At 41.0% G+C, this 72,089-nt stretch overlaps 2 protein-coding genes across 4 annotated transcripts in view; one reads left to right on the forward strand and one right to left on the reverse strand.

The window, feature by feature from the left end:
• Window positions 1-9,223, forward strand: part of LOC119696047 (cyclin-dependent kinase 4 inhibitor B-like) — a 10,463-nt gene extending 1,240 nt beyond the window's left edge. The window contains exons 1-2 of one of the 3 annotated variants that reach the window (XM_038125559.1): window positions 46-382; window positions 7,904-9,223. In XM_038125559.1, the coding sequence (XP_037981487.1) occupies window positions 119-382; window positions 7,904-8,200 (561 nt within the window). In that variant the 5' untranslated portion in view covers window positions 46-118 and the 3' untranslated portion in view covers window positions 8,201-9,223. Of the gene's footprint in view, window positions 1-45; window positions 383-5,402; window positions 5,632-7,903 lie in introns of those variants that run through there. The other 2 variants (XM_038125560.1, XM_038125561.1) reach the window with 2 other exon arrangements.
• Window positions 9,224-17,118: 7,895 nt separating this feature from the next.
• Window positions 17,119-50,852, reverse strand: LOC119695782 (methylthioadenosine phosphorylase). The gene is made up of 8 exons (XM_038124906.1): window positions 50,795-50,852; window positions 45,556-45,642; window positions 38,304-38,362; window positions 35,868-36,035; window positions 30,611-30,713; window positions 25,612-25,851; window positions 24,956-25,078; window positions 17,119-18,034 (listed from the first exon to the last, which is right to left on the reverse strand). Exons 1-8 carry the CDS (start codon window positions 50,828-50,830, stop codon window positions 17,996-17,998), a joined length of 855 nt encoding a protein of 284 aa, XP_037980834.1. The 5' UTR covers window positions 50,831-50,852; the 3' UTR covers window positions 17,119-17,995.
• Between the last annotated feature and the right edge of the window lie 21,237 nt (window positions 50,853-72,089).

A 72,089-nucleotide genomic window follows, 5' to 3' on the forward strand; every position in this document is an offset into this window, starting at 1 on the left:
GAGGGGGGGGAGCGGAGGGGGTGTGAAGTGAAATGGTGAGTCGAAATTAGTTAAACGGAAAAGAAAAAAAAATGAACAACAAAAAAAAAAGAGAGAGAAATAAAATCTTCTCCAATGAATGGAGGGTGAGAGGGCCGATTCACCGGTGGGGCCCCACTGGGGAGGTATTTGTAGCGTGACGCGCCCGCGGCTTCTCCGCACCCATGACCCCGCGGATAAGATGCACCATCCACTTTCGGCGCGCCCGCAGCCTGCCCCGGGCCTGGGCGCTGGGCTGGCGCATCCTCCGCCGCGTTTTCGGGGCGCTGGGACGGCGCTGGCCGCGGCGCCTTGCCCTGCAGCTGGTCCTGCGGCGGAGGCGCCGCGGGAGCTCCCGGCCCAGGTAGGACACCGGGAGCGGGGCCGCTCGGGGGCGGCGCGGGCGGCCGACGGGGCAGCGGGAGCGGGAGGCGGGGGCCAGCTCCGGTGGCAGCGCCGCGGGGACCCCTCCGCACCGCATGCTCAGATGGCATCGGGAAACACGTTAGGTTTCTACAGGCAGTGTATTTTTTTGTTTTATTTTCTTTTTTTTTTTTCTCTTTTTACACGCAGTAGAAAAATGTCCGGTTCTTGAAAAATTACTGTAACTTATTTCTGCCTTGCCTCACACTTTTTGAGACGTTTTCTGTATAGTTTATTACGAAAATATAAACCCACCACCCCTTCCCATCCTTTTCAGACAGTTTCTTGCAAACAAGGAACATAGCTATTGCTCTGAAGAGAGAAAATGGCCACTGTTCTCCGACCGTGTATAACTTTCCACTCTTGTAAACGACAATGAAATACAGTGGCCTACTTTTCCTTCCCTTGCTGTTACTAAAATATGGGAAATAAGGGTCAGAGCAGCCGAGCAGCGTCAGAAAGTGTAATTAAGATACACTCGTATGAAGGACCTTGAGAGACATCCGAGGCTCGGGCAGTTTTAGAGACTTTTTCTTTATTGCTGAGTGCAAAATCGGATTGTTGTGGCATTGATTACCACACACAAAAAACCAACAATAATAATTAGACATACAGTGAAGCTAAAGTGAATATTAATTTTGCTGAGAATGTGAGGATTGTTCTGCAAAATCCTCATAGAAATTTATTACAGCATTCCACAGCCTCCTTTAATACAGTGCACAGCCTGGAAAGAACAGAGGTGGAAGAGAAGTAGAAATATTTGCCTCAAAATGAGTTCAAAAATATAGACAACTTATTTTATACGTTTATAAATAGATGTATTACATTTTTAACCTTTCATGCTCTAGGACTCAGGGTGTGGAGATAAAGTAATTCAGAGAATCCTAGCTCCACTCTCTGTTTAGATTGCTTTCAATGCCATTTGAATAAAAAGTGTGGGGCCATACACAGAGATGCACACACATACAAAAACTTATGCATATATTTATAAATATATAAATCAGAAAATATAGACCGTTTTCCTTGTTGCCTTCAAATTGCATCATTTTTTGCTTTTGTAGTAGGCCTCATTTCTTCATTCTACACTAAATGGGAGAAAAAGAAACTATAAACTCCGTCTGACCTGAAAAGCATGAATCTTAAATGCAAACATAAGTATGAGGGTGCTAATCACCTCGAAGTAAACTCTCCGTGGCAAGGACAAAATCCCTCATGGATCCAAAAGTGTAGCTATTATTTTCTCACTCTATTTCCACACTTATCATAAATAATGCTACTTTTTTATTCCCTTCCCCTGAACTTTTAATCGGGGAAAATAAGTTTTTATAAAATGCCAGTTAGCTCTAGGCTGCAAATGGCATTTTGAAGGTCCTGGGATGGAGTGAGACACATGTGTGTGTTAAATTCAATTTAAAAAAATAAAACCACAAAACAAAACAAAACAAAAAAACTACAAAAATATAGTATCTAGGGATCGTTTTGTAACTGTAAGGGTAATACATAATGGAGTTGTGGCTGCCCCATCTCTAGAAGTGTCTGAGACCAGGCTGGATGAGGCAGGGCAGTGGGGTGGGATTGGAAGCATTATCTCAGAAGTCCTTTCCAAGCCTAAACGATCTCTGATTGTAAGCTATACTCTGTGAAGTATTTATTCATTAGTACCGCAGTTTTACTGAGTTATGTTTGAGCTTTTGTGTGTGGTTTGATTTTGGCTTTGTTTGTTCAGGACAATTTTTTGATCATTTTGAAGATCAATAGAAACCCCCATGGCACAACTTCTGAATCACTAAAATTAAGGTGATGTTAACCAATATGTGTAATCAGGATAAATATCTTTACAAATATTCTGACATTTTAAACTGATAAGAACGATAATGTTGAATTATTTCTGTAAATAGTTTTGCTTCATTTTTATTGAAACTCAGAACAACTGTTTCCCCACTCCCCTTAAATACAAAACCAGTTACTTCAATGCGACTTCTCCATTGCACTTCCTACCCCTGCGTCTCTTGTGCACTTTTTACCTATTTACAAGCTAGGAAACCCCAATATTATGTTCTTTATAATTTGTCTATTTACAGTATTTAATTAACCCTTGAACCTATTATCCAAATACTTGTTGGATAAAACGTAAATATTTTGATTTTTGTTGTTGTTATTGAAAGGGTGATACTTGCTAAGCCTTAAATAGGGCATAAGATGGCTGCTTTTCTAACTGAAAGTTACCTCTTCCGTCCTTTATGCTCTTATCAAAACATCTCAGAACAATTTGCAGGATTGCTGTACTGTAGTATTAAAATGGATCTGTTTTCAGTGTCAAATATCTGTATGGTTGAATAATGATTCTAAAATTAAATAAGAGCAGAAATGTAGGATAGGGACACTGCTTAACATGATTCGTTATATATTTTTGACTCCTTCTCTTAACTCTTTGCTTTTTTACTCTTAACATGATTTTTTTTTTTACTTTTATACTGCAAAGATATTTTTAATTAAATATCTTTGCAGTAAGGTTTACCTGGGGGGGGGGGGGGGATGGGACAGTGGATTCCCCTCCCTCCCCCCAAGATACAAGTGCAATACAAGGTTCTTTCTCAAAACACACTAGCATAGGCTGGATTATTAGTACCCTAACTCCAGATATGAATCTGTATTGTTATGTTTTGATTAATTTGAGGTCCTTTATTGGACTAGAATTGTATAATATAAGATTTGCTTTTAGAGAGGGAAGAAATCACATTATTTCAATAATGTAATTTAAAATGTTGTGAGTTAAAAACATTCTAGTGGTTTGATATGTGATTTGGAGGGTCAGTAATGTTGGGACATAATAATAGGACAGTATTTGTTGTTTTGCACTATTTTTTAACATAATATAGTGGAGATGGAGATGAAGATACAGATAGGCCCTCTGATTTGAAGTGACATCTTTATTTGCGAACACATTGACATGTCAGTGTGCATATTTTTTTTTTCTTTATTCTTCACAGAATTAACTAGGTTGGAAAAGACCTTTAAGGTCATGAGTCCCAGCTATTTTTATACTTGTATACTCAGAAAAAGATATGCATTCCTATATCTATACATACAGATGCATAAAATCCACAGTCGATACTATTTCACAGAAAACAAGGCTAGGCAGTGATACCTGCAACCCTGCCGCATATCACTACTGAAAATTTTTACTGAAATTTTAAGACACTTGACAGACATAACCAACGGGGTTTTCTCCTTGGATTTATCTCTGTGTGGCTGTCATTAATGTCAGAGAGCACAAGAAGAACTGGAAGATGCTTTGCCTTTTGGGTGGGGGATCATCTTACTTTCTTGGACTTTACAGACTTTTAAAAATCCACTCTTTAAAACACTATTTATTCATTTTTAATTTTTTTTAAAAATTATTTATTTGTTTTAAACTGCCTATCTGTCCCGAGGGCTGCTTTGCACCATGCATTGTAGAAAAAACACGATATGGTGGGAGTTCACCACCAGTCCCTGGCAAGCAAGAGTCTCGCCTCAACTTTTGGACCCTGAACTTCCAATGCCACTTGGCCCAGAAACTTGGCAAGGGAGGCTCCTAAAGCCACTAAACAAAGACATTTTAGTGAACCTCTGACTTATTCCCTTTATTCAGGGATAAATCTGTTTTTTCTCCTCATCCGAGGATGTCTCTGCTTTTGGCTAACAGTAAACATAAAATCGCTGTGTTTCTCTTTTAGCTATGCAGAGCTATTCGGGCATTGTATCTGCACAGTGGATACTTCTGCGGCATCGCACCGGTCTCCTGCAAACAAACAAACAAAAAACAACAACAAAAAAAAGGAGATTAGGGAACTGACATTGGGCGCGGGGGGAGGGGGGAAAAAAAACACCAACAAAAAAAAAAGGAAAATAAAACCCTGAAAAACACCCTTATCCCCCCCCCCCCCCCCCCCCGCCTCCTTTGTAAAAGGCAGGAACTTCGAGGTGGCAGAGTAAAAACTTCACGGCGCGGGTCGTGGGTGCCGACCACCCGCTCCCACTCGACGGCCGCGGGGGGGTCGCTTGGGGCGGGGGAGTGTGACAGGCGTGCGTCTGGGCCTGCAGCTGGGAGACGCCTGGCAGAAAGACAAGGGGAGGAGCCAGATGCTTGGATTTTGAGGATCTTTCATGACTGCAAGGCGAGATTCTTCTGCCTAGCCTCCGGCTGCGCGGCTGGAGCTACACCTTACCCTGGGGGGCTCTCGCCGCGATTCTCCTAGTCCCGGGAGGCTCTGGCAGGGCTCGGCTGAACCGATCCTATTCTATCCGCTGCCACTAGGTTCATTAGGTTGGTCGCAGTCTTGCTGCGGGCACGGCTCCCTTCCTCATCCGGTCCGCCAGCTCTCGGCAGGCACAGGACGGAGGGATGGACCCCCGACCCACCACTCGGATGGGCTCGGGCAGGGCAGGACCCCTTTCGGAGACAGAAACCAGAGGCATCAGTCGCACAAAGAGTCCCTTCTCTGCTCCGGGAAAGTTCAGGTCCCTCGTCCCTTCCTCATGTCGTCGACCCACCTGCCCCGCCCGAGGCAGCTGCCGTGGAAGCTGTTTGCCCGTGGGTCTGCGCCCCGCTCCCCTGCCCTCGCAGCCCGCCCCGATATGGGGAGAGGTTGGCGGCTCAAGGCCGCCGCCCCCCATCCCCTCTCCCCGGTGAGAGAAAAACCCCGCGAGAACCGCCCGTGCTTGAGGTGGGGATGAAACCGTGCTGCCCTCCGAGGTGCCGTGCTTGAGGACCAGGCTGCCGCCATCCCGCGTCCTCCGCCGCCCTGCCGGTGCCCCTCGCCCCGGGCGGGTGCGCGCGTTTTACCTCAGCGGCGGGGAGCCGGGGGAGAGCGAGAGCGGACACAGCGCTGCTCCGCTGGAGGAGTGCCCGGAGCGGGGAGGGGACGGGAGGGGCAGGAGGGGGAGCGGGTGAGAGGGGCGGCCGCTGCCCCCGGGAAAGGAGGAGCTGGGTAGCAGCGGCAGGCGAGATCGCAGCCGGGGGAGAGGGAAAGCCAGCGGCGGCCGTGCGGCTCAGGTCGGCGCGGGGTGATGGAGGGGTCCCCCCGGAGCGACGGCGACCGCCTGTGCAGCGCCGCCGCCCGCGGGGACCACGAAGAGGTGAGGAGGCTGCTGCAAGCAGGCGTGGATCCCAACGGGACCAACCGCTTTGGGAGAACCCCGCTCCAGGTACGGAGTACGCTGGATTTGCGGGGGGGGGGGGGGGGGGGTAGGGGGCGGGAGTAGGGGGCAGGGGAAAGCTCTGCCACGACGGCGGGGAAGGGTGGGCATTTCGTGTTTAGAATGAATTTTTATTGTTATGGTCGGAACCGTACTCCAGCCGCCGCTACCTGAATTCAAGTGTGACTTTTGCTTTTTACTAAGTCCAGCCATCCTGTAAGCCCAAGATGGAGACTAGAGGGGAACCGCTGGCAGCAAACGAATTTTTCTAGGAGATACTCTAGAGGAGAGGTTGGACTGCAAAATCCCCTTCCAGATAACTTATCCAGATAAGTTTAGGGAATGATCTGCCCTTGGACCAAATTTCTTGATTTTTAAAATATAGCCTGAACAGGTCTTTCCCCCCCCCCCCCCAGGAAATCGAAATGGTGTCCCTTTCTAGTATATTCACAAGCAAAGAACCTAGAAACTGTGTTGATAAAAGTTTTAACTTGAAACTAGGTATATATTAGTAGTCGCCTCTTTTTTTTTTTTTTTTCTTTTAGTAGTAGTAATTTTAATATTGTCTATCCATCTATAGTGGCAGTATTTATTGATAGATGTTAGAAGTACCAGTATGTAGAGCGGCTTTCCAGGCAGTTTGAGAGTTAAAAATGTATTATATTAATCGACATACTTAAGTAGACACTTTAAAAATATTCGTTGAACAATTAATATACTGTGATTTAAATTAGAGTTTTGTATCTCACGAAGATTTTTCGAGTTTTTAATTAAAGACATATATTTGATGATTCATCTAATGTTCAGCTAAGCTGAACAGCTATTTTGGTCCTTGAACTTTACATGAAAAATGAAATATTTTTCTGAAGTGTATTACCGAGAAAGGCTCTCAGAAATTTACTCGTCTTACTTCTGTTTTATGTTCAATTTGCAGATGAAAAGAATCTCCAAACTCTTATAAATTATCTCTTTCCTTTCCCCATTTCAGACTAAGTTCTCTTCCTCTTGTCAGCAACTTGCAAAATGGCTGACACTCGAATATGTGGACAATCTTTTTCTTTCTGGAAACGAATAATATCGGGAATTTAGATATTATGACATTCATGAGTATTTTCACACTTGTACTATAAATAAGCCAAATTATTTGAAGTGGACAAACCAAAGTCCCTAGATAAAAACTGATAGAAAATTGTCTCAAGATAATTCTCAAAGTATTAAGCCGCAATTTATGGCAGTTAAAATTACACTGAAAATGACCAGGACAGTAAGGGAAGTAAAACCCCATGTACAAATTTATTTTGGCTTTTGGTTGATTGAGGGGTTTTCTTGTGGGTTTTGTTCAGTTGTGTATGATCAAACATTGCCAAAAGTTTCTGCTACCGGCAGAAAAGCAGACTGTCATTAGGAATTTGCCATTTAGACATTATCATTCAGAATTTTCCATCAGTTAAGTTTTGTGCATTGCTTGTGAGAGCTCAGCAGCTGCTCTCACACCTCTCAGAAGAAGACAGAGATGAGGGAGGAAAAAGAAAAAATAAAAAGAAAAAACATCTTGGTCCGAAACTCAGGAGGGGAAAAATCGAAATATCCCCACCGAATGCCGAAAGGAGCCACACCCAGCTGCATTTTCCCATTGCTGCGCTGACCGTTGATAAATCAATAATGCATTCTAAGTGACAGTAACCTTAATGCAAGATCCTACAGGTCCTTTGCTGCCACAAAATACGTGGTGTGTATATATAGTATACAAATATTTACAAACTCTTCGTGTGTATAAATATATTTAATATATGTGTATGTCTAAACATATTTATGATATAGATACATGCACTATTTATTATATAATTACATAAACAGTGTCTGTATTGTGTGTATATATCTGTACACACACAGAGCTGGTCTGTATCTGAGTATAAACGTGGGTGTACACATATGGGCTTATACATACACCGCAAGTACCATTTATACCATGATGTATATAAATTATATAAATGTGAAGCAGAACATACACGTGTTGTACCTAGTCTGGAAACCGCTAGCTAATATTTTTGATTTATCATCTAATCATAGACCATCTCGGGTTGGAAGGGTTCGGATAATCGCAAATGGCTGTCACAATGTGTGCAGGTCACGACTACAAGTAGCCGACACAGCAGAATTACCCCCCAAAAGAGAAGCCGGTCCGGCCGCCGCCAGCCCCGGCTGCCCCCCGGACCCTCCGCGGAGGCGGCGCCCGGCGGTACTCGGGGCGGGCGGGCGCTGACGCTGTCTCTCCCCGCAGGTGATGATGCTGGGCAGCCCGCGGGTGGCCGAGCTGCTGCTGCGGCACGGAGCCGACCCCAACCGCCCCGACCCGCGCACCGGCTGCCTCCCGGTGCACGACGCTGCCCGCGCCGGCTTTCTGGGGACGCTGGCGGCGCTGCACCGGGCCGGGGCGCGCCTCGACCTCCCCGACGGCCGCGGCCGCCTGCCCCTCGACGTGGCGGCGGGGGGCCCGCACGGAGCGGTGGGGCGGTACCTGCGCGACCCTCCGCCCCTTCCGGGAGCAGGGGGGGCCGCCGAGAAGGCTGCGCGCTGACCCGCCCCCGGCCGTCCCGCCGAGTCCTTGTCCCCGCGCTCCCTGCAGCCCACCTCCCCCGCGAGCATCCCAGCCGCCGAGTCATCAGCGAGCCATTGCGGATGGCGGCGCTCCCGATGTCCGTCTGCTGGGAAAAGTGCTCCTTTGTCCTGTTATCTCCAGGGCTCCTCCCGTGCATCCCGGGCACTCCGGCTCCCGCCCCTGCGAGAATACACGTGCCGAGATTTTCTCTATTTCCTGAAATAAAGAGGGAAAAAAAAATCCAAAACACAATCAAGACTAGCTCTCCTGCTTTTCCCTCTCATGTTCTTCGGCGGGCAGAGCACAGGTGTCAGACGGTCCTTTTGAGCTCTACTGGGAAAAAAAAAAAAAGTTCGTCTTTTCCTCTTTTTTTTTTTTTTTTTTTTTTTTTTTACAATAAAGCTGCTTAGAGAAGTGACAACGCTATGTTTCCCTTACCGGCTTGCTCACTGCTCACTGCCCTGCAAAGCTTTGTATTTTAGTTATTCCTTAAGAACCTTTTGTGTTGTTGCACTCCAATGTAGTGAACACTTTAGCCATATAATTCATAAATTTAATTAATCCCCAGAGCTTCTTCCCTCACCAGCCCACTTAACGTACAGTTTTAACACCAAGATGTAACAGTGATTGAATAGTAAAAATTTCAACACTGATCAGCATTACAGTGTGGGAACTGCCAACATTTCATGTAGCTGTATTTATGGAAATTCGTGAGAGAAATAATTGGCAAATAGTTACTGCATAGTTTTTTGCATTTGGAGACCCCATTTGCTCAGAAGATACAGACAACGAGCTTTTCATTTTTAAAACAGCTTTCTGGGTCTCTAAACCAGATATTTGGAAACCACAACAAATTACCGAATTTGGTTATAAATCTGGATTTTTGCACACTTTTTTGTTTCTGTTTTCTGTTTTTCCTGTGTAATTTCTATCATCTACCCGATGTTCATGTTACATGTGATTAAATACCTGCTACTTTTCAGTAATAAAACATGAAAAAGATTGGCTTAAAAATAATTCACTCCTCGTGTTCGAGTATTTAATGGCTCTGCATGCAGCACTACTTAGTTGGGTGGTGTTATTTCAACTTCGTTCATTGCTTTCAATTTTTCTGTGTGTGTGTCTGCATAAATAAATATGGATACACACAGCACACAATTACGCAGGTCAGATATCAGGATTTTTCCAGCTATACATTAGTTAAGCACATACACACAGAGTTAAAAAAAGTCAAATCGTTTATTTCCTTCTTGAAAACAACACTTTAAGTACAAAAAGAAAGCTCATCTGTAGTTTGTACACACTTTGCATAATTTATGATCTATGTTTAGAAGTGGGAGCGTAGCAGGGATGCCGAATCATTTTCCTCTCAAAAAAAAAAAATAAATTATTTCTTAGCTCTTTGCTCTTTGGGGGACAAATGGAAAACGGAGAGCGAGCCCCATCACAGAGGATGTTTGGTGTCTGGGAGCGAACTCATTTGGAGCGGGGCGGGTGGGACAAGTCGGACCCAATGATACTGGTGGCTCCCTTTCCAACTCAGAATAGCCTGTAATTCTGAGAAGGAACTTTTCGTTTTCTCTCCCGACCCTCCCGGCGGGCGGGAGCCCAGTTCAACCTCTCGAGCTGGGGACTGAGGACAGGTGTTCGGCAGAGCTCAGCTGGCGCGGCGGCAGCGCATCCATTCACGCATCATCCATCCCAGCCTCTGGGCTCGTGTCCCGGTCCCTGCCGCCGGCCCTCCTGCCTGCAGGCTGCCTATCCCGTGGGAAGGAGGGCCAGAGCTCCGGGAAGTCCCCTCCGAAACATGGCAGTGAGAGTGGCATTCACACCGGGATGCCCACAGCGTTTTCACCAGCCTCTCCCCACTCGGGAAAGCTGTGCCAAAAGAGTGTAACCTTCCCAGATGCTTTGGCCTCAGAACTGCCGAAGCCCAGAACTTCCTTGGGAAGTTGCCTGAAGAGGATGGAAAGTTCAAGGCATGGAGTTGTGTATGGTGATTTCAGAGGTGGTGAAAATGTGGTTCATTCTTTGGACAAGGAGCCAGCAGTGCTATGAGCTACAAAAACCACACCTCAATTGCATGCAAATGCCAGCATCTGAATAATTTGACAAGATATTTTTCAATTGTGGTGTCCTCTTAGAAAAACAGAGTTTGCTATTACACACTACAAAAAATTAGTCCTTTAGAACATGACTCCCAAGGCAACATCCCCTCCAAATTCACCCAGGTTTATTGTGTCTAAGGGTCTGCAGGCTTTAAATCCCGTGTTCAAAGTCTTTGAAAGCTTCAGGGGAAACAGAGAAAATAAAAACTGTTTTAGAAAATGAAGTCATCATCCCGTGTAGCCTCGAACGAAGGTGTGGAAGTAACACCAACAGTTAAACATTAACTGCATTGTCTACTTACACAGAAAATAAGCCTCATGTACCTTAAATCTCAGGGAGAAAATAGAAATGCTTGGAGCCCTCACAGAAGAAAGTGAGGATTTGAAGATGGAAAAGGCAAGCCGAAGTACCAAGTGCTGGAGAGAACTTCTGAAGACATTTGTGTCTTTTAAGTGCCCTGGTGGACCAATCACTCCCAGGGAAGAGATGATACACCTAGTCATTCTATTTTTATTATTTTTAATCAGATTTCAACCAATCCTTAACCGACACTCACTGAAGTAATTTAACTTCTTTTTTTTTTTTTTTTTTTTTTTTTCCCCTCAAACTCACAGGAAAAAGAGGCAGAAGTAGTTTAAAATACAGTATGAACAGAAGACAGAACAATCTTTTTCTTTGTGGAAATGTCTCCAGAGGACCAATATCTCTGCATTCCTGTCTCTCTTACTATGTATTTGTAAGCATCTTCATGCTTTTGGTAGAAACACTTGCAAATAAAGTGTTTCTGTGCTGGAAAAAGTCCAAGAAGGTGTAGTGAAAGGAGAGGTGGTCCTTAGGAGTTTAAAACTAAGAATCTTGTAACTAAAGGTGTCAGGCTGCCTCCCAGAAAGGTACACAGATAACTGCCACTGGACCTGGCACTACTCTTGTTATTGAGTGTTAGTTCAGGATTGAGAGTGGGCTGTGAGAAGCCCTGTTTACACCTTCAGCTTCAGGCAAATAAGGACCAAGGGGACGAAGCATCTAGGGTTTAGCTAGACCATCAGCAGAGGTCATGGTATTAGACATACCCTACTTCCTGCAACTGAACTAGGTAGCTTCTGCTGCCACTGATGTAACAAAAAAACCAAACCAACCAACCAAACAAAACCCCTCAAGCCAAAACTAACAACAACAAAAAGAGCAAAAACCAACCACCACAAACAACAAACGAAAAATCTCACTAGCAGGAGGAAACCCGAAGTCCTGCCTGCGCGAACTGCCGTACGAACTACTGTGCCACGCCCGTTTGCCCGCTCCGGGTTGCCGCTTCCCGACAGCCCTCCCTTTATCACCCCCCGCCGCTTGCCGGAGGAAAACCCCGCCCTGCGCCTGGGCGGCTAACAAGAACCAGTCACTCCTTTCAGGAAGCAGCCTCCCTCATGATTTCTAAACAGAAACATTCTGCGCGGCAATCTAGAATTGAGAGTTTGACCTCCCAGGTGGGGAAAGTGCCACCATCAGCACCTTTTTCTCTCCATGGTGCTGGTTGTTGGCAGGTAAGAAAACAGGCATGCTGAGACCTGGGCAGAGGGTATCCAGAACAGGGGAGAAAAACACAGGTCCAGCTCAAGAAAGAGGTGCCTGGGGAAAGCAGAGACAAACACGGCTGCCTGCGCCTGCCTGAAAGGATGCACCAGGGACACATATCCCCATCCCACTCCATGTCAGCCTGGGCTAATGGTTTTGATTGGGTTCTTAATACTTGTCCTTGCAGAAATCCAATGCATGTGGCTGATGAGCAGTGGCACTTAAAATCACACAGCAGACCTTGCTTGGTGGAGCGGGTGAGAGGGCATTCCTTGCCTATACAGAACAAGCACTTGAACATTTCTGGCTTTATGTTGCTGGTTTTTTGTTTGTTTGGTTGGTTGGTTTTTTATATTTGTTTTCTCTTTAGGTGGCGAGCAGCCTAAGGGCCAGAGAAGAAAATGAGGGTCAACCCAAGGTACCAGTAACACCATGGAGTGGAGAATTTGTACTAAACTGATCCAAGGACAGAGATTATTCCACTGTCCTCACATGCAATTAAGGGGAAAGAAACTCCTACCACCACCATCCTCCTACTAGCTTGTATCTTGCTGGTTTACCTTGAGGCAGATGAAAAAGAATGATTTTAATGTTTGACTATGTTATGAAAACAAACAAAAAAAAATTTCAGAACCTTCTTATACCTTATTAAGATTCTAAGGTCAAATTAAAAGATTTCAGATGAAATGTCTTCCTTCTTGTGCTAGAGGAAACACATTGTTGGAAACCAAACAACAGGACAGCATGTGTCCTCTAGAATATGTTTCACTTACAACAGGCCCTATTCTTAGTTCCAGCTGAGCTGGGTCTAATCTATGACACCCCGATGTTCAGATTGAAAACATACTTTCAAGAATGCTTAATCATTCAGGCCTTAGCACCACAAATTGCCTGAGGCAATTCATAGCAAAGGTGGTAGAGAAATTGACAATCATTTAAATAAAACAATGGCAAACTAGTGCAAAAGTGTGATCAAATGTTAATTTCAATTCTTTTGCACTGTCCTGCTTTAGCCAACACTGCAATGACAGTGGGGAGAAGAAGCTGTCGTTAGAACAGATAAGCTAGAATTTCCATCTTAGAAGGTTGATCCCGCCCAGTACCAAGCACCTCCTGAATTAATTTCTCCTCTTACTGATACTCAGCTGGTTTCAATAGACAAAATACTCTCTTGCTGGTTCATTCTGGGAACACCAACTGCTCTCAGATCTGTTTTGAATACTAATACAGAAACTAAATTCTGATGCCATATGCCACCTGTGCAAATTCTCCAAATGCTTTGGATATTAGCATGAAAGAGTTTTAAGTCTTAGATAAGTGAAAATGAGATATGAGTGGGCAATTTCATGATAACAAGATAGATCAATGTTAGGCCACAAGGAATGCTTTAGAGAAAACAAAAAAAAAAAAAAAAAAAGGAGAAAATGAGTAAATCTAATGGCCTGCCTCCTAGTCTAGTTTGTGCCATATTTGAACCCACAGTATTGCATTGCCATCAGTACATTATACTACTAATATGCACACTGGAGGAAGCTCTGAGCAAAATAAAGGGAGATCTTATCCAAGATAAAAGGACTTCAAAAGCCATGGATAGCTGGGCTAAGCAAAATACAACATCCAAACAATCAGTGAAGAGTGGGGTAGGAGATAATAGCAAGTTCAGAGACTCAGAGAGTCTCTGAGTCAGAGAGCAAGTCCTCATAATACAAGTAAGGGTGGGCTTGGAATATAGACAGGGAGCTGAATCCTACTGAGTCCAAATAGAGAAGTATCTTCACTGAAAGCAGAAGGAGTTCTCTTGCCTAGGACACCTGTGTCAAGATGAAGCAGAACTCCTAAAGAACATCACTGAAGAGATAGTTGGACAAAAGCTCCAGTGAGTGGGTATATGTCTTCTGCACTTCATTTGTGCATTGAACTCACCCTGCTGTGACATTTCTTTCTGTGGTCTGTGTAGATGTGGATGTTTAATAGAGTTCTGATCTCGGCTTTTGGACGCCAGCTGAAAATCCAGTAAGAAATCAGTTGGCTATTTACTGTGTTTCCTGGTTCTTGCCTAATACTGGCATGCCTCTTGCTTTGTGTATCTGTGCTATTTGCAAGCACTCAGTTCCACTCAGTCTCCCCTCTATGTATGTGGGAAAGAAAATTAGGCTTTGAGCATTTATTTCTAACATACCCACTGCTTCCCAGCTGCACTTCTCTATTCCCCCAAAGCATATCCTGCAGAGAAGCATGTGAGACTGATCTGTTCTTCAGCAGTTCCTGCAAGGTCTAGGGGTGTTTTCTTCAACTCAAAGTCCAGACAGCATTCAGGCCATACAAATCAGTAAGTTTAGGGCAATTCCACTGGAGAACGAGAAGCAGACCTGGAAAACTCACAGTAAAATTGCACTAGCTTATACTTTATTGAGATTTCCATGGTTCTAATCCATGTAATTTAAGCACAGAGAAGATACTTCTCTTGCTTCAGTGCTCGCTCTTTATGTACCTGTCCTGAAGTGAATGATATTTAGAGGAGGTTTTAAGGTGGTCTGTGAAACATACACATAGATAGGAGACAGGTTTCCTGCTAAAAGCTTTGTTAATTTTCTAGGAGACAGCATTTGGTGTAAGACATGTGAGTGTAAAACCAAAAGTGTAAAACATGTCTTACTTAACAACCCAAAACCATGAAGTCTCTGTAAGATGAGCAATATCAGTCAACTTTGGAACCTGGGATCTTTGAAAACTAGGCAACAGCCACAGTTTACCACCCTATATCCTGACATATTTACCAGACCAAGATGCAATTTTCTAAGAGCCTCAAAATGGTACTTGCTAACCCTGATTTTAATGTTATGAAATAGGAGCAACATCAATACTTTGCACCAGAAGGCAGTACTCCAAATACTTCAGAGCAAATGGACTGAAAAACAGCGGCGGGGGGGGGGGAAGTCATGGAGAGACACTCAAACTGAAGTGTGGCAACTTCTACCAGTGAAGCCCTCTGCCCATCACTGTCTCATTCTCGTGAAACCAGACACACTCTGAGTCCAAGAAAGGGCCATGATTCTTTGTTAGAATGTTTACTTGCTTTTAGTAACGCAATACATACAATTTGTATCTTTGTCCTATTACACCTGCAGTTCTGCCTACAATAAACACATATCTTAAGACTGTTTAGAAAGACCATTAAAATCACTTATATTTGGTCCTATCTTTACATAATTAAACATTATCCTATGCTTTTCTTGCCAGTTAACATCTCTGTCTGTAGTTCTATGGAAAAATTACTTGCAACACATTTCAGACTATAAAACGTACACTGAACTTTGCAAAAAACACACACTACACACTACCAGAGTTTTATAGACTTTATATACAAATTCTGCATGAGATACTGTTAGGTACCAAGCCTGTGTTGACAGAGCAAGTAAATACGATGGAAAGGTCTCCTCCAGCCCAAACCATCAATGACATATAGCCCAATCCTCCCAGCATGGGCAGGGACACCTTCCACTAGTCTTGGTTGAACTCTGTCTGTCTGATTCTGAACACTTCTAAAGACATCCACAACTTCTCTGAGCAACTTGTTTCACTGTCTCAGCAGCCCCATCATAAAAAACATTTCTACATCCAATCAAAAATACCCACTTAAAACTGTTGCCCTTTGTCCTGTCACTATAGGCTGCAGTGAAATGTCTCTCTCCCTCTTCCTCATAAGCCCCTGCTATGTTCTGAAAGGCCACTCTAAGGCCTCCCTAGAGCCTTTTCCTCTCGAGTCTGAAAAACCCCAACTCTCCTAGCCCGTCCTCTTCAGAGAGGTGCTTCATCCCTCTCATCATCTTTATGGCGCTCTGCTGGACTTGCTCCAATACATCTTTGTCACAAAGTACCCCAAAACAGGATGCAATACTCCAGGTAGGATCTCATCAGAGCAGAGGGGCAAAATCACCTCCCTCAATCTGCTTTTGATGCAGCCCAGGATGCAGCTGGACTTCTGAGCTGCAAGTGCACATTGCTGGCCCATGTTCAATTTTTCATCCACTAGCACACCAAAGTCCATCTCCACTAGGCTGATCTCAACCACCTTTGCCTCAACTCAAATGCAGCACCTTCTGCTTGGCCATGTTGAACTTGGGCCCCACTCCTTGAGCCTGTTAAGGTCCCTCTAGATAGCATTCCTTCCCTCACTCACCACTCAGCTTGGTGCTTTTGCCTTCCACAAACTGAATCCCACTATCTTACTTAATTGATGGAAATACTACACAGTATTGGTTCCAGATGTCCAAGGGAAACCATCTCTTCCTGGTTTCCACTTGGACACTGAGCTATTGACTGTAAGTCTTTGGATGCAGCCATTCTTATCTATGTTCTCACCTAGCCTCACACATGAAGAATATGTAACAGAAATGTATAACACAACCCACTACCTATGGACCTGCTCTGTGCCACTCTCATGTGACACTAAGTACCCAGTATATAAACAAAAAAAATAATATAACTATTACCATTATATGTCACTACCAAATGCAAAAAGAGAAACTCAAGAGGATTGAAAATGGACACCCAGAAAAAACTTTCTCTTAGCACACTCAGAAATGAATTTCCTGGCTCTGATCCATTTCACCAGAAGTGCCAATGGAACAAAGATAAAAATGGAAACCATTCTTAAGACCAGATATATGATTTGGTTTAGAGGAAAGTAATGAAAGGTATGTTCAAGCTCTGGCTCCTGCAATCCAAAATTAAAAAAAAATCCACCACAAATATAGAAAATTGGTTAAGCTATTTCCCCCAGTACCTGGAAAGCACCTCTACTGGTTTTGCTAGAAAGAATACAACCAGATCTAAAGGCTTTCACAGCAGGAGACTGGGTGTCTAACAGAAAAAGACTAGGAAGCTAAAATGCTTGAGTACCTGCTTTCTTCCATTTTCCTTTGGATTAGTATTTATTTTCTTACAGTACTATGAAGATCCTTACCGTTCATGTTTCTGATCTTTTCCTTGCACTCTGATCCACTACTGCCTCAGCAATCCCTGCTGTTCAGGGACTTAGAACCTAAAGTTCTGAGCAGCACAGTATTTTCTAAAAAGTGTCTTTCTGAAAGTGTTGTTAACAAGGTATCATCACCAACCTGTTTCATGAATGGCAAAAATCAATGTGATACATAATGACTAGGAGTAAATACCACCATAGCCCCCCCACCACCATTTCCACACATCTTGGGGAAGCATACGTTTCATTCGTTTTATTTACTAGACAAGAAGTAGCAGGTTATTTTATTAAAATAAAACTGTATTAAAAAATTGAAATGCATACATTCAAACCACTCCAGCACATTCATTACTTAATACAGGAGCTAAAATTGGAGTTGTTCAATAAAGCGGAAAATGGGTGTGTTTGGGACACTGTCAGCAAAGTACTTTTTCTCTACAGTTCTGTAGTACAGTCACGAAGTACATCTTCAGACACGAATTTGGTTGGCCTTCAGTCTCCAACACTAACTCATTACACACCTGCCGTTGTGACAAAACCACCATAATTATTAAACCAGGTCTTCTAGCACACAAAACAAATAGGCTGCTTTGAAAAAAAAAATCACTAGGATAAAAAAATATGGATAATGTATAAAAATAGTATAATTTTGAGATTGTTAGTTTTTTTCTGTTATGTTTCTGAAGTGAATTGTAACCATGTACCTTGTTGAAGGAAAAGATGGAGGTAGAAACAGCAACACAAATAGCCTGTGAATCTGCTTTCTTAGACCTTATTTTATGAAACTGCAACAATAATATTACTTAGACTTTCCTTTCTACCATCAGTTAAAAGGTATCACTGAATAGAGGATACTGACTTTTTTTCTCTGTCGGAGACAGTTTGTCAGTAGGGCTATTTATAGTTGAAAACATACCCACAATCTAATTTTGACCATCTTATACGTGATCAAACCAACAAAGATTTTAACAGCAGCCTTACACATGATCATTGGTCAATGTTTAGTCCATTCTTTTAAGCTTGTAACAATTTTTGAAGATATTATGACCTCTGAAAGCTCGAAAGTGATCCACTCTTCTTTGAAAGCACTGAAACTTCAAGGCTCATCCAGGTTGTTACTGCTTTGGCAGGATGACTGAACACTGCACCATTGTCTGAAAAACAAAGTCACAGGAGATAAATGCTTCTTTTGCCAATGCAGAGAGAATTATTTTTCATTGTAAAGGCAGCTTATGTAGCTTCCATTTGGGTACAAAGATGTGTAAATCCTTTCATGTGCATAGTATCTCCAACTTTTTCCAACACCAAAGAAGTCAATACTATTATAAGGAGAGCATACACACACAACGAGTTTTTATTACAACTTTTGCAAAGCTATGTGATAGGATTATTGGTATGGAGAACAGCAACCATATTGCAAAACCACCAATTTATGAACTTTGGGCTTACAGACTGCATATGAAAAATTGTGCAGCATGCTTTCTGTGACTTCCACATGACTTTCCATCAATTCTGAAATACAGCTATCAAGAACAGAAACCACACAGATGCCACTGACTGTGAGGAATGAAATACTCAAGTTATGTAGTGACAGGCAACTTTGACATTAGCCACATTCAAGGGCAGGGTCTAAGAAACATTTTAATCTCAGCTTTTGTGAGAAGTCCTTGGCCTACAAGTACCCCTGCATGTAGACCAATGCACCTACAGTTGAAGTGAAGCCTTGATGAATTTTCATCCTCCACTTTACTCACCTGTGTCAATACTGTGATCATGTATGCACATTCACTGACAATGATGAGATATTTTTTGAGGAAGAAAATGACTCAAACATATTTACAAGATTAGAGTTCTAAATACAGAACTTAGGAATGTAACTTTCAGTTTGAGATAGACTAGAAAAAAATGACTGAAAAAATACTAAGTTTTATGCCCTTCAACTTATTACCTGTCAAATCACATAAATGCCCAAGTGACTCCCTGATGAAGTGTATTGAAATACATCTACAGTTACCTTACCCAATCTAAACTACCGTAGAGTATTCACTTACCACAACTCTCAAAATACAGCATTATTCTTTGTATCAGAGATCTAACAAATACATTTCTCACAGGCTAGTACAGAAGTTCAAGAAAAAGGTTTCCCCACAGAGCCAAGAAATTTACTCAAGGAGCACTCACAAGAGCTCTGACACCTTACCACAAGCTGATCTTCTTACAGCCACACTGTAAAAAAAATCAGTTCTAACATGACATTCATTTTACCATTATAGTACAGATTCTCTCCTGATACTCACAGAGTTGACCCTTATTGTAATGTAATAAAAATTACAGAGCTCAATTCCCAGTTACGATGAGCTAAAATTCTTTCCAACAGGACAGGTTTTTTCTAACTCATACTTATCTTAGCAAAGATTAAAAAAAAAGTCTTGAAACAGATGAAACTGTCTGCTGCCACCAATTAATTTACTTCATGGACAATGAGCCCATGTTTTACATGATAAGTTTTTGTTATCAATGCTTTGGCTGCAGTTCTTGCTGCCTTTGACACCTCTTCCAATTGTCAACTATAGACAAGCTCCCATTGTCCTGAATGCATCCCTAACATACCTGCACTTCCATCTGGGTTCCCTCTTTGCAACTTGTTTCTGCTTCCAACCCTTGATTGCTGCATTTTTGCACTAGAGCTGTTTCCTGTTCATTCAAGGTCTTTCTGTGGATCGGAATGCTGCCCTTAAAGACCTGCCAACTTTCTGGAGCTCCTTGACTCTACAGAGCTGTCTCCTATAAGATTATACATACTAATTCATTGACTGAAAACAAGTATGTTCACCTGAACTCCAGCAACTGTACTGTTCCTCATAGGATGTTGAATGCCACAATTTCATGAAGATTACAGCAACAACTGTCAGTAATTATTACCTCACTAAACAACTCTTCCCAGTTAAAAGCATATCCAGCTGGTATCACCCATGACCGACCAGCCTATCCAGAAATTTCCTTGACACCAACCAGAAATCACTTGGACCACTGTCATCAAAAGCATCATCTGTGTTTCCTGACACGTGACATAAATAGCATGTGGTCATATCCTGTTTTGAGAGAGCGAATGCTTTAACCTGACACTGGAAAGTTATCTCTTTACAGCAAGAATGCCATGAAATACTGGACTTAATTCATTTTATAGAGTTAAAAAATAATAACTTTCAAAGTACACTTACACTCACTGACACATCAAAGATTAAATGATACAGTAAAGAGAAGTGATGGCAAGCAGCCTATCCTTTATCCAAAAAATAGCCCTTGGACATTTTATTTCAACACCGAAGTCTTGCCTTAAATTACAGTGAGATTCAGAGGTGATACCACTGGCAAGTGTGTTGATCTGGGGATTAATACTTCCACACAAGGAGACAGAGAAATAAAGGTGGGCAGAGACTGACAGCACATTTTCTCCTGCCAGGTGAAGTTCCTCCTGTCAAAGCAGACAGATTACAGATCTTGGAGAAGAAAAGCTGTGTCTAGATGTAGAGCTTTACTGTTTCACAAGCTTCCCCAACACTAAACCAGACATTTGCCCATTTGGTATGCACAGCTGTGGCTCGGATATATTCTGTCACTGACTGCAGTGTACCAGCTGCAGTCTTACTCAGCTTGCTCCTTGTCTGTGTTCCTTAACACATATCCACCGTGCATGCAAGAGCTGCTGCTTTCAAGATCTAGGAAAAGAGCTCCAAAACAGTTCAAAAATTCCATCATCTAACCTTCAAAACTCACACTATAAAATATAAAATATAAAATATAGATAATAGATTAAAAAAACTCTTTATGGTTCAATTACACACTTGTGCAGAGGCACATACATGTATCTTTCTCTTTGCTTCCCTGCAAAATTGTCTCTCTCATCCGTTAACACCAATCCTTCCTCTGCTTTATCAACATTGAATTCCCCAAACAGGAACACTGGTAGCCTTTCCTGATGTTCCTATGTAAAATTAAAGGAAGCCTACAAAGCCTTTGGAGCTTCAGAATTTCTCACTATTCCAGAGGTCTTGCTCTTTCAAGTCATTAAGCCTTGTGGCTCCTACCTTCTTGATTTAAAATTTCAATCCCCACTGCCTGTTTTCAGCTCTTCCAGTGCCTTCAGATCAACTCTCTTTCTCAGTACACTATCACTTAAACCTGTCTGCAAAGAACATAAACACCTAAGAATTGTAAGTGAAACGATTTCATTATTCATCATTGATACGAGGCAGTAGATATTTCAAGAGAAAAAGAGTAAAGTAGTAACATTAGGACAAAGTGACCCTTCCTCTGGTGCATCACATTTTCTTCTTTCAGTACTTAGGGGACTGAGCTGGAAGAAGCACTTGACAGTGAACTGAAAGAACAGCTGGCATTCATTAAAGAGGAATATTGCAAATGTAGTACCAGCTCTCTTTCACTCCCAATGAAGATTCAAGACAATCGCAAAAAGGAACACAGGATGACCCTGCTCACTAAAGTATGGCTGCCAGAAACCAAGAGAGATTCATCAGTACTTAAGCAGCATAATATACTTGGGAACCATTTCCTTTCATGCTAGTATGAAAAAAAAATGTCTGATGAATATCTAGCACATTTTATATTATTAATTCGACTGTATTAAAAAATGCAGTCCCATTCTCTGAAAATGTTTTCCATAGATTAGAGGGAAGAAGCAATAGTGATTTTGGTGCCTCCCTTATCCATCCAATGATACAACTTCCTAACGAATGCAAAAGGGAAAGGAAAAAGTCAGTTACCTCTCTCATACGTACACAGGGAACATTAAAATAACTCTTTCAGATAACCAGGTGAGGAAGATTCATAAAGATAATGCAGGCACTCCTAAAGAAAAGTAGGTTTTTCAGTAAAGATTTAGCAAAAGACTAATTTCAAGAATTTGTGTTAGAATTCTACAAACCTGACCTGGTCATTTATGCTTAAGAAGTGGCTGAGGTGCATTTTGCCAAATATATGTTCCCTTCATGACATTGACTAAACTAGAGATGAGAATCACTGATTTGATGTACTGGGTTTGCGTGGCCTGGTTTTGGTAGCGGGGTCTACGGTGTGGCCTCTGTGACAAGCTGCTGGGAGCTTCTTCCATGCCCAGCACAGCCAGTCCCTGGTGGCTCCAAAGATGGATGTGCTGCTGGCCAAAGCTGGGTGAATTAATGATGATGGTAACACCTCTGTGATAACATACTTAAGAAGAATTCAGAACTAAAAGTGGTAGTGTAGTTGTAATTGCAGTCAGAGAAGAGTGGAGAGAGAACATGCGCAGACACTAAGAAACTCCGTGAGAACTCTGCAGACACCAAGGCTGGTGAAGAAGGAGGGGCAGGCAGTGCTCAAGGCACTGGAGCCAAGATTCCCCTGCAGGCTGTGGTGCAGCCCACTGTGAAGCAGCTGTGCCCCTGCAGCACATTATAAAATCTGGTAATGCCTCTATGATAACATATTTAAGAAAGACAAAATCATGGGAACTCTTTTCTTCCTCTGCTTGGAGGGGTGGTGGCAGGGGCCATTGGTCCCCTTCCCGGCAGGGCTACCAGATCATTCTGCAAGGGGCCATTCTTGCACCAAGAGCAGCCCTGCAGCCGGTGCTAGGAGTCGCCCTGCAGATAAGACCCGGAGTGGCTGGAGCCAGGAGTGGCCACACAGCTGCTGCCGTCTTGGCATGGCCAGCAAAGGACTTTGCCTGTCTGGCCACTTCTAGCTTGCTGCACTGCAAGCAGAAGGGGAGAAGCAGCAGCAGCAGCTTCTGCTTTTAGGCACCCTGCACAAAGAGAGGCGCTAAATGGAGCCGGCACCGTGGTGGCCAGCACAGCCTGCATGGTGCCAGTGCGGACCACATGATCAGCAGCAAGAGGCATGGCAAGCAATTCCCTGATGCAGAGCCTGGACAAAATCAATCTTTCAGCACTGCATAACTCTTTAACAACTTTTCAACTGATAGAACTTGAGAACAAACAAACCTACGAACACCAATTCTCTCCCAAGTCAGAGAAAAGGGAAAAAATGAAGACATGTCAGGAGAACAAGACAGCAACACTAAGGTCGGTGAAAAGAAGGGAGGGGGAGGAGGAGGATGTCAGAGCTGAGATTCTTCTGTAAGACGTGGTGAGGACTATAATAGAACAAACTGTTTCCCTGTAATTCATTAAGTGCATGGAAGGGATGCACAATTCACCCGCAGCCTGTGAGAAAAAGGCCCTCACGCTGGAGCGTGTGGATGCTGAAAAGCTGTGATCTGGTGACAGGCTTGAACAGAGAGAGAGAACCCTTACTTAGAGAAGTAGAAGAAGAGGAATCTTGCTTGCAAACTACAACAGATCATCCTTATAAGACTATACCCTATGAACTAAAATGGCCTATGAAAAACAGTTGTGGGAAAACAGTTTGCCCTTGGGAGAGACTCAGGTTGCAGCAGATTGGGTGGCACTGCTACTCGTGGAAATTGGAATGATGTTGGAGAAGTTCACAGAGAACTGTGTCCCGTAAGAAAAGACTCCACGGCATGGCAAAAGAGACTCCCCTCCCTAAGCGAACTGAAGATTTTTAGAGCTGACAAACTCTAAAACTAAAACTCCATGTTTTGTCTCTCTTTGCTGTCGGTGGGAAGGAAAGAAAGGCTGGAGGAGGGGAGGAAAGGTGTTCTAAAGGTTTTAGTTCTCATTATCATCTTTTAATTCTGTTAATACATTTTTTCTTTATACCTTTTAAAGTTTTGAGTCTGTTTAGCCCTTAGAGTGTTTTCTCCTAATCCTTATCTCACCCCATGAGCCTTTTAATTTCTTTTTCTTTCCCCCTCCTCTGCTCAACTACAGTAGGGAAGCATGAGTGAATTTTTCATGGGTGCACTGCCATTTGGACAGTGTCAAAATAGCAACATTTTTGGTGGAGAATGCAGGCAAACATGAGGACTTTGAGACAGGGACATTAATTGGGAGGAATAATGGGCAAAACAAGTATTAAATCACAAAATTCAGTAGAATCATAATGGGAAATTTATATTGTAATTGTAGTTAAAATCTATTTGTGGATTTTTTGTGTAATTTGTCTTTTTGGTTCTGTGTAATGACTGTACCTTAGATTAAGTGTAGAGAATTTTTATTTCTGTTCAGTAGTTTTTTGTTGCTCTAAGGATTATATGTTGAATGTAATTTTGATAATAATTCTAAAATATTCATAGAAGCCAGGGATGGAATTGTCCTGCTCTGATTTTGTTAGTAATAAATTCAGTTAATACCTCTAAGCTGAGCCTGTTTTGCTCATGAGAGTATTTGATGAATAATCCCTCCTGGTCCTTATCCCAACCCAGCCAAAAAAAGCTTGTTGAGAAGCTGGATAGACATCCCAACTGTTTTAACATTATTTTCCCCTCTCTTTGTTATATCTATAAATTAATCTCACGTATGTCTGTGAAATACAGATGATAAAAAACACAAGTAAGCCTTGTCTAAGAAAAACTGTCCTTAAGAACTCCCTCGCCAATATATTTTGAAATGTTTTTCTTTTCCCTACTTTTTTCATGCACCTTGGACTTAAAACCTATGCAGAACACAATTCTAGTAATTTCAAATTGGTTATTACCCATACCTTTCAAGACTCTTTCTGTTCTACATATTAAAGTGAGCATAATATTTTTGGTTTGGTTCAGTCTCTTCCACTCGATTCTTCTTTGTGCTAAGATCCAATATCAGGGTTTCATTTGGATACTCACATATACTTGTATGTTACTTTGTATCTCATTTATTTGTATCTTATGAACATCTTATGGTTGATGTCTCACTTCATCAACCATATATAGCTATCTGTTTCTTTAACCTTTTCCAAAATTTCTTGTAAAACTGAAGCTAGATCTTGGCAACAAAACTTGCAAGAATCATGTAGAATTTGTCCGCCCTTCTTGAATGAGTTTAGTTTCTTGAAGCATTTACTCTGAGACATTTTGATTTAAGCAAAAACATCCCGTAACATACACCTGTATTGTGTGTACACACACATACACTGTTCCTGGTACTCATCAGCCTCATTCACATACTTACTTTCAGAGTGTGCAGGGTGCTGGTCCATTCCATGGAGCCTATCTGAGGTATGGCAGTAAGGAGTATGCTTGTAGCCTTATTTGCATTTCCTTTCAGCGTCTTTAAAACTTTATCCACTGAAACCTAGAAATACAATACAACTGAGTGGTGTCTCTCAATTTTGATGGCACACATTTTAAACACCCAAATAAATTTAACTCAGAAATGTAAAAGTGAAGCCTTAGAATATCAGTCTTTTTAGATAGTGCAAATGTTTTTTCCTCTGAGTGTTTATGGTTTATACTTGTGTATTGCAAACAAATAGAACTAAAGCATATACATTGTTTTGCACAGAGCTGAAAAAGGAAAATCACCAGACCAATTGCGGTCACAAAGAAGACAAGTCACACAGAATTCATGAGCTTCATACTCACAGACCCCCTGATTCAGACAACAGGAAACTAAAGGTTTGCTAGTAGTGAGGCAGGTTCATGAAAATGAATGTAATAGCAACAACTGATTCTATTCTTACTTTCACAATAATTCATCAAGAATAACTCAGGGATTCTGATGTAATTAAGAACAGATTTAGTACAGTATGTCATCTCTAATCAAAACCTACACATTCTCATTCAAATCCCTCATGGCAACAGCAGAGGAAAAAAAGTTTTACTCACAGCTTCTTCATGCTCCTTCCAGCAGTCATAATCTGTTGCCATGGCAATACTAGCATAACTCATTCCAGCTTCCTTTGCAAGTATCACTTCAGGCACTGTAGTCATGTTGATAACATCAGCTCCCCAACTGCGAAACACACAGCTTTCTGCTCGAGAGCTGAAACGTGGGCCTTCAATTGTGATCATTGTCCCCTTAGAGTGACACTGGAGGCCCAGCTTCTTGGCAGTCTCAATAAGAACCTGAAAAACATGACAACGTTGAAGAAAGGAAATAATTCCCTTCATGCACTGCCTTTGCATTCCATCATAAACTTGCACACAAAAGAAGTTAGCTTTATACAGAGTAGTCATATTTCATATGACTGCAGCTGTCCAAAACTAAAGATGAGTTTTGTTTTCCTCACCCAACAAGAAAAATTAATAGTCCCACCAACAGGGATGAACTTGAACTCATCTGATTTTGCTAGTATCAGCTGGATTACTGCTTTCAATGCAGACCAAAAAGACTGGGAAGAAGAATTTTTTTCACATTTAGACTGTGCCTACATTGCAGGCAGAAATGCAGGTAAAAGCATTCCACTGAGCACTACATTATCACATGGTGGAGCTAAGCCAGTGAAAACAGTAGTAAGAAATGTATATTTTGAAAGTAAAACTTCACAAGCAGATACTTCAAAGACTACCCTGGGAATTTGTACAGAAATTATTACCACATTTTCCCACGCCAGTGGCTGAGCTGTATACTGGATATATAGCATGTAGTCTGTTGGGGGTTAGGATTCTTTCCTTTTGCTCCTTTTTACTTACAGAATTTTTCCCATAAGTTGCTATGAAACTTTAACGACTGAGTACTTAAGGAAAAACAGGGTACTGAAGAAAAAGAAAAGAATTGGCCAGGCTCAGGAGAGTGGGACAGGTAAAGGAGGGCTGGGGCAGCTGCTAGCTCTCCTGCTCTGCGACTTTGTTCTGTGGCTTCAGAGAAGGATGGTCCAGACTGCTGCTTCGGGAAGGGAATTCGCTGCTGCCGCCAGAGCCCGGCTTGCTTCTACTGCTGTGGGCTCGATGCTCCTCAGAGTCCTGCTGTGACCCCGGGATCAGCTGCCCCAGGGCTGTGAAGCGCAGCCTCTCCTCCGTCCCTCCCCGTCTGGGCCCAGCCGCCATTGCCGCGTGCTGCCCGGGCCCGCGCCACAGCGCCCCCTGCAGGCGCGGGCAGTCACCGCACCTGCCCCGCCCGCCGCGAGCAGCAGCGCCCCTGCCGGCCGCGCCCGGAACTGCAGCAGAGGGGAGAGCGCCGCGGCCGGGAAGGCTGGGAGCGAGTTCCTGGTTCTGTTTGGTGCCGGCGCCACAGTCCTTGTAGTTTGTTTGCATTATTATATATACCAGTAATGAACTGTTATTCCTATTCCCATATCTTTTTGCCCGAGAGCCCCTTAATTTCAAATTTATAACAATTCAGAGGGAAAGGGTTTACATTCTCCAGTCCAAGGGAGGCTCCTGCCTTCCCCGGTAGACACCTGTCTTTCAAACCAAGACAACTTCCCATCAGTTTTTTGAGTTCCAGCAAGAACCTCATACATGGCAGAATAATCCTGACTTTCTCTCTTGATTATCAGCCTGGATAATGCCAGTTGATATAGCTGGAATTAGAGGATACCGGCCTAGATAAATGAGACTAGGATGCCCATCACTGTCCTGAGTAGGAAAGTGAAAGGAACCATGATGACATCTATTTAAAATGGCCATTAACAAAAAAAAAAAAAAAAAAAAAAAAAAAAAAAAAAAAAAAAAAAAGAAAATAAAGCAAAAGCACTTCCAAAAGTTGTGGTAGGCCAGGAGGAGCCTTCATAACACAGCAGCAGTGAAAAACCTACTCTGAACTAGAAGCAACTTCTTAGCATCATGACTTACGCCCTGTGGAGCACCTTTCCTGCCAAACACTGTGAGAAGCCTACACTCAACATAAACACATGCAACAAGCAGCAACAGCTCAAGTGTGTTACATGACCCTGTGGGGTGCCTTCTCCCTGCCATGTAGATCAGTGGATTGTGTGGAGCAGTGGATTTTGTGGAGCAGCACAATAACAAAGCTGGAGTACCCACATCTGCCACTGCAGATGCATGTAAACAGGTAAGTCTGCACTGTACCTGGGTGGCAACACCTGACACACCTACAGGCTGGATGAAGTGACTGAGAGAAGCCCTGCTGAGAAGGACTCGAGGGTGATGGCTGATGAAAAACTGAACATGACCCAGCCATGACACTCCAAGACCAGAAAGGCAATGGGATCCTGGGCTGCATCCAAAGCAGCGTGGGCAGCAAGGCGAGGGAGGGGATTCTGCCCCTCTGCTCTGCTCTGGTGTGGTCCTGCTGGAACATTTCATCCAGATCTGGGGTCCTTATTGTAAGAAAGATATGGAACTGTTGGAACAAGTCCAGAGAAAGGCCACAAAATAGTAAGAGCAGTGGAGCACCTCCCCTATGAAGACAGGCTGAGAAAGTCGGGGCTGTTCAGCCTGGAGAAGAGAAGGCTCTGGGGAAACCTCATAGCAACCTTCCAATATATGAAGGGTTCTACAGGGAAGGTGCAGAGGGACTCCTTGTAAGGAACTGTAGTGATAAGACAAGGACTAACAGCCACAAATTGAAAGAGGGGAAATTCAGAGTAGATATTAGGAAGAAATTTTTTAACATGAGAGTGGTGAGACACTGGGACAAGCTGTCCATGGAGGCTGTGGATGCTGCAACACTGGGAGTGTTCAAGGCATGGTTGGATAAGGCCTGAGCAACTTGTTCTAGTATGCCCCTGCATATGCAGTGGCAGCTGGGACTAGATAATCTTCAAGGTCCTTTACAAACCCTTAATATTCTGTGAATCATTCTGTGCTGTAATTTGATCTCGTATTAATCATACCTAATATTTTGGTTTATTGATACTATTAATTCTGAATATATGTTTAGAAAAATGCCAGTTAATTACATTGCTACTAAATCAATAGACCAACTGACATGACATAACCACAGGTGAGCAGTATCTTTCTGAAACTGTTTACAAAGTTCCAATTTTACTGCCTATAAGATGTTGTGTTGATCCTCAGTTTGTAAAAGCAGCAATACCCAATATACCCTATATTATTCAAAACTTCTGAGAGAAAAAGATAAACTCTGTTCAGATTCTCATTTAACTTACAGTGTATAAACCAACTAAACCAGATAATTTTAATGTATTTGCACAAATGCAATATAATATGAAGGTTTCAGATGTTTTGTTGCAAAATTCCTTAAATATGTCACATTCAAAATTTTGGCTTTTTTATTATTATTGCACTTATCTATGAAATTCCTCTGAACTGGGATAAACTGGGCTGAAATTATGCCAACAATTTTAAGACATAGTTTCAGGAAAAAATTTAAATCTTTTTTATTTGGTATTTTCTAATGAAGTGAAAATACTTCTTCTCAGTCTCACAAAGAGCTCAAAACCCACATGTTCTTTAAAACATCTCTCAGGCTGATTAGAATGCACCAGCTAATGAGATAATGATCACATGTGAGACTGGGAAGTACCTAAATGTTTTTTCTCAGTTTGAAAAAGCGCATTTCTCTGCTGGCTTTTCAAAAAATGTAAAAGCCAATTAACATCTCTAGCTAGTTAACAACCGAAAGAAAACTGCTTCCTGCAGTCTCAGGAAATGTCTTATGTATGCGTACCTAATTTTTTAAGAAAAATGACAATGTGAAGTATTGCCAATCACCAAAGTAACAACACTTTTTAATCCATTTCTTAATAAACTCCTTGCATCTGCTGCAACATGACATCATGCTCGCAGTAGAAAGCAACTAAATACCAACTAATCTTTGGTAAGAGCATGTAGCTAGGTTCTTTTTGCAAGAAAAATGCAGTATTTTGCATCATTTACTGTTCATTGAAAGAACGGCAAAAGCATGCACATATATAATACGCAGTGGTTTCTTTCTTCATGAGACTTAAAAAATCTTTAGCTCCTTGTAAAACACCTTGATTCCCAGTGCGGGTATCTCTAAACCACTGTGTGGCCAATTAACAAAAATAGCACATAATGACACTGAAGCAAATTGATGACAAAAGCCAGTAGTCCAAATCTTCGTACATGCTCTGGTTACTTGTGCCACCTGCTTCACAATTCAGCTTTGTCTTGATTGCAGAGAGCGGGTCTCTTAGATGAATATGGCTGATTCTGTAAGTACTCCTGTTCCTCTGAAGAATGTACCTCCTTGCAGCTACTGATCAGAGCATTCCACAACACCACAAAATATGCAGCTCAATTTCACCTTCCTTTTTCCTCAACTCTAGGAATGCACTAAGGTGACATATTTAATCAGATACACTCCTCCCAGAAGCTTATAAAGGTGCTGAAAAACAGAGAAGCGTTTCACACGCTGTAGTCTGAGAAGCCTGAAAATCTTGAAGTGATGCAACTGAGAGCAACAACTAAGAATAAATGGCAAATACAATTTGGCTTGTTTCAATGCTTAACATCCTAAGCCGTGACTCTCCACCACCACCCACCTCTACAATATACAAAAACGCAAATGCAATACTGCGATTTTTGTGAATGTGAAAGCAAAGCGCTACTTGTTTAAATATCTGAGTATGTAGAGTGCCTCTACCATAGGTGCAGCTTTATCCAGAAAAAAATGGAACTAATTTCTAATTCTAAGTGCTTTGTTCACTTCATTGCTTTCTTGGCTGGTTACTTGATTAAAATAAAGATCTTTTGTCCTGTTATTAAGACTCTAGGAAAATATGTTGCCAACTGACTTAGGAAGACAGACACAAGATCATTTACTTCCCATGCTTTCTAAATGTTACATTCATCCTTAATACCACGATGTGTCTAAGAAACAGGATAAAGAGGTGCATATTGCCTCTGTATTCTAAGAATGCACAATTAGACTAATATATCACAAATAAGTGCCATAAAAACAACATTTCTTAATACTATTACAGAATTCACTAACCTCTCTGGTTTTGGTGCAGAAAGGCTCAGCCATTGGAATATGACATACTCCTGAGAGAGTGGAATGCTGTCCATCATATAAAGTACAATGTCTTTTAGTTGTCCTAGAAAAGTAGAAAACATGCTTAGAGAGAGCAAAAAGAGAAAGCAACAAATTGATACAAACCAAAAAACACAGTATCCCTGGGAGTGGAAGAAAAAATCAGGATGATATTATGGCCACCTGTAATCGTGCTCTGCCTCTGTACAAACCTTTAAGAACTGAGCGGGAGACTATAAAACTCTTACTCCACTAGTCCATTGTCAATTCATTATGAAAATCTTTTGTTAACCAAGACAGTGAAATGCTGATTTGTTCCTAAATGACACAAACAGTGCTACTGTGATGCCATTCTACTGCAAAACAACCAGCTAATTTATTAGTCAGGCATGTAACCTCTGGAAAAACATATAAGTAGTCTTTAAGAAAGGGAAGGAATAAAACCTCAACTACCATAAGGCTAGTCAAAATAGAACTTGTTTGTATCATTGCATTCCTCCATCCCAAAGGACAGGAATTTACAGAAACAGCTTCTAACATGAAGGAAGTGTGAATTCAACTAGAAAAAACCTTGGAACAGTATGTTCTGAGAACTTCATGCTCTCAGAAAAATCACACACACATACAGTGCCAGCTTCCAAGTAAAAGAATCCTTTTTCTCTCCTCTTTCAATGGATGGAAATGGTCAAACATTGAAATTACCATTCAGCATGCCATTTTGGAACACATGGAACTACTACCCACTACCATTTTACCCTCAAAAGCACTGCCTCAATTGGATAGTGCAAACCATCTGGAATAATGTTCTTGGACACTCCCTTCTTCCCTGCAGTGTGTCACATACTGTGCTTTAGAGGAAAAAATAAAGACAATAGCCAAATTCAATCTTCAGTTGAAATACAAAGTATCTGCTGGTAATACTTTTTATAACAGCTCCCCAGTAAAGTCACTAGGAAATATTTAAAAGAAGGTTTTAAATACAATTTATATGTTAAGAGTAGGTTTGGACAAAAAATGCATAAAAAATGCATCAATAGGATGCATTAACAATGAGAAGTACTGCCAATCACCAATTCTTAAGAATGAGATTATAAAACAGGAAAGAGATGGACAAATTAAAAACATCTGGAAAATGGGATACAGCTGTTAAAATCAGTTGAAATACTAAAATTAATTCTTCCATTATGAGATACTGAAAAGCTGCAAATAGAATATATGCGATTTTTCACACTTTTCTATTTTGTCTGCTAATGAATTATTTAGATTTGGAGGAAATGGTAAAAACCACAATCCATTTACTGCATCGTGGTATTTCAGATGCTGTTAGCCAGGCACTTCCAGTCAGAAAAGCCCAATGAAAGATCTCATATGCATAAATATTAATATCTGACTTTCAGATAATCTGTGTTCTTCAAAGGGTATGGCCACATCATTACATGGCCTCACAAAGAAATCCTACTATGTTCAGCCTTATTCATACAAACTGCACAGGACTAAGTAACAACAGCAAGACCTATAAATGCTTTGAGCAACAGACCACATGTGTTCGCACTTAGATAATTTCTCTTCTCCATCTGTTGTAGTTTAAACCTGCCTGGAAATTAAACGCCATTAAGCTCCAGTAACTGCAGCAACAGTTACACTTTTAATCTGACAATAAGGTGGCTTTTGCTCCTTTAGTTTGGTTTTATCACAGTAACACAAGATTTTCTGGCAATTCTGACTGTGACTGATTCCAGGAAGCAAAATACAACTCTAACAAATGAACAAACCAGTCATTTCCATCTGTGACAAACAGCCCTCTACTATTTCCATAATCACCTTCAGTCTTCTTCCAGTAGTGCTGAATTATCAAACTACTGGTAATTAAAGAACAAAGTTTAAATTCAAACTGACATAAGCATATAAAAAGCAATCTCAGTATGCTCTGCATCTTCAGGGGCACTGAAAGAAAATTCTACCAAAAAATTTACAAGGTGTGACAATATTGCAGTAATTGCAGTTGTGTTTGTGACACAGAGAACCGAAACAATAAAACTGGCAGCTGTTACAGGAAGCTATTTTCTGCATCTCCCCCAACTGAGCTCAGTCATTCAAGTAAGTACTGTCTTGCTCTTCTCTTCCAAGCAAATATCTGCAGCAAATCAAACAGAAAGTATTCTAAAGCCCTAAATTAGCCTGATGTAGTCAACTGACTAACAGTACTGCAATTAACTAACAGGAGTCAAAAGTGGAAAAAAATTATTCTATATTTTTAAAGTACCTTTTTAAAGAAGAGAACAACTTTTGCAGCTTATAGTAGCAAGTGGTTATTTTTTGATTTGGAAGCAAGGAGAACACAATATATGTATTTTGGTATTTATTTAATAAAATATATGTTTTCTTGTTTAAATACACAAAATAATAACCATAAAGAAAGCAGAGACTATATCCGGAATCAAACACTAGGTGTGGTAATGACCTGCAGAATTAGGCTTTCATAAGTTTGGAAATCTTATACAGTTCTAATTACACCTATTCAGTGTTTCACACTGAAAATCAAACCTATGCTAGGCAGAAGTCCTACACAACTCCTTATATTGCAATCCTGTCACTAATTTCATGGTGCACATGCCCAAGGAGAGCAAATTACAATAGCTGCCAACAGTTTTTTGCTGAGTTCTAGCTCTTCTCCAATTCCTATTCACTATTTCTTCTTTTTGCTTCACACCTATAAGGAGAACTGAGAATAGGAATCCTCCCTATTGAGAATATATACAGAGAGAGCCCAGATACTAAAAGGTACCTGGACACCAGAAGGCACTGTTTTAATGGTGGCCTGAGTAAAACCTTGCCACCTAGACCACGACTTCTTTCCTATGTATTGCGTGGCATAGGTTAACCTCTATATAGAAGCCAGAATATCTTTTAAGAGAAATAACTGACTGTTTCTGCAAATTTAACCAGTACCATCTTTACAAGACTATTAACATTGTTTGCATGATCCTAATACCTTCGATTAGAAGGTATTTCAGAAAAATTCTGTATTTTCATACTTTGGTGGACAACTAAAATATTCTGTCCCATGAAAATATCTTCCCATGAGTAGCACTGTTGGCATAGTGACTTATATAATGCAATCACTCTTAAGACTGCTGTGAAGAACTAAATACAGACCCTATCTCCAAAGACCTGGCAGTCTAACACTCCCTGGAATAGAACATTACAACAAAAAGACTTGACACAGAAATTCAGCTGTCAAAAGAGACAAACTATTACAATGTATCAGTTTTCTGAATTAAACTGCACATTGGGGATGATTTAAAAACTCATATTACATTTAATTTTCCACACTGAAACATTTTCACATGCTTTTCTGAGAAGCTTTTCGGTTTCCTGATGCCATTAAACAAGTCACAACAAGTTTCCACTTGCCTACATCAAAACGGAAACTTACTTGCCCAAACAAAACACTGCTTATAAATAAGCTATGCCATTATTACTCGTGACCATCTAAGTAAATTCCAAATGAAAACAGACCTCGCAGAACAACTGAAGGTAGAAGTGGTCTGGAGGTCCACCTAGAAGGGGCTGTCCTGTTCCATATCCAGATGGCTTTGAGTATCTCCAAGGATGGAGACTGCCACATCTCTGGGCAACCTGTGCCAGTACTCAGTCACCTTCAGTAAAAAGCGTTCACTGATGCTCAGAGGGAATCTCCTGTGTTTCAGTCTGTTTGTACTGCCTCTGATCCTGCGTGCTGCTGGACAGAGCTTGGCTTCTCCTGTGTACCCTCCCTTCAGGTATTTCTACACATCAATGATATTCCCCTTGAGTTTAGTCTTCTCTAGGCTGAACAGTCCCACTGCCTCAGCCTCTCCTCTTAGGAGAGATGCTCCAGTCCTTCAGCATCTTCATAGTCTGCTGTTGGGCTCCCTCTAGAATGTCCATGTCCAAATTGCATTGTAGAGCCCAGAACTGGCTACAGTACTCCAGGTGTGGTTTACCAATGGCAAATAGAGGCTCCTGTCATTGAACCAGGAGTCTGCCAGGTGATAATGCAGTCAAAATAACTGGTGCTTGACTCACAATCATCCAAACCATGTCCCCAAGTCTGTTTAATATCTTTCCTACATAAATCAGTATCAATACTAAAAAAAAAAAATAAAAAAAAATAGAGTATTGCCAGCAATATTCACCCATAAATCAACTCTAGTATAACAGGAAGCATTTTATATGGGGCTTGCCCCTGTAGGGTACTTAGAAATTTAGACACACTGTACCTAAAACCTATTCTTACAAGAAAAAAAATTAATTTCAATTACACATGCAAAAAAATTAATTTCACTTACACATGCAAAAAAAAAAGTTAGTAAGTCAAAATTTGAATAGCACTGCAGCGCGGGGAACAAATCTAGGTTGACATGTTCAGTTGGCAATGAAATACTACCAGCAGCACCACAAATGCCCAATGAAACTGGTTAAGCCATTTTAAATATTTTGAACTATGTGGAATACCAAAATAAGACTTCAAGATATAATAGTCCTCCAAGTATTAAAAGTAAATTTACCTTTAAAATGTGCAACCAGATCTTTGAATTATTGGTGGTGCTGGTGATCTTTAAATTTAGCTTTATTTTGGCCCTAGCTTTGCTTGAATTTTTCTAGTCAGATGATCAAGGAGGATAGGACTAACTGGTGTACAGAGACTTTGGAAACAAATTTACCTCCTTATGATTCCTAACAAATAAGATGTGTAAGCATCTATTCTAGTTTTAAAACAACCTCCTCTCTTTTGCTACTGTGCTGCATTTATCTCTCTTCTGCAGGACCTCACTATTACGACATATATTTACCTAGCTGACTCCTACTATGCTTTCTTGTACCACTCCATCTCATTTCAGATTCTTCATAAAGCTAGGAATGGCCTGTGCTTTTATTCATGTTTCTCTCCCACATCTGAGAATGGAAGATTTCTTTTATTTCTGAACAGTCTTCCCCCGGAGCTACACTTTAGCTCATTTATGGCCATTCTTCAAAGCCTAGTACTTTCTGCATCTGTTAAAATGGAACTTTTTATAATCACATTCCCACTACCTATCAAATCCTCTTGTATGAATCTTACTTTTTGACAGAAGAACTGGGGCTATCATCTTATTTTACAAAAATTAAATTTAAGATGAGCATGCTATTATATGGTTTAACCCTGTTTCTCCTCTTTTTCCTCCTTCTTACTCACCTGTCAATGAACTGGTCAATTATGACAAGATCACCAGGTTGTATTTCCTCTCGTAATGAACCACAGGCAGTAGTCACTAATACATGGGAACAATTTTCTTCTTTCAATGCCCAGATATTGGCACGGTAATTGACATTTGATGGCATAATTGTATGATGCCTTCCATGTCTGTAAAGATACATGAAGCAAGAGAGTAAAGTAAACCAGACTGAAATTGCATTCCTTCTCCCAAGTAAGGAGAATTTCAGGAAACATATTTCCCCTAACAATATTGGAAGTGGAACTGGCCACTTCAGCTACTTCTGGTATATTTTGTTTTCCTAAATGTATTGAGCTTTCCTGGAATTCAATTTAAGAAGTAGTGATATAATTTTCTTTTTAAATGCAAAATTTTAAGTTCAAGACTGTAATGCAAAACCTTAAAATACAATTCAAATATATTTCAGCAGCCTCAAGATTAAAATGAGCATTTTTCTCTGAATCTGCTAAGTCAGTTCCATAGATTCTGAAACTGCTTTTCCAAACACTACAGGGAAGATTTATATACAACTCCACGAATTTTCTGCCCAGAAGCATTGCTTGTATTCTCCTACACAAACAGCGGCACATCACAGAACATTGTGTTCTAATCTGTCATCTTTCCAAAAAAACCAATAGAATCATCACATTTTTCTCTTAGATCTTTAAGTGATCTGACAGCTTTCATAAATTAAAAGTATGACTTCACACTGCTGCAGTATCATTTTTCACCAAGACAGGAAATACTTGGTCTTATAAGTACAAGCTTTTGTGCTATCTCTGTCTTTGCTACAGAAGCACGTCATTTACATGATTAAACACATTACAAAATTATTTTCAACCATGTAAGAGAAAAGAAGGAACTTAATTTCTCAATTGATTTTTTTCAGAGGCTGAAAAGCCCTAAGAATTTAATCATTCAGGAACTACAACAACATGATCAAGCACTGTCAGTCAGGATTCCCATGCTGCCATTAGCATTTCTGCTAAGGTACTAGGCACATGGACCTATTGCTTTATTGCAGTTGCTGTCATAATGTTCTTATGGAATATACATGCCTTTTCTTTTCCAATCTGATTGAGAAGCCAAAACACAAAGAAAAATTTGCAGGTACTTTAGCCCTAAAAGTAAACTCAGGAGGTTTCTATATGAATGGTCATAAATCCCAGGGAGAAGGTAAACCACAGCCAAGTTGTTCAGACACCTGTGGTCCAAGGCCGAGCTTGAAACACTAAAGCAATGAGAACTTGACTTAGCAGTTCATTTGAGAAAATGAGAAAAATGTTGTCCAGGTGTAGTAAAATACATGAGCAAAATCCATGAAAGATAAGAAAAGTAAAATCACAGACAGAAGTGTTGTAGAGATGGTTAGCAGTCAGCAGCTTTAATGGAAAAACACTGGAATGAAAAGAATCAGGGCCCTGAGTGCACCACTGGGTCCTAAGTGCCCTAGCCAGTCTCTCTCTGGGTCTCCACAGAAACTCCTGATGCCTGTGAGTCTGGGTGCTCCTGCCTCCAAGCTCAGGTCCCAGTCTTCACCCCTGGCCTGATCTACGTCACCGTGCCCCAGTCCCCAACTCAGTCCCCCCCACAGCCTTCAGACCTATCTGTAGTTTGTCTCCAGAGCAGGATGGGCTTTAGACACACCGTACAGCCTCATCTCTCACCTCCTAACGTTCCTGCCTGGATTCCCTGGATGTATCCTGTGCTTGACTAATTACCTTGACTTGGCTTGCTGAGAGACCCTGTCAGCAGCACCTGCTCTGTCCATTCTGCCCAGGTGCCACAAACTGTGTTAGTATTCTTACATTTAATCCAGTAGCATGTTGGTCCTAGACATCCATGGTTACACCAGTGTCAAATTGCCAGCAGATCCTGCTTCCAGAATCTCTTCAAGTGTGTAAAAATGTCTGAATAAAAATTATATAGGGAGGGAGAACTGCAGGGGATTGAACCTCCCTAAGCAATAATTGTAACAGCAAGAGAACTCAATAATCTAAGGGAAGAATTTGGAGAGTTTACAGTGGTACCAGAGACATAGTTCATCTGGAAGCAAACATTTTCTCTACTTCACAAAGGAAATCTGCAAACGCAGTGAGCAGATTAATTAATCAGAAAGGCTATCAGCATCACCTATCCACCATCAGAGCAGGTGGCCCTGCAGGCTGCCATTCTTACTAGGAAAATAACTCCCCCTAGATTTTTTTTACCTAACCTAGGCAGCATTTTTAATACTCTCAATCCTTGCAGCATCAAACTTGCTAATGAAAAAACCCAAACTTGTACTGGACTTTGCTAGCAACCATACAGAGCAAGATGATGTCAAAGCAGAAATTCAGTTCACCTAATGAAAAGAGAAAAAAATCTGAGAAGACTTTAAGACGTTTAATACAAACCCCCTTAAAATGCTCATTTACCTCGCCAGAAGCACACAGTCCACATTTTTGATCTTTCCCAAAATCAGAGCATCCGATGGCTGCCAAACAAGCACATAAGAATGAGTTACCATCTGACAATCACATTACAAACCTTTACTACTACCTAAAAATAACTGCAACAGTGACAGAAGAAAATATTGTTAATATTGTTAATATTAATACTCTCATATTTTAATATTGTAATTGTTAATATTGTACTCTCCTATTTTCTTGAGCTCAGCCCTGCATTTTGATGTGGCTGGTTAGTAAAACAGCCTAGAACAGGAAGATCAAACTTGAAACAGGAAAGATTACTACAAATTTTCTGTGTTCATACAAAAATTAACATTGCAACTCTTTACTTTACAGAGGTTTGAGGTTTGACACTCTAATACTTTCTAATATCAAAAGAGTATTTCAAACACAAAAATAGTAGCATGCACATGTTACCATCAAATTGATTTGCATGACTCACTCGTCCCTGTAAACTTCAGTTTCTTTTTGCTAAATAGGTGCCATTCTCTACTAAAGCCTTCTTCCAACAGAAAACCTATTTAATTTGTGCTTTTCCATAACACTCGCCATTCTCTTCTCTGTCCCCTTTCTAACTTGGGCTCACAGTAGGGTGTGAAGAGTTCTGGATTCCTCCAACCCATCCCTCATTCAACCCCAGCTTCCTGAAAAACTCTTCTCTTCCCTGTTGCTGCGAGTCCTGCTTTTGGGAAATGAAATGCGATACAACAGAGAAATTCTGGTACATAAGTGGCAGAAGCAGTGTTGTATCTGCTCAGCACAGGGATTTCTCTTACAGCTACACAACATGAAAATACAATCTTCCTGACTACCAGCCAGCCAGAACAATAGAACATATTGATTTTAGCTGTCCAGCTGGAACGTGTACCTTGCTATGGAGATGGGTCATCGTGCCCATGAGAGGCAGCCTCCAAGTCATCAATCACCATTACAATAAATTAACTGCTCCGTGGGCTGTGTTCTGCTCCTGGCCTTCAGGGATCTGAGATATACTATGCCATAGCTTTCCTTTTTGTTAAAACAGCTACTAACAAAACCATGGTTTGTTTACTGATCACAAGTTTGCAAGTGTCTTGACCCATACATTTGCATTTAGAAATGTTCTGCTGCCAGCTACTTGACATAAAAGAAAAAAATATATAATGCTCGATGCAAGATTTCAATTAGCATTTATTTCACAACTATTGATTTTATAATACACTTGAAAATTTGCAGAGACTGACAGTGAAGTGATATGGGAGTCTCACATTAAAGATACGCATTTCTAAAAAAAACATCGCCTTCTACTTCCTATTGCACTGATCTTTTAGGTAATTATTCATTTGAAAGCTCTCTAAAGCACTGTAACTTACTTAATCAACAAGGTTGAAATTCTGGCAGACACTTACTACTTCTTTTTAAAAAAATGGAACATTCCAGAAAATTTATGTTTAGAACAGTAGTTATTCTGACTTCTTTTTTTTTTTTTCAAGTATCCGTTTAATATTAAACTATTGATATTAAAGTGTTTAATCTTTACCTTACATACACTCTTCTCAAACAAACATGGCTTTAAGAGTGAAATTTCACATACGGCAAAAGCCTTGCTGTCTAGTGGCCACAGCAACTTGCCATTGCAACATTCCATAACAAGGAAGGATCACAAAAGTTAGCACTTGGGATTTTGTTTCGTTTACACACATTTGCTGTGTTAAGTAATAAGCACTTATTAAAATTTAAAAAGACTACAAAAATACTCTTAAAAACTAAAGAGGATTTCCAGCAAAAGTTCTTGCCTCCCATCAAAAAGGTCAGCAAATTGAAGACTGTGCTCTTTGCTTCATAACTAACAGATTGAAGTTTATTCCAAGAGGTACATTTAAGTTCAGACCCATTTTCAAAAGACTTGCGGTAGTTTGACACTCATTCCCATTACAGAACTCCACTGAATTCTGGCATACATTGATGATGCAGAAAGAACATAACAGCTTTGAAATTCACAGGCTTCAAAATCTAGTTGCTATAGCCAACTAGATAGGCTTCCTTCCCTATCTGCTTATATCCTAGCACTCCAAAAGGCTTCAGCATGGTTGTGTAACAGTCTGGCTGACACCTTTGCATGGATTTCCACAAAATGCATTCTGCACATTTTCCACATGATATACTGAATATCTTTCTGGCACATGATTTGTAGAAAAATAGAGAAATAAACACTTGGAACAAAGAGAGCACTGCTAAATGATGAATGGACATGATGCAGATACTGCATCATGCTTCATTAGAAGACCTTAAATAAAGATCACTCAATCACAGAACTGTTAGGGTTGGAAAAGACCTGTGGAGGTCTGCTAGTCCAGCCTTCCTGCCAAGGCATGCTCACCTAGAGCAGGTTACATAGGGACACATCCAGGTGGGGTTTGAATGTCTCCAGCAAGGGGGGCTCCATGACCTCACTGGCTAGCCTGTTCCAGTGCTCTGCCACCCTCAATGTAAATAAATTCTTACTCATATTGTGTTTTAGTTTATGGCCACCACTGCTTATCCTGTCACTGAGCACCACTGAAAAGAGTCTGGTATCATTTGCTGGGCACCCACCTTTAAAATATTTATATGTACTGACAAGATCCCCTCTCAGTCTTCTCTCTTCCGGACTAAGAAGGCCCAGCTTCCACAGTCTCTCCCCGTAAGAGATGCTCCAGACCCTGAATCACCTCTATGGCTCTGCCAGACCCTTTCCAGTAGCTCCTTGTATTTCTTGCACTGAGGAGCCCAGAACTCAACACAGCATTTCAGATGTAGCCTCACCAAGGCCAGGTAAAGGGAGAATCACAGCCCTTGACCTGCTGGCCACACTCCAGCTGCTGAACCCCAGGACAGCACTGGTCTTCCTGACTGCAAGGGTGAACTTGTCATCCACCACCCCAGGTTCTTCTCTACAGAGCTGCTTTCCAGCAGGTCAGCCCCCAGCTGTGCTGGTACTTGGGGTTACTCCCACCCCAGGTGGGAATTCAACCCCAGGATGGGGTTGAACCCCAGGCGCAGGATTCTAAACTTGCCCTTGTTAAATTCCATTAAGTTTCTCTACACCCAATTCTCCGGACTAAGGTCCCTCTGAGTGGCAGAAAAGCCTTTGGGTGTGTCAGCCACTCTCTCCAGTTTTGTATTATCTGCAAACTGGCTCAGGGGTCATTCTACCCCTTCATCTAGGTTGCTTGTATAGAGATTGAATAGCTGGACCAACTACTGATATGTGCATAAAGTTACAGAAACAGACATTTCAAACGATGTGTTAACCATGTAACATAGCTAATGTATACTTCCATTCTGCTTTCTTTCTCCCACTACTTCTTTCCAAGTGTTGTATCTCTCTACTATTATCTTAGTCATAGCCAGGAGTGATGACAAAATAATAAAAACTTTCAATGGAACAATTTGAAATCAAAGCTCTAATACTGTATTTTTAAAGGCTGATTAAATAAAAGGTCCAATAAAAAGTTCTCAAACATTAAAAATTCATAAATGTCTTTAACTACTTCCCTCTTTTCACAAAATACAAGTATGATATATATTTCTCATTGTTGCAAAACAGAAAAGAAAGACCAGAACCCTGGGCAATTAACCTCAAATTATTACCATAACAAACAATCTGAATAAATCCCCTTTGTCTATAATGTAAATATGCATAAAGTACCTTTCATATGTTGCCTACAGAATTCATTTTTGCCTTGGTCTTACCTCAGAGGCTAGTTGGAACAGAAAACAATGAATACGAAATACTCATGATGAAAAAGTACTTCAGAGGTTCTACAAGCCTCCATTCAACCTGTGAGCTAGTTTAGGAACCAAACAATGTACATTGTTTTGGGGAGGTAGAAGAGGAGCTTAAGTATTATGTTACATGGTCAGGTTTTCCTGATGCAAGCAAAAAACGCTCAATCGAAAGGTAGAACTACCTCCTGCTTTGTTTGCCAGATATATTTATGACCAGAAAAAAACCACAGAGCCTCTAGAATAATTTTCTAGAGTGAGATCTCTTGCCCACCAGGGAAGGTGATTCAGGATCAAGATCCATCATTCAGACAGGAAGACAATCTAACTGAAAATATATTCTGAATAAAGCTTTTCAGGAGCTTTAAAATTCAATGATGAAGACAAAATTGCTTGGAACAGCATCTATTATCCTGTAGGAGACTCATATTTTCCATATCTGGAGATAGAATCTCAAAAGGTTTTGGGATATCTTCCACAGAATACCAAATTTTTGAGGTACTGAAAATGGTGGAAGCCAAGAAGAAAAGACAGCTGGAATATTAACAGCTGTAAGTATACTTAAGTTTGGTTTTTTTTTTTAATTATAGTTATGCATTTTCACTATTACTAATGTACCTTGATAGATCACAGAGGACCAATGTCAACATAGAGAACAGCAAAAAATTGTCATAATAGTTTCCTTTAAATTTGTCCATATTTCCCATATTCCCTAATGCTAAATTTTGTAGTTAAATGATTCTCAGGATTCAAGAAAGCCAAAGCAGAAGACAATTCAAGGACTCTGTATGAAGAAAAAGTAAGCTATTATTCAACTTTTAAAAGACAAAACAGCATTTTTCATTAAAGGAAAATCTATTTTGCTGCTGTCAATGTCAAAGGTGCCAAGGAACATCTACCCCAGAAAGCTTTTCAGTCAAAAATGGCAGGAAAGTCCCAATTTGGTTGTACTCCAGTAACAGTAAAGAACAAAACATACCTTTACAAAAAAATAGTAACAAACCATAAACTTCTAAATTTTTCCAGGCACACTTAAATAAAAATAAAACTGCCCTCTTGCATTCAGCAATAGCTGTTCCTCTCAACTATGTAGCTCTAAAATGGGTGGTAGGTTGTGTAACAACCTACCTTCCCAAATACTAAATAGTCTCAGCAGCAAAGTAAGTGAATATTGATCCACCTAATAATACTAATTGAATTTGAGGCTTTTTTCTGCTTCAATCAAAATCCATTGCACTTTGTGCAACTGTAACTTGTGGACTGAGCTCTACCTCTTACACTAAGGCTGATCCACCAGCTGCTGAACTGGAAACTGCATTCAGTCACTGAAGTTAATGTGATTCTAATATAGGAGGAAATCTACATGAAAGACCCATCAGGTCAAAGGCTGATTATCAGAAGTTCAGATCTACAGAGAGAAAGAAGGAAGACAGGCCATTATAGGTAAAAGGATAAAAGCTTCCTATTTGACTGTGCTGTCTTTCTTTGACTGTGTCCTGACTCCATTTAGGTCAGCTTAACATTTCAGTTCAACTCAGGACATTATCTCAAATTCAGGCTTGGATTCATACCATGGTATCTCAGTTCTATTCTCATCCCCCTCATACAAAGAAAAAATATTAATGAGCTCTTATTTTTTAAGTTCAGCCTATGCTAAATGTGTAACATGCAGGCTCAGACACAGGCAGTCCATTGATCAAGGTCTCTCACAATCCACAACAGGCACCAACATTAATTTTCTGCTATTTATATTGCGTTTTGTGAAGAACACAGAAAAAAACCCCAAACCACTAGATAAGCTACTTACTAGAGAAAGAAGAAAAAAGAAAAAGAAAAAAAGTAAAAGTACTTTTTTAAAAAGTACTTTTTACTTTTTTAGAAGTACTTTTTTTTTTTTTAAAGAAAAAAAAAAGTAAAAGAGTCTTCTGTACTGACCAAAGCTGCATGGCTGATGAAAATTATGTCGCTCCTTTGTGCAGGAGCCATCCTGCAAGTACTCCTACTCTTCTCAGGAATACTGAACGCTACTGTATGCCACTTACTGCACTGCAGAATTTGCATTCCCCAAATCCTGTGACACCACAATGCTGTGACAGAGCAGACTTTCAAATGCTGTGCTGCCACTGTGCCCTTAACTCTGATCTGAACAAACCCTGTGAGGGAGAAGTGCTCCATCTGTCCTAGACAGGAAAGCTTCAGGTCGTATTTGCTACAAGCATAGTATTACTTCTGCTTTGTCAGCAGTCTCCAAACATATCCATGCTGTGATGAACATCCATGATTCTCAAGAAACAGGGAACGCAATGGCAACTGGTTTGGTTTAGCCAGTGGATTCTCGTTCGGACCAAAGCTGGCTACTTTTGGAAACCAGAGTAAAGAAAACAGAGGAGGTAAGTTCCCTTCATCCTACTACAATTTGTTAACTAATTCTGAAAGAGGACAGAAAAGTCAAATGCATTCTTCTGATTATGTTTTCACTTCTTTTAATATACTTCCCCTTGCAAATGGTGTGGATACAAACTCCCCTTGCTCTTTACACTCCATTTTAAACCATTTTTGAGTGGAGGCATGGATTCAGTTTTCAATCACACAGCACACCACTGAGTTTTCTGGAAAGCTTCCACTCACAAAATAGCACTTGCTACCAGACACCAGATTTTTTGTATGTATACCAGCACACACTGGTAGACTGCATAAGATATAATTCCGATTGCAATTATAAAGCACACAGACACCCCATGTCCTGTGACATAATTACCTAAGATTGAATTCTTCTATGAGCTTCATGTGACAACTAGACCATCTCTCCCCCTTGACTTCCTGCCTATAAAACTCCCTCATCCTTTGTCTTGCCTGTTTGTACTATAAACACTTTGTGCCAGGAATTATCCTTCAAAACGTACCCAGCGCTATGTATAGAGCAACAGCCCTAGCCACCACTCCCTTCTGCAGAGGGAAAGGACAGAAGCAATGTAAAGGAGAATTTTTCAGGTGTACCAGTCTCACAAACACAGTTTCAGAGCTTAATTTTCAAATTATGTGGCTATAAGCATGTTCTTACATTGGTATGTAACATAATTCACTAGTTACAGGGAAGATGATGTCTCATATACCTCAAAGGAGAGTTTTCTGCAATTCAGAAAGGTTCCTGGACTGATCTGATAGATAATACAGGTCATCCACCAGTACAAAATTGAAGGACAGGGTTTATCCCTTGATTGTAAATTCAGCAGTGAGTTTCTAAATCCATCCAATCTACAAATGAGAAGAGGTATAGTCTCCTTTGCACATAATCTTTGCAATGATACTTTGTTTTCACCAACTAAGAATCCCACAATACATAGTAACTAAAAACAGTTGGGCCAGCACCTCCTTTATACATTCATTTACCAGTCTGAAAATTCTTAAAAGTATACAAATATCTTGAGAATTGACAAAAACTTTTAGTAATAAATAAAAAGATTATACAGACCTTGCCATAAGGAGTGTCAACATATTTTTCTGTTCTTCCTTCTAAGATATCCGGATCATCCAGGCCAGTTCCACCGATAATTCCAATCTTACACAGAAAGTATATATTAGTCTTCTTGCAATTCACATTTAATTGCGTGCTTGAAAAACTAACCAGGAAGCTACAAAATGTATCTTCTTCTCAAGATGAGGAGAGACAACAGATCAACAAAGCATAATATGCCCACCACACTTTTCCAGAATGCAAATTTTGAATACCTGATTTTAAACAACTGTATTTAGCCTGCCAATTTCTCACCCAATGATTCTCCTCTTCAAGATACCAAATTAAAAAAAAAAGCTATGCAAAAATGCACAAAAATGTGCCACTAAACATTTATTTCCAATATAAAAATTAAGACTTTTTGGGAATGCCTGTAATGAGTGAGAAATACATGCAGAAAGTCCATTAAAACAAAAGGGTTTTGTTTATATAGACAAAAAGTCTTACATATAACTACCATGCGGAATATCAGGCTGTCATGGTTTTAAGCCCAGGTGGAAGTTAAGCACCACACAGCCACTTGCTCAAACCCCCCTTCTTTCCTCCTGCACTCTGGTGGAACAGAGAGTGAAATCAAAGTAAAACTTGGATGTTGATATAAGAAAAGCTTAATAACTGAAAATAAAGTAAAACATTATAATAAGGGTAAATGATAGCAATAACAATAAAAAAGGGAAAAACTAGCGATGCGCAATACAATTGCTCTGCACCCATTGACTAATGCCAGACCCCATTCCCAAATCCAGAATGGCCACGCTATGGGTTACTCCCTCCGTTTATATAGCGGGCATGACGTTCCATGGCATGGAATATCCCTTCAATCAGTTTAGGTCACCTGTCCCAGCTATGCTCCCTCCCAGTTTTGTTTGCATGCCCCCTCCACTCCCTCCCAGACACAGCATGAGACAGGGAAAAAAGAAGTCCTTGATTTAGGATTAACATGACTCAGCAAAACCCAAAACATCAGTGTGTTATCAACACCAATCTCATTCTGAATCCAAAACACAGCGCTGGAACAGCTACTGAGTGGAAATTAACTTTACTATAGCCATAACCAGGACACAGGCATTTCTATATGGTATTTTACCTCCAAAAGACAGAAAACTTTGTGGGGGGGGGGGGGGGGGGGGGGAAAGTTTTTTGTGCTGACTTGACAAAATCTAACCATTTTCCCAACTAAAGTCCCTGTTGTGTTTTGATTTGCCTGTGATTGCATATTCCAGCTAAGAAAAATGCATCTGATTTTTCTTGTTTCTAGTTCATCATTGAAAAGTAACTTGGTTTTTGTCTCTATAGGCATAATTAGGTTTTCAATCAAGCGAAGATTTTTCTTGAGTTCAGAACACTTGTAACTCTTCAAACAGAATTGTTATTGTCAAGCTTTTCACAACTGAAAAGCTTGTGTGTTACTCGTGCTGCTCCCCGCAGGAAGCAGGGAAAGGCAGCGCAGTAATGGTACTTAAAAGTTATGTCACCATTTATCACACATAGAGAAAATGAGCTCCGCTTTTTTTTCTTCAATGTGATCAATTGTTGCAAAGTTCGTAGCACTTTCAAGTTGAATACGTATCATGACTGATTTGCTTCAAAATCTGAACCTTTCTGCCGTTACTTATTACCACAAAGACTGAAAACTTCCCGAGTAAAACCTCCAGACTCCAACATACAACACCCTCCTTCCACAACACACAGAGAGCTGCCTCTTACTCCAGCTTTTTCTTACTTTCACATTCGTAGAGACCCCATCTGTTCAATCACTGTATTATCTGGCTCATTAGGCACTTCTTTTCAACAAGGAGGGGCTCTGTGATCTTGGTTACAAATTAAACAAACTCCTCTTTAACAAAGCCTTTCACAGCCGGTGGTGCAAACCCATTGATACATGAGATAGTTTCAACCGGCCTCCTACTTCCTTCTGCTACCCCCACGTGGAGCACGAGAAAAACGCAAAGGAAAACAGTAGGGCTAACCCACACACTCCGACCCGGAATACACACACACACACAAGCTTTTTAGGGAGGACCTAGACCACTGTTTGCAGTAATATTGATGGGTCTGCTCCTGTGTTACTCGTGTTGCTTAGCTATCACAAAGGTTCTGACATGGATTGCTCATGAAAATCCTGAAAACTAAATACACTTTAGGATGAATAACAAATTGCCTTAAGAATTGTGAAAGGTATGCAACAGGGACAACCACAAAACTCAAAATCAAGAAAAGACTATCTTTTAAACTGTTCATGCATATATTCAGTAAACACTGATGATTGCTACATTGCCAGATGACAGGACCAAAATGGTGCCTTTTAAATTTTTTTTTCAATCTAGAGAAAAAAAAAAGGTTCCTTCAGTCACTTTATTGGTTTTAGCTGGGTATAACACTAGTGGCCTATGAGAGGATTCAAAAGGGAACTGAACCTTTATATCTAGCAAAGTAAAAGTTGTTGGGACTGAGGAAAAACATGCAAGGTTGGAGAGAGCAGCTACAGATGCATGACATGGAAGTTACTTTGGAACTGCAGTGCTTTAAGGGTGTTATAAACACACAGATCTATCACAGTAACAGACTGTTCCTGTACAGAAAGCAGCATGCCTGGCCTGTGGCAGCACAGGCCTGGTGTGGTTGCTCTCAAATTTGCTCTCAGGCTCTGTAACCCAGGGTCTGCAGAGGCATCAATATGTACTTTGGCTGCACTGTTCAGTTCAGTGCAGGATTTTACACCAATAGCCAGGCTGTCAGAAATTGCAGACTGCAACAAGCTTGCAAAATATTCACAGCTCTCGGGGTGCAGAACCCAAAGCACAGAAGACCTAGACTATGTTGAGTTTGCTGCGCTTTCTTACCCACTGCAAACTTACCACAGTGGCAGTCTGGACAACCCTCAGGCCACCTGAGGCAACTGTGGCTAGAGAAATGCTGGGCTCACTTAAAATTCCCTGGAGAGCTACTTCAGTGGAAGGAAAGAGAGGCAGCAGAGATTTTTGAACTAGCTGCTTCTCTAACTGTGTAAGGTCAACTTAGAGCTGGCAGCTCTAATACTAAAATTAATTTTACCTGGCAATTATTTTTCCTCCAGTTACATGATCTCCAGAAATACTATTTGCGTCTGGGAACTAGTCAGAAAAATCTGATTCTATACTAAATTCTGCTTTTCAAACCTCCTAGTGAATTACTAAAATTAATGCAAATGCTCTAGGCTCAGTGGGAGAAGTACCCTACATCCTGGCATGGCCAGGGCAGGATTAATTTTTGCAGTAGTCTGGGAGAGCCATGACTAGGACCTGGAAGTTATTCTGCATGACTTAATATCATTTTCCAAAAACAGGGAAAGGAGCCCTGTGTAGGGGTAGCATGACAATTGGGTATTTTTGAGCTGTGCATAGCAGTGAGCAGTTGCATCGATTATTATTAGCTGCTTGATTATATACCTCTCTCAATACCTTATATATATATATCCATACTTACATATATCTTATACTCTCTCTTATATACCTTATATACCTCTCTCGATTATATAGTTGTTGTTACTGTTTTTCTTATCTCATTGCTGTTTCCAGTAAATAGTTCTTATCTCAACCCATGATCTGGACCTCTTGTGCCTCCAACTCTCCACCCATTCTGCTGCAGGGGATGGGGAGATGTGTGGTTTGGAGTGATTTCAGTGGGAATACTGAATTGGAGAATGTCACGTCTAAACCTCAACACTCCCATCTCGGGTGCTGACTTCTATTCCCAGCTACCAGCCCAGGGGCTGAACATACAGCAAGGCAGAGAGGATGTGACCAAGGAAGAACAGTTTCACCTTTCCTCAAAAGCCAGAGAACTGACCTCACACCTAGGAATGACTTCAAGAATGGAAAGATGTAAGACTGTATTCACCATTCCAGACTTTGCATCCTACAAAGGGACATGTAAAATTAATGGAGCCTGTATCGAAGGTTATCTGGAATTAAATCTCAAGTAAAATGGTATTACAATAGAGTGAATCTCAAACAGTGGGATGAAGAGCAACAGAAGTGAAACCTAACAAAAAGTTACCACATCAGTAACTACAAAAATCAAACCCATTTCTGTCAAGGTCCAAGTAACAATCATACCGAAGTGTATGCCTTTCTTCATGTGGTGTTTGGTGAACTTCTCCAAGGTGTAAGTGAAAGGCATAGAGGTATCTGTCTAATAACACCCTACATTTGCTCATCTGCAGGTCTCAAACACTACTACATATCATGATCACCTATGGGTCTTTTTGATACTAACCACCCACAAATCCTTCTGTATTCCTCTCTTGTTTTGGGAATACTGAGAAAGGGACAAGGATGGCATTACAAATAATTTTGCTTAAAAGGAGATACACATCGAGCTGCATTTAAGTTACACTTAAGAGAATAAATCTCTACACTGAAGACAGGTTGTAACTGTGTTCTACACCCAAAAGGACTGGGATTTTTCACTTAATGGCAGAAAAATAATGCACAGTTTGCGAAAACTCAAATTTCAGCCTGAGTAACGGCCTGCTCACTCCTGGTGCCATCACCGCTCTAAGCAGCTCTTCAAACACACGAGTTGAGTCTTAAGAGAGCAAGTTTTGCACTGCTTACTTCTGCCAAAGTTTTAAGAGTTCCGTGCATGCTCAAAAACAGAGCCCAGAGCTACAGACCCGCCACGATCCCCCTCACTGACAAATCCAACACACTGCACACGGGTCAGATACCCGGAAAAGGAGATTTCTCCGAACAGAGGAAAAAAACCCAAAAAAATTAAAAAAAAAAGAAAAAAAAAAAAAGAAAAAAAGGAAAAAAAAAAGTCTCTTCCGGGACGGCCGCGGGCGCGCCTGCACGGGCCTCGGGCGAGGGAGCGCTCGGGCGGGCGCCGCCCCGCACAGCGGCACCGCCGCGCTCCCGGGTCCGCTCCCGACAGGCGGCGCAGCAGGAGGGTGGGAAGGCGGCAGGAAGCGGGGAAAGACAGACGCAGCGGACAGGAGGGAGGGAAGGAGGGAGGAAGGAAGGAAGCCAGCCAGCAAGCAAGCAAAGAAGGCAGCGCCTCTCGGCACGCGCTCGGCAGCGCCGGGAGGGCAGCGGCATGGCCCCCGCCATCTGGCTCCCGCAGCCGCCCCGAGACGGCGGCGGGGAGGGTTTGCGGGCGACGATGGACGCCACCCCCTCGCTCCTGAGGCGCCGCTGGGCGGAACCACGCTTACCTTCACAGGCACCGAGGCGGCGGCGGCGGCGGCCATGCTGGCGGGAGGGCGGGGCGGTGCCGCGGGGGCCGCGCTCCGCCCGCCGGGGAGGGGCGCTCCCCGCCGCCAGGGGGCAGCACCCGCCCGCGCTGTGGGCCGCGGACGGCGCGGCGCGGGGAGCGCCGGCGGCTCGGGAGGGCCGCAGCGTGAGGGGAAGCGGAGCCCTGCCGCGCCTGACGCCGCCAGCCCCTCTTGCTTGCGCCTTGATCCCTCCCACCTGCACGCTCCGCGGCGACTCTGGGAGCCTCCGCTGCGTGGAGCCGGAGTGGTGCTGCGGGGGTTGTGATGGAATAGTTTGTCTACTTAAAGGTGCAACTGTGCGCTCAGGTTGCTCAGTCCTGGCTCGGTCTCTCTGAAAACGTAATTGTCTGACAGCATGTCTATATTTCAGTCAGACCATTTTTCTACATTCCTGGACACACAGCGGTTTATTTGACTTCGCCCCACCAACTCAAATCCTTGAGCCACAAAATCCCTGAAGCAAATAAACCCAGTAACATGAAGCAAAAAAGTGCTAATTAGCCCTGGAGTGCCAGAACGGCAAAATGAGACCTAAATTCTAGCTCTAACCTACATGAAAATTCCTAACTTAGAATATTTTTAACTGAGAAAAGAGGTTTGTTTTAAATTAAAAAAAAAATTCTAATTAATTTAGAGTTTTAATGTACTCCAAATTAAGGGTTGTCTTTTCAATATCCAAAAAGATGTTTGAGAACAAACTGGAGCACATTTTGCAAAAAACAAAAATAGTTCTTTTTGAAGTACAGACACATAGAAAGCTTACACATGTTTAGCTCTCCAAGCTAAATAGAGTTTCAAGTGATCGAAAAAGATACACACTTTTATTGTGTATTGATAATTAAGATTTTCCTATCTGTGGTATTTTTTTTTTTTTGTTGCTACCAGTCCATACATTCAGGAGGAACATTTGTTTTACAGTACCATAATCCTACATTTTGAGGTACATCAATAGTTTTTATATATTTATACATTTTATTTCCATATGTATTACAAATTGATATATTTTTTCCTTAAATGTATAGCTTTCAAAAACAGCCACTATCTTGTTAATTGGAAGTACTTGCTTGTAAAAGTGATATATTTTCTTTGAAGCAATTTTATCAACTGGAGACACCTTGGCCAACCAGGTATGCTATTCTCACATGCCACTTTAACAGGCAGATTTTTTTAACCTGCCTGTTAAAACACTGTCACACATCTGATAGTAAATGCAGGCTCAGATTCGTCAGTGGACATATGTCCTACATTTTAACTGCTAAGATCTTGGGGTAGTTCCTTGTATACAGAAAGAAATGGATATTCCCAATAACTAACGGCAGTAGGAGCTAGTGCTGAACTCATGCTTCAGCTGGAATGTGCTCTCTGTGCAATTTTAAACACTTTTTTTAATAAGGCCTTTTTTTTTTTTTTTTTTTTAAACACTGTCTTTGGTGTGTGCTAGCGATCTTTGTACTCTGCTGGGATGTTTGTTACAAAGGCTTAAACTTTCTTACTGCAGCTCAAAACGTAGAGCACACTGATTACAAATTTACTTTAGAAAATTGTGACATAAAGAGAGAAAGAAGGACATGAGTGCACTGCACGTTAACTTCTTCAGTTGAAGAGGTTTTTCAGGTGAAGTTGTAGCGACCTTCTTTTATGGCTTCAGTGTGTAGCCATAATACCACAATACGGCTGAAATTTACCATGTATTTCTTGTTCTGTTGAAGGCATATATTCTGCTTTTAGTGTACAGAATCTTTCAGTGAATAATTCTTGGCAATTCTTTCTGTTTAATATTACAATTCTCCTCTGCTGAATTGCTTATAAAAAGCTTGTTACAGGATTCCTAGAGAGGTTGCAATTTCAGTTCACAATTCCATTTATGGCATTACAGAAAATAGCACCTTAAAATAAAATGATAGCTTTGTATTTTCCCAGAGATTGCATTTTGTACTTCCTATTCTAAATGATGAACTGTAAATCCATTTATCTGAATAAAAAGGAACAGTTAAATGATGTTTCATTTTTTCAAAAATAAAATAAATGCACAATTACTTGGAATCTCTCTGCTTTGATTTTGCAGTATTTCTGTTGGCTTTGTCTCATGGGCAGTATTTCCTTAGCTGAAGTTAAAATAATGTGTAAAAATCATTTACACATTACACCATTCAAAAAAATACAAAAGAACCTTTAGATGAAAATAGGTAGTTCATGTATCAGATTAATGCCTTTCAAACTTAAATGTAAAGTAATTTTTCTATGTCTCAAGGGAATTTTTGTGGAAATCTACATGTAGTCAATACCTGAAAACCCTGAAAGTCCTTAGAAATCTGGGAAGACCTGTAAGTCCCCCATAGCTATTCTGACAGTTTTGGTCATAGGGCTGACAGAGCTTGGAAACCTCGATCACATGGAGAGAAACATGACTGTTAGTGTAAGAAACACTTTAATTACAAAAATAGTATATTATTATTTAGGTAAACATAGAAAACAGTTTGTGTATGAGAAGAAAATTCTTCACAGTACAAACCAAAGCAGAGGAAAGGTCTGTTGTGGGCAATTAGGATGTAGTGACCCTTGAGTTTTCATCCCTCTTCAGTCATCAAATACTTTCATCCATGTAAGTAATTTAAACCCTGTCCCTCCTGAAGTCAGAATAGTGATAGTAATCAACCTCAACTGTGTCAAGGGGTGTTCAGATTAGCTAGAATGTATCTGTGAGAATGCTTTGAAGATGAAAAGCTCTGTATCAAGGTAAAAGTTCATACTTTTTTTGTTACAACAAAAGTTTCTGTAAAAAAATAACAGCACTGTGTACACATAGCTGAGCTTTGAATTGCTTTTGCTAATGTTACTTCAAAGAAACAGTATTTGCATGGGAGGAGGGAAAATAAAGCCTCAGTCAAGTTCAGTTTACCTTCTCCATTCATTCTTGTTGATCTCACTGTCAAGAGTTCCCATTATGCTGTACTGCTTGTAGTCTTTGTTGTTTCTGCCCTAAAAGTTCACAGAATGTTTTAAATAGTGATGGAATATTGTACCCATTAAAAGGAGAGTATTCTGTGTCAGACAAAATTTGACCCAAAAAGGAAGCCCATATTTGCCATTTGCTCTTACTGTGAAACAGGTTTTCTCTCTCACATTCTATATTGCTTTCATCTTTGCTCCTGTATATTAGAAACAATTTTCTGGCCCCTGTCCCCAAAAGAATGATTTATGATTTCAACTGACTTCAAAGAAAAATTAATTTCTGTGTTTGGTGTTAGGAAAAACAACTTTTAAAGCATAAATAAGCTTAAGAACTAGTGTATCTGAGCATCTGAGTCAGGTTCAGGACTATTTGAAAACTTAAGTTTCCAACTCTTATTGTGATCCACTACCTAAACTGCTAGTTTATAGTTTCCACAGATGTCTTGTGGTGCAGAGAGGTCTGTGAACCCTCAAAAGCATGCCAGCAAAAGGCTAGCTGGGGAAGTTCAGAAGACCTTTAGTAGGAGCTGAAAACGTCTGTCTTTACACTGACTCTTCTGTGGGATTGTAACATTTTACATTGGACCATCTGTTTATAAAATGAGCAGTTGGGTTTTCCCTAATTTGAAATAAGTGGAAGTGTCTTCAAGGGACCATTTTAGCAAAACAAACACCACAAAATTCCTTCTCTAGCATGATTTTTTTCACAAGGAGGAACCATGAAGAGATGACCTCATCATCTTCAAAGCTGAGATGTGCTTCTTGTGCATTAAATAACCTTAATTCAATGAAGATTGCACAGTCCACAGACAGAGAAACTCTGGCATTTACAAAAGAGAATTTTTCATCTTACAAATAATTTACTGATATAATAATTCTGAAAGCATCCATGCAAAAAAAAAAAAAAAAAAAAAAAAAAAACAAAAAACAACAACAACAACAAAAAAAAAACCAAAAAAACCAAACCAAAAAAACCCCCAAAAAACCAAAACAAAACAAAAAAAAACAAACAAAAAAACCCACACACTGTGAGCTCAGGTATGTCAAATCCACAAGATAAGATAGTGGAGTTCAGAAACTTCACTTTTGACATTACTGACATAAGCTAGTTCAGAAAATAAAATCCAAGTTGCAATTATGCATACTTTTCTTCCTGATTATAATGTAAGGACTCAAAGTCCCCATTATCTTCAGTGATGCTACAGAGAAAGTGGAACCTCAGATCATGTAGAAAATGGTTACGGAATATGAGCATTATTTTAATTAATAGCTGCATTGGTCTGCTAGTGTTAAGATGTGAGTGATTCTCTCTAATTTGGTCTACATACCAGTTAATTAGTTTTTGTTCATGAAATACATGAGTGCACCCATATCACCTATGCATAGAAGTGCTTATAAAACTAATGTAGGTAGCTAGAGTAAAAGCTGTCTTCCCATGTGGCTTGGCTAGAACTTGCTCCTCTACCACATGCTTCTACTTTCAGTGTTTTTTTCTAACATACATATCAGCTTAGCTCCCACCACACAGTGGTGGTATTAAAAGGAGAAGAGTGACAAAGAGTGGCCTAAGAATTTCATTGGTTTATGCCGAGCTATGGTTATTCAAACCCCAGGTGGGTTTTGTTTTCCCATTAGCCTCTTTGACTGCATCTTGACTTCAGGTGCCTTCCTTCACTATGCTCAGGCATCACTTCTGAATGGTCTTGTTGACTGGTCCTGGTCCAGGAGTCTCAGTGACTCAGAGGCTGCTTCCCTGCCTCCTCCTGGCCACGGGCATGTGGGTACTCAGGGCTGACCTAATGAATCCTTCAGTTATTACATGCCCATCCCACACAGCTGTGCTCTGGATGGGACCAGATCTTCACCTTTTTGATGCCTCTTCCTGCTTCCACTCAGTGGGCTTGCACCATTTCCCTGTGGTTAGCTACCTGGTCCAGCAGGTCCTTTGTGGAGGTTCTGAGTATTTAATGCTTTGTTCTGAGGTGTGCCAGTGCTTCTAGCCAACATGTAGTGGTTCTGTGCCAAATAAAACCCACAACAGTCTTACAAGTGTGTCCATTGTAGGTACAGATTATGTCCTTCAGCAACATGATTTACGTCTAGCAGCAGAATAGCTCCTTTTATTGTGTGAGTGGCTTCTTTGCTAATGTAGCCTGTGTAGCAATGTTAGCTAAACTGTGGTGTATGCCACGTTCTACCTCATTGTTCAGGTTTAAATAGCAATTAAATATTATCTCTGTGCATGTAAAATGAAAAAAAGAGGCTTTTTTTTACATCTTCTTTATACTGCCGTCTTCCAAAATAATAAAGGAAGCTTGAGATGAGAAGGTGTCTATTGTAAAATATAGTAAAAAATGATTGTAAAATATCTGGAGGGAAGCTAAAAATTTTAAAAAATTAAAATTTTATACCTAGTATTTTAGTTCATCTAAGCTGATCTAGTGTCTTAAGAGGAGTAACATAAATCCCCTGATCAGAGAACATATACTTTCTAACTGAGTAAAAGGGTGATGGTTTGAATAATGAATTGATGTCTGCTGGTATCTATTGTCTATGGCATTCATCTTATTGTAGTTTAGAAATACACAATATTTTAAAAACTTATCTCCTAACAACACCCAAATGAGATGGTAAACTGCTTATGAATGACAGGCTAAAGGGCTGATAAAAAAAAAAAAAATAGGTCAGTGTGTCAAAATACTGAAGATCTCAGCTGGTGCTTATGTCTCTGAATAGGTGATTAGTTAATGGAGGGAGCTGCACACCTTGTAGTGAGATCAAAGTACCCAAATGTCAAGGGAGACATCAGGAGTAACTTTCATGCTGCCCCAGTTACAGTGTGAGTCATTTGGCAAACCTGAGCAGGAGAGCCGTAGTATCACACCAAGTAGTTCTGCCATGGCCTGCACATCTGCGAAGAGAAGGGAAATAATTTCCCAAGATCATTTTTCAGGAGAGTTCTCTGGTTCTCAATCAATCACCAAGGTGCATCCTGAGACATCACTGCCCAGGCATGAGTCTCATTCAGTTTTGGGACACAAGGAAAAAACTCTTTGACTGTAACAGGAAATCTCCATGCTAAGGAAGCTTCCTTGTCCAACCACCCAGGAGCCACTCTGGCAGTCACATTTGCACCACCTGAGCTGGGACCCCTTTGCAACTATATCCCCCCACTCACAGTCAGACCAGGATTCCTCACTGGCTCAACCCCAAGTTTCCTACAACAAAGTCTCATGTGTCAACATCCTTAAAATAGTTTAATCTTGGTGTGATAACTAAATAATAAGATAACAGCTCGAGCTGGTGCCTCTAAGGAGGAACCCTGAACAAAGGAACTCCTGGGCTTTTATACCTTCACAGTCTAAGCATGCCAAAGCCTCCCTTTTCATCCAGAGTCCTTGGCTCCTGCTGTGTCTCAGTGTCCTGTCACCTGGCCAGGCCACAGGTCCCCATGCCCTCTGACATGCAAAGGGTCGGCAGTCCACGGCCTCTTGTGTCGTGCTTAGGCTCAGGCTCCTGTCCCAGCAGAGCTCAGTGTGCAGCCTGCACTGCAGCTTGCACTCTGAGCTGTCTGCACTGAGTACATTTAACATCCATCAGATGCTCATGTGACAGAAGTAGTTTTCAGCAGATGAAATTTTGTCTATGAAGAAAATCCATCTAATTTTCACTATTTGTCCTTGAGCAAGATTTAAAAGACAGATATAAGGTAAAAATCAGGGTTCTTGGGATCAACATACTTTTCTGTTTTTTTTTTTTTTTTTTAGCTGCTAAACAAGTTTAACATGATTAGCAAGAGTATTGATGTGCAGGATGTTTCCCTTCTGAAAGTATGCTGTTCTGTAGCCACCAGTGTATCTTTGAAAGGGAAAATCTCTAGTGTAGATGAGCAAAAGTGTTAAGACAGCGATTTGTAACTGTACAGAATGTGTTGAGATGGTCTCTGCTTCAAAGAGCTTACTGTTTATGGCAATCAAAATGGGCAGGGAGGAGAGACAGAAGGAATTGAAGATACTTGAGCAATGAAAATGTGGAAACAGGATCCCATGTCTCATGTGTCCCAATCCCATACTTCTTCCACTGAGCCAGACTAAGTTACAGAGTCTGAGCTTCCTTAAGCATTGACAAGTAGTAGTCATCCAAATCCTAGTTTTGAACTAATTTTAAATTTAGGATTCACCCTGATGCTGCTGTGCATTCATTACACTGCCCCCTGCCCCGCCAATCAGCTCAACTATCTGCACCCCTCCCTTCTTAAGAGAACTTTGCAAAACCTTCCCTAACTGTCCCTGGGACCATGTATAAGACAAATTTAAATTTCAATTACTTCAGAGAATTCTCAAACAATTCTGGAAAGCAGAAGGGAAGCAGCAGAAGACTGATTATCTCTAGAGCTGATCTGCTTGAATGAAACAGGAGCCTAAAAATCCCCGTGATGAATTGTTCAACAGGTTTCTGAGCCTTACGGAATCACCACCATGCTTCTAAAAACATCTTTTTTCCTATTTTCTCATGTAATAGGAGTAGATTTATTTAACAAGATCAGCTTCCTTTTCTAGGCACTTAATTAAAATCTTTAGGTGTAGAAAGGGGCAGAGTTATGTTGTGGTGATTGACGTCCATCTCTTGTTACTGTAATGAATGACCATTTGAATTTAACAAGCTTTAGCAAACCGAAAAGCTGTAACCTCTGTACAACTTGGCAGCTGTAAAGAAGATTTGAGTGTTTAGTCCTGTCATGAGGAAAAAGCAGAGTTCTAGAAGGGAACAATGCAGAAACATGTTGCAGACCCCTTTAGGTATGCTCACAAAAGGCCTGTGATTGGAATTTGTGCAAAATTAAGAGTTTGTGGTAGGTTGACCCGGTCTGGATGCTAGGTGCCTACCAAACCACTTTGTTACTTCCTTCCTCAGGAGGACTGGAGGAGGGGAGAAAGCAAGATGGGAAAAACACATGGGTCAAGAACAAGGCAGTTTAATAAAGTAAAAACAATTGCTGCATGTGGAAGCAGAGGAAAACAATTGATTTATTCTCTACTTCCCATCAGCGAGTAATGTCCAGCCACCTCTTGGGAAGTAAAGCTTCTGTATGTGCAATTGCTCTGGAAGGTAAACATCATAAGAACAAATGTCGTCTCCCCCCACTCCCCCACTTCCTCCTCCTTTCCCTTAGTTTGTGTTGCTGTATTGCTGACCAGACATAATATGATATGAAATATTCTTTCAACTTGTTTGGGTCAGCTGTCCTGGCTCTGTCCCCTCCCAAGATCTTGCTCATCCCAGCCTAATGATGAAAAGAGAGGCTGGTGCTGTGCCAGCACTGCTCAGCAGCAGCCAAGGCACTGCTGTGTTATCAACACTTTTCCAGCTACTAATGCATAGCAAAGCTCTGTGAGGACTGCTGTGGCAAAATTAACTCCATCTCAGCCAGATCAAGTACAGAGCTTTACAGTCTAAGGGACCATGGTTGAAGAGCATTTCTCCCAGTTCTGAAACAGGATATGCCACATTTTATCAATTAAGGTAGGAGCTAAAACACAAAAATATTGTTGGGGAGCACATTATGGAGCTAGGGTACTTCAGCTGCTAAAGACACGTTCACAGAAATAATTCTCAAGATCTTATTTAGAAAGTACTTAAAAGTCACTGCTTGTTGTGAGGATCTCAGGAAACCATTTTCAACAAGAATGTTGGAAAACTTCCTGTGCTACAACAGATCGCAGGATTCCATGACTCATTTGAATTGCAGAAAGGAAGGATGACTGGTAGAATTAAGAAAGGTTGGCAGAATAACAAAGTAAATGTAAATTGATGTGTGAGCAGGACATGGTGTGTGGGTGTACATAGTGAGGGTCTGAATGTGCTGCTTACTATTGTGAAAAAGGCACAAGTTCAAATGGCAGAAGTGGAAGATTTCAAAAGCTCTTGGCAAAGAACTCCTGACTCAGTGGGAACAGAATAACTTAAAACCCGTCTGAAAGCCAGCAGTAAGTGCTCCTTTATCTTTAGTATTATTAATAGCTGAGTCAGACTTTTGAGTGATGTTAGCCTAATTATAATAGCTTCTTATATAAGACAAAAGGTATTGGCTACGGAAGGGAAGAAAAACAACCAATAAACTAGAACACACAGCAAATATGATGAGCTACTTTGAGCTACTTATCTAATTTATTTTTTCAGCTGATATTCTTGTTAGGGGAAACTTCTGTTTAGTTATCTCTCTAAGCCAGTAAGAAATTGAAAAGGAAGCAAAGTATTCTTGCTATAAATTCATGCTCTGCATTGCATTTGCTCTGATGTCCTGGACCATTAAGGAAGATGACAAGACATATTGAAACAGAGCATGTGCTCATTTCATGTGAAAGGATCTTTGCACTTTGTACAGAGAGAGAAAAAGAGTCTTCTAATCCTTACAGACAAATGTAACTATTCAATAGTTTTTGGCCTCTACATTTCTCTACAAAGTAGAGCAAGGAGGCAAATGGGGATAGAAAAAATTTAAGTATTGCTTCACGTAGTTATTTTAGGGGATTTTCCTGGATACAACTGGGCATATTGGACCATTATGCCTCTTTGTTTATCTGCACCCGTCTTTCTCACCTCCTATTGACTTTTTACATTACTGTCCAATGCCATTCCAATCCAAGTGGACAGAAGTCTCAAAGATACTGGCTCCTTTGAGATCTGTGAAAACATGTGGCAGGGTAGAATAGGGAGAGACAGTTAATAAACAATTCTTTCCAACATCTTCTTCCAAAGGAGAAGGTTAAAGCACTGTCATTTTATTGTTAAAGAAAAAAAAAAAAGTACTGAAAACCAGTTTTCAGGTTTCTTTTATATTCTGGCCAAAGGAGCAACTGGTACCTTTTCTGAACAGTGATAATATTTTTCATCTCTGCAGGATGTAATGACTGGACAACATAAAATACAAAGTCTGGAAAAAATTTTCTTATTGATTTAACCCATAAGCTAAAAGGAGGAAAAATGTATCCTTGGGCAGTAGGAGTACAGATTTACCACACTACTTTTTTATTTTCCATTAGCACATTTCATTACTTTTTGTACTTTTCCCCTTCACTTTCATTGTAAAGCTCAGATCACATAGTCCTATCTTACAGAATCATATAATCATTAGGATTGGAAAAGACCTTTGAGATTATCAAGTGCAACCATCAACATAGCATCACCATGCTATGATGGCCATCAAACATTGTTACCATTAAGCCATCCTTTCCATTTTCCTTTATTTTAGTCTTCTGTTTTGCTCATCTCATTTTATCTTTCCAGTTTGCCTCGTGAATTCTTCTACATTTATTTTGAGATTTCTGGAAAAACAACAACAATAACAACAACAATAAAGTAAGCTCCAAAGAAAACTGGAAAAAACCCCAGATTTCCTGATAAGAATTTGATGCACAATGCCTTACTCTATTTCCAGTACTGTGGCGGATACATTTGTGCAACAAGCTTTTTCCAAGAAATTATCCAGTGGAATAAATTTTAATTTGTATAGTTTCTGTGACTTCATGATTCTGTGTTAACATTGTGTAGGTATTTGGTCATACTGACTCCAAATAAACTACTTGCTGCCTGACAAATTTTCAGCAAATTTACCTGGCAATTATTTCAGCCTGGGAAATGTTTCTTATTGCAGAGCAAATTTTCTGACTAGGGTGAAGAAATGTATTTGATATTTAAATATTCCGTCTATCTCTCCAACTAGCTGTCAGCTGCATCCCAACATCATAATAATGCAAAACAGAATGAGTAGTTGCTGTTTGGTTGATTAATTAGTACTTCCTGATAAAAGATTGTAAAATGTAAGACATTATTATTATTCATAAATGTGTGTAATGTCGCTTTATGCATGAGGAGAAAAACAATTCTTAAGGAAAACTTTCTTTTAAGGAAAACTGTTCCATAAAAGGAAATTGACTCAAATATTTTGACTTTGGTCAGTTCATCACCCGAGGCTTCTCCCACTGCTCAGGAAGAGTTTTTCCCCTGCTGCACAGTGGGGACTCTCCCGTAGGAGACAGTTTTCCATCAACTTCTTCAACGTGGCTCCATCTCAGGAGCAACAACTCCCTGTGAACTGCTGTAATGTGGGTCTATCCCATGGGCACCAGTCCCCGTCAAACTGCTGCAGCGTGGGTCACTCTTCCATGGGGTGCAGTCCTCGAGGGACAGGCTGCTCCAGCCTGGGAGCAGGACCCTTCTCCTCACTGAGTCTCCCACAGTATCACAGCCTCCCCCAGACATCCACCTGCTCCAGCATGGAGGTGCAGGTGGATCTCTGCTTCCCCTGTGGATCCCCATGGGCTGCAGGAGCACAGCTGCTTCACCATGGGCTGCATCATGGCCTGCAGGGGAAGCTCGGCTCCAGTGCCTGGAGCAGCTCCTGTGTCGCTGTCGAGGCGGTTGCGACACAAAGCAGAGACCACAAGCAGGCTCAGTTGGCTACTGTTTATTATCAAACATGGCTGACCTTTTATACACTCTCTGATTGTTTATGCTTCTTCTACCCTAACTATTGGACACAATAAATCAACATAACACTATTGGTGAAAAGTTACAGTGACTTAACTAAATTTCTAAAAATACTTCATCCAGCTGCAAAGTTCTTATCTTTCTTCTGTTCCTCACTTCTCTTGGTCTCCTTGGTTACAGCCTTGGAGAGAGCTCCTTATCAGCTTCTTCTTGCTTCTCAGCTTCTTCTCGCTCCTTTAGCTAACAGGCCCGCTGTTAGCCCCTTCCACACTACTGCCCCTCCTTCTTCACCGACCTTGGTGTCTGCAGAGTTGTTCTTCCCACATGTTCTCTCTCTGCTCTTCTCTAGTCAAAATTACAGCTCTGCAACCCCTTTGGGTTTTGAATTCTTCTTAAATATATTATTACAGAAGTGTTACCATCATTTCTAATTGGCCCAGCAGGACGTCCATCTTGGAGCCACCAGGGATTTTCCAGGCACATGGAAGAAACTTCCAGCAGCTTCTCATAGAAGACACCTCTGTAGTGCCCCTGCTACCAAAACCACACCGTGCAAACCCAATAAATTCACTTAAAACATTCACCTCATAATTACCAGTTGATACTCTGATTACTTTTGTATACAAATCTGGAATGACTTTTCCAGGCAGGAAGTATTTAATTGCATTGATGGAGCTTGAGAACTGTGAAGGAAGAATATCATCATAATTGAATGGTAAGGCTATTACAAGCAAAATGTTAAATTAATATAAGCTACCTCCATATTAATGCATAAAGCTCAAGAAAATGTGGAGGATCTGGAAGTCTTCCTGCATGACACAGATATATGGTTGTTATTACCAAGATTTGTTAGCAACACTTCAATGATTAAGAGTTGAAATTCTTGGCGGAGATCTATTTACAAACTGGTAAAAGAGGATCAGTAGTGGTATAATGCTGATTTTATCCAGCTTATTGATAGCTTAGTTATTGAGGTTACTGAGTCTTATAAATGATAAAGTACTGGATATAATTTAAAAAAACCAAAACAGTAAATTCAGATTTAAGAGCCAGTGCATTGAAAGGTCTAAAGCACAAGGGTTATGAGGAACAGCTGAGTGAGCTGATGTTGTTTAGCCTGGAGAAAAAGAGGCTCAGGGGACAGCTTATCTCTCTCTACAGCTACATGAAAGGAGGTTGTAGGGAGATGAGGGTTGGTCTATTCTCACAAGTAACAAGTGACCGGATGAGAAGAAATGGCCTCAAGTTTTACCTGGGGATGTTTAGATTGGATATTAGGGAAAAATCTCTCTGCTTAGGGGTGGTCAGGCACTTGAACAGGCTAGAACAGGGAAGGTGGTTGAGTCACCATCCCTTGAGGTATCTGAAAGATGTGTAGGCCTGCCACCACTGCTAATAGAGCTTTGGATAGTTCCCAGAAGTTCTACTTCCTCTGTCACCAACGTAATGCAAGAAAAGTGACTAATGCTGTGTGACAGCTCATTCTAGTAAGGCTGGCATAAATTCAATCACCAAACTGGCAGTAAATGTGCGCAAATGATTAATGATCTGCTAATGTCTTCTCTGAAAATTGGGCACATACATACATTAATGAATGTACTCAACAATATGCAAATGCCAGTGTTCCCAAGAAGAAATTATCATTGTCGGGAGATATTTCTACACAAGTGTAATTAAAACACTGTAAGGCCACAATACTCTGTAACTGAAAAGTGGGAAAAAAAAGCTCAAAATCCTCATACTGAAAAAATGGCTACTTCCATTAAATGTACCTTATTAAGCTAACACGTGTTTGAAGCATATGTGTAGTTTAAAATCTAATCAAGAATATATTTTGGGATAGGCCTAACTTTCCACTTTGCTGTATGTTAAGGTACCTTACCTTTTTCACCAATTTTATGTTTAATTTGATGATTTTTTGGATCAAATTTTTTAGAGTCAGCTTCCCAGGGAAAAAGGAGTTTTTTGTGATATGGGATAGGAGACCTAACATTACTTAAAAGACAGCTAGGCAATAGCGGGAGTCAATCATGCAAGCTGTGGTACCCTCTGGGAATGTGACTCAAAGGTGATGGGAACAGCTAAATTACAGGTTCTGTCTGGACTAAACATTTGATTTCTGCAGAAATGGGATGGAAAAAAAGGTTTTGGGAAAATTTACTGTTCTTTATTTTACAGTTTTGTTAGAAATACTAGCAAGAAAAACTCCAAATGTCTTTATAGACACACACCTGGAAAAAGATACCATGTATTGTATTAAGTGCAAGATATTGTACAATACAATATATGATACAATATATTATAGTAAGTACAATATATTGTATGATACAGTATAATGCATTAAATAGTGTTATATAATATAATGTATTAGATATAGTACATGGCATATGTTTTACTAGGCAGCAGATATGCAACTGCTCTTCTAGAAATTGTATTTAGCTTCTCAGAGGGATCATTAGTAATTACAGCTTAGAATGTTATTCATTCCCAGAGCCTTGTAAGAACAAAAAAATGAACATGTGAATGCTGAAAAGTCACATAGAGGGAAACTGTTGCTCAAGTATTGTCTCCTAGTAAGATCATTTGGAAGATGTTTTCCATTTACACAAGGGTGAAGCTTTTTGTTAGAAAATATCAATAAGTGCATACAAAGCCCAACCTAAAAGTAGGTGAAATCAGGCTTGAAGTGCTCTTGACCTCACTGGTTTTTGGTTGGGTGAGAGGAAAAGCGCTAGTGAACTCAGTCAGCTGTGTCCTGAAAGAAAGACAGGGATGGGGGTCCTGCATTGCGAGTCCTCCTTCTCAGAACCTTCAACAATAACCGTCTCCTGTCCTAGCAAAACCAACCAAATGAGTTGCACACTGTGTTGTAGGTGTCTTGCCCTGCTCAGCCCCAACTCTGCAACCACTTAGATAGGATCAGATTTACTATCAGATTTGGTTAGTCAAAAAAATAAACTTGGCCCACTTTAAATGCTCCATGCTATGTCACATAGCTCGTAAGGTGACATACTTTATAAATTGCAAATGACATGAGGAAGAATCAAAGAAAGAAAAATCTTTATATAAATATGGAAGAGAAAACACAGTGTCTGTAGGGGTCTGTGTTCATAGCAGGGGAGAGTACCACTGACACACAATAAAACCTTAATGTAACTTCACTTATGTTAGCATAAGCAACAGGTTTAGAATTGTCTGTGGTGAAAGACTGGTATACTAATATATCATTGTCCCAGCCTAACATTAAGTCTTAATATTGATACAGAAATTGGCCAGATAAAAACTTTCCAACACAGGTTTGAGTGATAGAAAGCAGCATTCTTTATTGCAGTGTGCTGGTCACTCACAGAATCCTTCCTCTAACTGAGTGCCCTGAACTTTGGGTAAATGCTCAAAACTGAGAGTTTTATCATACACACTGATGACATACTCAATGGCTATCCCTGATGACTTGATGTATGTGCATGACTTTGTTTTACATAGTCACACCCTCTTTTTGGAAGTCGTTATATGGTTCTTTGGGGTTTGTCTTCAATGTCCAGTGTCCTTTTTAGGTGTCTGTTCCTCAGCTCTCATTTTGAATAAGTGCAATATGGTTGCTTTGCATAACTTCTGCTTTGTCAGCCTTGCAAAGCTAAGCTGGCATCCTGTTGTGTTTTGCATGACTCCTGTTTGCTTAAGTTACATGCTTTGTTTCTCCAAAGCTGCACTATTTTGTTCTGTCCTTGTCAGAGTAAAATTCTTTTTCTGTTCTACTGTCCTTATCACTGTATTTGTAAGACAACAATTAAACTGCTGATATTGTCATGAAAAGATTTATTCTCTTGCTAATTTAACATGATTTGTAGAACTTAGGACAGAAAGTGCAAAAATGGCATGGTTAGGATGCATAGAGCAATGAAAGCAGAGATCACATCTGATCTCTGAGTGGTTTCAGGGAATGGTCTCCCCTGCGGAAGAGCTGCAAGATGAAGACATGATAATAGGAAGATGTTATGATTTGTCACTTTTGGATCAGCTCAGCAAGTGACTCAGTAATGATGAATCTGTCCAGAAAATGGAGTGAATGAAGGCCAGAGAGCCATAGGTCATGTCGTCTATGCAGCTAAATGGAAAAATCAAGGATGACAAGGGTGGGGTCAGCAGAAGAGGGCCAGCATTGTTACCACCCGGTCATAAGCATCAGCTGCTATGCTGGCTGTGCCTTTTAGCAGATTACCCTGACCATATGCAACATCCTGAGGCCTCAAGCCATCAACAGGGATGCTCAGGAACAAAAGCAGACCTTTTAGCACCAAAAAAAAAAAAAATGCAGGGATTTGGGTGCAGCAATCATAACCATTGCGGGGCGCTGCTAACTCTTCCATGACTGCATGCTGCAAAGGCTGTTATAGATGCCCACTGCCATCATCAAAGTCATCTCTTAGTTGTCTTAGAATTGAGCAGGGCTACACCATAACTGTAAACACTGTTGTCATGCTTGCATTATATATTGCATGCATACATATATTGCAGTTGCATAAACTGTCACATTGCACATGCTAATAAACATCATTATAGAGCTGGCATATTAATAGTTCCTTTTTCCTTTTCTGGGCAATACCTCTTCATGCTCATGCCTCCCCACCTCCAGAGCTTATCTTGCTACCTCTGCATGAGTTGTCTAAAAGTTTCTGCCTGTGCTCCCTCCACCCACCCCTAGAGGCACCTGTAAATCACCTCTAATACTGTGTCAGCACACACAGTGACATTCAACATGCTAGAATGGGCAAACAGTTTGTACCAAGGTCAGCCTCTCTAAAATGCTCCAGGTGGTCTAAAAATGGAGATGTAAATGAATAGAATTTCTTTTGGTTTTTACTTATGAAGTAAAAAGGGTAATAGAAGATGTGCTGTGATTACCAGTGATGGTTCTACTGTTCTGTTTTGTGGCATGCTAAATTTAGTAACTATTTATAAGTAACTAAAGAAACCTGTTCTGATGGAGGAATTGCAAATACTGGTATGAAAACAATATTCAAATGCTTCTTCTTTGGACTAGTGTGTTATTTTCTCTAGTCTATAAAGAAGGATTTGATGCACAAAGACAATAAAAAATTGCAATAACATAGAAAATTTTCTCCTTGTCAAGCAGAAGTTTCAACAGTCCCAGCAGTTTGATTAAATGACTCTTAGCCCAGCTATTTTCTGGCATAATGGTTTGGGGGCAAATACATTGGTCTTGTAGTACAGCTCACTGAGTAGCAAACTGAGAGTTTTTTATGCAGATATACAGTTCTTAGTCTAGGAACAAAGTAGTCTTCAATGAGTTTCCTGTTGTCTGAGAGACAATAAAACCCAAGGACATGTGGATGAAATTTCTATTCTAGTACTGACACAGATCAGAGGGAAGGGATGAGGAAAGCTAACCACAGACTGTTTCATGGGGTAAGGCCAATGTTTGAGTTGTTCCAAAACCAAATCTCTGACCCTTGGCATGAAATTTTGGCTTCATCATGATACTGGAGCAGTAAGGTGCTGAAAACGTGAGAAACCCCACATTCTCTGCCTTTCTTTCATAGACAAGAGACAAGTTAATGTTTGGGGATGCTCTCTCCTCTTCAATGTCAAAAAAAGGGGAACAAAATTTCCTGACAGTTTTGAGCGCTTGTGAAAGTTCATCTCATGACAAACATGTAAAAGCCTTGATCTAGAAAATGTTCATTCGCAATTCTTCTGGATATATAAGGTGTCGTATCAGCAGTTAAGTAGTCTCTCCATTGTGTCAGAGAACATCACAAGTTGTTGATATTGAGTTTCTCTCTTCAGTGTTCAAACTATTAGACAGTTTACCCTTCACAAAACATACATACATAAAATGCAATACATGATTTCACATTTGGCAAGTGTTTTGTTAAATTTATATCTGAATTTTTGTGATCTTTATTTTTGCAGCCATTGAACACAATTGTTATATCACAAATTAAAAGCACCACTAGTTGTGATTATCTGCTGGATCAGATGTAGTAAGTGGAATAAATGAAAATTCTCTATCCTGCTAACTCTGGAGATACCAGGGTTATGTTTCCATTTCAGAGGAAGCATTTGGGCTGTACTGGAGTGGATTAATAGCATGATGACTACACATAAGTAGAGTTGGTAACTGCAGCAGACCCCAAAATATACACCTTAGTTTTTTTGGGAAGTTTGTCCCATGGCCCTTGTAAGAGTACCTGACGGCCACATGTAAGCACACATCAGCGTATGTGTTTGTGTCAATGTACACAGACCAAAAGGATTATCTGTAACTGGGGCATTATCTTTGTTCACATGGGTTCAAAAATATCATGTCACGATCTGTTGGTTTGCAGTGTCATACATGTGACATTGTCTTGACTTGGCACAGCCTGGTTTTCAGTAGCTAGGGAAGTAGGAAATAGGAAGTTTTCAGTAGCCACAGAAGAAGCAGCTTCTGTGAGAAGCTGCTGGAAGCTTCCACCATGTCCGACAGAGCCAGTCCCTGATGGCTCTGAAGATGGACATGCTTCTGAGCCAAGTAGAGGGGTTGGTATCGCCTCTGTTTTGACATATTTAAGAAGAAAATCAAAACAGTGCAAGTACGGTTTTTTCCAGGGACGGTGAGGCGCCACTGTCAGCATCATCCTGGCACAGCCTGCAGCGATGTACCACTGTGGCTGCCACTGTCTTGGCACAGCCCGTGGCGGGCCTGGCCTGCCTAGCCACTCCTGGCCAACAGTGCCACAGGTAGAAGGGCAGGGGTGGTGGTGGTGGTTTCTCCTTCCTGACGCCCCGCATGAAGAGAGGCGTTATGTAGCGCTGTGGTGGCTGCCACCCCACACAGGCAGCAGGGGCACATGGCCGATAGTGCAAAGGTGGCAGGCAACTCAGAGCCTTGACGAGATGGACCTCTTGGCTCTGTGGGATTCTGCAGGAATCTTTGAACTGGTGAAACTTGTTGGCAATATAATCTTCAAACAGCAGTTTTTCTTCTGGCCAGAGAAGAGGAGGAAGTTAAGACATGTGAGAGAAAATATGGTGACACCAAGGTCAGTGGAAAAAAAAAGAGACGGGGAGAAGGTGCTCCTGGCATCAGAGACAAGATTCCTCTGCAAGCTGTAGTGAGGACTATGATGAAACAAATTGTCCCTCTGTAATACATGAAGATGGAGATGCAGAGATCCACTCACAGTCCATAGGAAAAATGCTCACGCTGGAGCAGGTGGATGCTAGAGAAAGCTGTGATCCAGTGGGAGATCTGAATAGAGAGAGAAGGGCCACTGCTTCCAGAGATAAAGACAGGACCCTTGCTTCCGAACTAGAGCAGCCTATCCTTAAAAGGCTGAACTCAGTGGACGAGTGACTCATGGCACAACAGTTATGGCATAACTGTTTGGCCCCATCCCTGTGAAAGGGACCCATGGCATAGCAGAGGAAAGATTCCTCTCCCTGAGCGAACGGAAAAAGATCTTGAATAATGAACTGACCAAAGCCCCCATGCCCTGTCTCCTTGTGCTGTTTGTGGGAAGGAGGGAGGGGCTGGGGGGGGAAAAGGTGTTTTAAAGGCCTCTTTTACTTCTCATTATTCTCAGCTAACTCTGTTGATAATATATTTACCTTATATCTTTAAATCTGAACCTTTTTTTTGCCCTTAGAGCATTTTTCTCACAGTACTTATCGCAACTCATGAGCCTTACGTTATTTTTTCCCCTCTCCTCTGTACAACTGTAGCAGAAGAGGATTAGTGAATGGCTTTCATCGGTGCCTGGTGTTTGGCCAATATTAAACCACAACACACATCTTTAGGTATTTTTTCCTGTAAACCATGTGTTCATCAGTAACCTGTGCCTCACCTATGGCATAGCCTAGGGCATGACCCAGGAATTGAAGGGCATTGCTTTCCTTTTCTCGCTCTCTAATAGTGGACTTTCTTAACACTATCTTATCAGAGAGAAAGGGCCTTCTTGAAGCTGCACATGCTACAGGCATGCAGCTTGTGCTGTGTTTTACTGCCTACTAAAAACTCTACAGATCATCTGACTTCTCCAGCTTGCAACTTACTCCTGCCCTGCCTTTTTGCCTGCCTGTGTTTACGGGCTCTCTTGAGAGAAAGTCCTTCCTGAAGAAGAAAGAGATGTATTAGATTTTCTGTTCTGAAGAACCACTACTACAAGCTTGTGTGTGGGCTCACATTGCTTCTGCCTCTCTGTTTACCTTTCTCATCACCAACTGTGTATCAGTATGTGTCTATTAAAAAACAGGTACAAGATGCAGTTTAGAGAGTGTGAAGGGGGCATGGCTTTGAGGAGGGACATTGGACACAGGGCTGACCTTTAAAATCTGTGTGAACTTGATCAATAATTATGTTTAAATTAAAAAATAACCAAGTTGTATCAGTTTCCCCATGGCTTTTTGTCTGAAGTAAAAAAGCTGAATTCTCCAACTGGAGAGTCGAGGGGAGAGCAGGAGCCAGAAGCAAACACCACTTTCTGAACCAGAGGAGTTGTGATCAGCATGGAGCTTGGCTTAGACTTCTGAGGCAGTCTCTCCTGTGTTTCTGATGCCAATAATCTAAAAATACTGTATCTTCCAAAGCCACAAGCAACCATGACGTGAGCACAGCTGCTACATAGAGCAAAGATGGAAGGCACTAATGAGCTGAAAATTGCCACTTTCCAAGCATGTGTTTGTAAGCCAAGCTGATGCGTGTCTGACTGCAAAAAATTTTTTGTGCATTTCACTAGTCATTTCAACAGCATCATGATTACAGAGAAAGCGAAGCTGATGACAGGAATTAAGTCTGGGACAAAGATGTGTATCTGTTTAAGAGGGAACACTTGGCAGGACATAAGGGTGTGCAAAGGGAGAGGGTGAAAGATGAGAAAACTTAAGTCTGTAAGAAAACTTTTCCACCTCTTCCAGAAGTGCTGGATATTGTATGGCTATTTATTTTTTCTGTCAGCTAACTGAAGACTCCACAGACGGACGCTGAGTTGTTCATAGCCCTGAAGCAGAGCCCCTGGAGATCCTCACCCTGAGCTGTAAAACTGCAGCTGTGGAGGAGTTGTCCTGTGAGGAGCACAGCTAATAAAAATCAGTTTTATGTGGTGCAATGTGCTACATCCCCTTTGCCCTATCCCACCACATCACATCCTCTTCCAGGAGGTGAAACTCCTACCCCTGATGGAAGCCCTGCTCTCAGCTTGGGCAGAGGACAGTGCATGGCCAGGAGGTCTCTTGAGCATTTTGTCCACAACTGCAAGTGATGGCTGGTGCCCGTCTCTGCAGCCTCACTGTCAGCCTCCTTCCTCTGCCTGTGTGAAACACATCTCTGAACTCTGCTGCATTCACTCAGATTTCATAACAGGCTATTAAGGAATGGGAAAAGAGAGGAACTAACACCATTGTTACAGTTGAAACAATATGGTTTCAGTTCAGTTTCCCGAGGGAAACCAGGCTATGTATACAGAAGCAGTGCCTGCGTAGCTAAAATAAGAGGCTGTGCAAGGAGCGGTCAGCTGCAGTGTCCCTGTGAGGCTATCCATTGCTGTGCAGGCATGGCCTCCTGTGGCCAGGACACAATGTAATTCTCCATCCCCACTACCATTTTGACCATGTCTTTTGTTAAGTGGTTTTGCTTCTAGTAACATTTAGGTTAATTTTCCCCTGGTTAAAATGTCACTGAGCACTTGACGCTTGTCATCATTGGGTTCTTGTATTGGGTTACTTCACACACTCTTCAAATAAGTAAAAAAAAATTACTCTGTCTGATTAGCTGATAGAGGAATATAAATTC

The sequence above is a fragment of the Motacilla alba genome, chromosome Z, assembly GCF_015832195.1.
Source record: "Motacilla alba alba isolate MOTALB_02 chromosome Z, Motacilla_alba_V1.0_pri, whole genome shotgun sequence".
Classification (NCBI taxonomy): Eukaryota; Metazoa; Chordata; class Aves; order Passeriformes; family Motacillidae; genus Motacilla; species Motacilla alba.

Coding starts and splice junctions, on each gene's coding strand:
- LOC119695782 (XM_038124906.1), bottom strand. CDS start 50,830: ATGGCCGCCGCCGCCGCCGCCTCGGTGCCTGTGAAG. Junction 25,079..25,611: donor GGAAGGAGCATGAAGAAGCT/GTGAGTAAAACT, acceptor TTGTATTTCTAG/GTTTCAGTGGATAAAGTTTT. Junction 18,035..24,955: donor GCACCCTGCACACTCTGAAA/GTAAGTATGTGA, acceptor TTTGTTTTTCAG/ACAATGGTGCAGTGTTCAGT.